The following is a 72,089-nucleotide window of genomic DNA, read 5'->3' on the forward strand; positions in this document are numbered from 1 at the left end:
CTGAATGGGAAAAAAATGTTGCTCGCGCCTACAGCCCAAACCGCTGGACGGATTTCCACCAAATTTGGGCCAGGTGCAGCGGCTTGGTCCCGAAAGCGTGATTTTGCGAATTTGGTGAAAATCCGTCCAGTAGTTTTTTTTTAAAATGACCAGAAAGTAGGTAAAAAAAAATTAGTGATATCTGTGTTCGGTTTGCGGACACACTTCCCTGTTAGCTCCACGGAAAGTGTCCTGATTGGCCAATCGTCTTGTGTGATGTTCGCGGACATGCAAAGTGTTCGCTGATTGGACGGCGTGGAGCGTGAAACGCGTCAGATTTTTCGGTAGCGCCCGCCATCTTGGATTCGCGGATGTCCCCGGACAGCGCAGTGAAACTTTGTTCAAAATGTGTATTTTGTAGAGTGTGTTGGTGTGTAGGAGTGTTTGGGGAGGGTGGGAGTGTATGAGATAGGATGAAAGTTGTGTTTTTTATGTGTTAGACGTTCTTTTTGTGTTCGATTTGTTTGCAGCCATCACAGGTGTTCTGAAATGTTCTAAATAAACTGACTAGGGGGTGTTCTAAGGAGTCAATATGTGTCCGTTTTGTTCGCAAGCAAAGTGAAACTGTTCTAAGAACACTCGCGGTGTCCGGGGAATGTTCATAGGGGGTGTCCTGAGGACACTGTCCGTATTGTTCTCTGTCAAGTTGAATGTGTTCTAAGAACACGCGCAGTGTCCTGAAATGTTCGCAAATAAACAAAATGGGGGTGTTCTGAAGACGCTTCTAAGAACACTCGCGGTGTCCGGGGAGTGTTCGTAGGGGGTGTCCTGAGGAGGCTGTCCGTATTGTTCTCTGTCAAGTTGAATGTGTCCTAAGAACACTCGCGGTGTACTGAAATGTTCGCAAATAAACAAGATGGTGGTGTTCTGAAGACGCTTCTAAGAACACTTGCGGTGTCCGGGGAGTGTTTGTAGGGGGTGTCCTGAGGACGCTGTCCGTATTGTTCTCTGTCAAGTTGAATGTGTCCTAAGAACACTTGCGGTGTCCTGAAATGTTCGCAAATAAACAAAATGGGGGTGTTCTGAAGACGCTTCTAAGAACACTCGCTGTGTCCGGGGAGTACTCGTAGGGGGTGTCCTGAGGACGCTGTCCGTATTGTTCTTTGTCAAGTTGAATGTGTCCTAAGAACACTCGCAGCGTCCTGAAATGTTCGCAAATAAACAAGATGGTGGTGTTCTGAAGACGCTTCTAAGAACACGCCCGGTGTCCGGGGAGTGTTCATAGGGGGTGTCCTGAGGACGCTGTCCGTATTATTCTTTGTCAAGTTGAATGTGTCCTAAGAACACTCGCGGTGTCCTGAAATGTTCGCAAATAAACAAGATGGTGGTGTTCTGAAGATGCTTCTAAGAACACTCCCGGTGTCCCTGAATGTTCGTAGGGGGTGTCCTTAGGACGCTGTCTGTATTGTTCGTTGTTAAGTTGAAAGTGTTCTAAGAACTATCGCGTTGTTCTGAAATGTTCGTAGGGGGTGTCCTGAAAACGGTCTCCGTATTGTTCGCTGGCAAGTTCAAAGTGTTCTATGAACACTCACATTGTTCGCGGACATTAAAAGTTTCCCATAGATCATAGTTGAAATGTTTGACTCTATGGAAGTGATATGCTGCGGTGGTTGTTGCCAGGGCATAGAGTCTTGGGTGCATGGCCATTTGGCCATTTGGCCATGCACCCGAGACTCTATGCCCTGGCAACAACCACCGCAGCATATGACATTCATATTTGCTTATAACTTTGGGTGAAAAACAAATATATAAGGAACAAAGGTATTAAATACTATGGATGTGACATGCTGCTATGGTTGTCCTTATTATTGTATACTTACTGTTTGGTCTAGTAATGGGAGTCCATGTTTTTCTTCTTCATTTCTGTGATAAAAGAAAATAGCATGATAGTATTAGTATTTTGTAATGACTTATTACATTGTATAAGCAATATACTTTTATTTTTTTTCGACCCTCATATTTAGTAGAGTACAAATCAGAGAACTGTGCAATTTGCCCAGTTTCTGTATTTGTTGCTAAAATCATTGGGTCTGTGGGAGAAAAAAAAAACCTTTTTCTGTTATGCTACAGTTTATTTGTTTGTTTCAGTGTTCACTTGTTGTTTCTGGCTAATACTTTATACTTTGCTTTGTTGTATTTTTTTTGGAGCAGTAACAGATTCTTCATTTGTTTTGATATTATAAAATTTTGGAGCAGTTAGATACCAATTGGCATATTCTAAATATCTATTTTTTTAATATATTTTAGTGGTTTTGATTTATCTATTTGGATATTGTTAAATTTTGGGACAGTTAGATACCAATTGGCGTATTCTAACTGTGTATTTTTTGGCCTAATTTAGTGGTATTCATTTATCTGATTAGTTGTTGTAGAATCTTTGAGCAGTTAGATAGCTTTTGGAGTATTCTAACAGTTTATATTTTTTTAACACAAATTTACTTAAAGGTTTAAATACAGTTTATTTATCAAATTTTGGTTTTAAGAACATCAAATAAGCGTTTGTAAGATTTGCTGGTAATCTCTGCTTTAGAGTAATGGTACTATCATTACATTCAAACCATCCACATTTCTTTTTTATATATGCAGTGTAGTGCCCTGAATTGGTTGTGGCTCCTGCGTGGTAGATTACACCTATTGTTGTGAAGGTTTTCTTACCAAGTGATATTTGACCATGTGTGAATCCAGTCAGCTTGCAGTTGTTTTTGGTACCATCTGCATTGTAACGTAGAAGCATTAGTATTACGTATTTACTATGTGTTTGTATTACTAACGTGGAGCGATTATCTGAATTGCAGGTAGAGCATAATCTACCATGGTTTGCATTTTGTACAAGTTGCTGAAATGGAATGGATTCACAATTTGGTATTGATATATATATGAAGCGTTCATTGGGGATTTCTTCTTGTGTCACATTGTTGCAGAGAGTGCATGTATGTTTCCACATGTATGAAATCTGAAAGATTTCATTTATAGGTATGTTTTTGTTTTCCAGTACTTGTAATAAGTACATTAGAAATTCTTGTGGATCTTCCTGTGAGTTTATAGTGAATTTCACCATTCCAGCACAGTAGTCCAATTGTTGTCTTATTCCAAAAACACTATATGTGTTGTCAGGTTTGCTGCATTTCTGTGAAGTACTAACATTTGCAAACACAATGGGTCTGTACTGTGTAAGTAAATGTTGTCAACAATTGGTGGTAATTGAAATAGAATATTCATTGCTACATTTGCATAGCAACTTATACCAACTATATTTGAGAATTTAAATGGTCCAGGTAGTTCTGTATCTAACTGCTTTTTTTGGAGTTTGTCTTCCTTCTTTAAAGAAGTACCTGGTTTACTTTCTCTAATTGTTTCTTTTTTGTGTGTGGTACTTGATGAAGTATTTGTTTCTTTTACTCTCTTTGGAGGATTTGCAGTGACATCCTGTTGCATTTCTGTTTGATTTAGTTTTCTTTTACAACGTTTTAGTTTTTGTGGAACAGAATATGTGTTTAGATGGGGAGCGTATAGTGAGCGAAGTCTATTATATTCTAAAATGCAAGGAATATCAGCGTGAACTTTACTTGCATCAAAGTTGATTAGAAATAGACCGTCAAGTGTACGTAAGCGTGATAGTGCTACGTAGCTCATGCCTTCTTTAAAGACTGTGTTACCAATATCTATCATTGCTTTGTCTAGGGTAAGACCTTGTGATTTATGAATCGTGACTGCGTATGCAAGAGTTAGAGAAAATTGTTCTCTGCGTACATACATATCTTTGAAGAGAAGGAATCTAGCTGTTGAGAGTCCTATCCGTTTTACTTCTCAAAGTTTGTCAAAGAGTATATTGACAAACTGAATTTTGTTGTCACGTGGGTATGTTTGAAAGCCAACAACTGTACCCAGTGCTCCATTAACTAGTCCTTGGTCCACGTCAAGGTTACGTTTAAGCATTACTCTGCAATTTAAGGATAATTTTAACATCTTTTCTAAGCCTGCTGTGTTTGAGATTGATTTTTCTAAATTATTTAGTCTTGTTGTGGCTTGGTCACACATGGGTAGTGTCATACCATGTACATCTAGTTTGTCTGTGGCGCTAATTTCCATTATTGGTTGCATTTCTTTACTTAACATTATTTCATTGAATTTGAGACAGCTTGCAAGAGTTGGCATTAAGGCCATACAATTGACATTTTTGTGGGCTAATTGTTCCATAACATCTGTAGCACATCATTATCGCCATAAAGTGCATTAATGTGCCGGGTTTGCAATGTTGCTTCTGCTTCTTTAGAAAGTATACCAACTCTCAAACTTTTTAAAATGTTGGCATAAGTTAGATCTGCAGATTGGCGCATGTTTTCTGTTAATTCTCTGTATTGGAAATGTTGCCAAAGGTTGACATTTCCAATGCTGCCAACAGTTTTATGGCAGAGTTTGTGCCCTAATGTTTTAAAAATAGGTTCACCTTTTACTGGTGTTAATTGAAGCAGATCTTCAAAAACAATAATGTGTTTTCCTGCAAAGAGCTCTTCATAGTCTGTTTTGAGTACGTCTTGTAATCTGAGGTGAATCAAAGTTAACATCAGGTTGGAGACCATGCTCACTTCATCTATTAGTAGCATTTTCATTTGTTTAAATACTTTGCGTAATTCCATTGCAGCTTCTGCAGAAAGTTTGTAATAGTCTAATTTGTTCTGGTGTTCTACTGGTAATGGTAGTAATCGGTGTAATGTAACACCACCTATGTTATAGGCAGCTAAACCTGTGGGGGCAGTGACAACAGCTGACAGTTTGTTGTTTGTCAATTGTTGAAGGAACTTACTAATGATTTTGATTAGGAATGTTTTGCCAGAACCAGCTTCACCACTGACGTATAGTGGTATAGGTTTATAATTATGGCAGGAACATTCTTTATTTTCATGTTTTACACCATGTGCAATTTGTTTTGTTACTTCTGGAAAAATGCTACTTTGCTCATTGTTTAGTTTTGATTGTAGTATAGTTAAGTCTTCCTTATCTTCATACTGACACATGGTGTTTTCTACTTCTATCATAGCTAATTCTGCCTCATTTGTTATTAGTGGTTCTCCCAGTGGTTCTTGGCTTCCTGTTACAGGAGGTTGACTACTGTGAGGAGTATCCTTATCTAGTTGGGCTAGGAGTTCTTCTTCATGTTGCTGTTCATTGTGCAACATTGTTTTGTACTGTGTAAAGTTTACATCAGTTATAGTGCTTTCATTTGCTTTGAAAGCATCCTCATATGAGTCATAGTTATCTAGTGATTGTTCTTCTTTTCTCCATGGTTTGAAGAGTTGTAGCAGGGACATGTAATATACTTCTTTATGTTGAGGAGTCTTCAATGACAATTTGATATGATTAATTAAATTTGGTTTAGTGAGTTTAACTAAGCTGCCTTCACAGTCTGTCACTCTATATTTACCTTTTTTTTCATCGGGTTTCATATTATTTTTGTATGTGTAGTTTTGGGCTATTTGGCATAGACACATGTTTTCCAAAGTATTACGTCTGTCTTGGCTGTTGGGATCATGTTTGGCTATTGTTTCTATATCTTCATATGATTTTAGAACTCTTTTTCTAGATTTAGCTAGAGCAAGACTTAGCCATACTATATTTTCAGATTTACCATACAATGAAGTACCAGTTAAACAATCAGCTGCTTCATAAGATCCACATTCTCTATGGGTGAGCATTTTTATGCCCAAGCTGTATAATTTCTGAGATACTGTTTTATCTGATGACAGGTCATTCCAGAGGTCTTGGAGCTCTGTCTTTTCTGCTTTAGTTAAGTATGCTGTGACATATCGTGCAACTGCAGTAGAATTGTCTGCAATGTACTGCACATCTATGTTTGCATTCCATAAGTGGGCAATGATTGCATTATAATCATTGATATATTTTTCTTCTTCTTTTCTTTTTATGTAATATGTATTTTTAGGTGACTTACCTTTAACACTATGTCTAACTGAAGACATGAGGTTGTTTACTTGACCCTTATTTGTAACTGGTCTAGGGAAACCAAATCGGCATTTGGTGTAGTATTTGCCTTTGTTTTTGTATTTGCGACGACAATATTTTCCACATTTGTGTCTTTGAAATTGTAAAATTTGTGCACGAAGATCACTATTTGTGGCTTCTGATGGAATTTCACAAGAGACGTATTTTTCAATAAACTGTAAAACAGTGGCATCACTGTCTTGACCAAATTTAGGAGCATCTTTAATCCATAAAAGCATGTGGATATGTGGTGCTCCTCTGGCTTGGTATTCTTTTCTCCAAAAGAAGTGTTGCACTTCTCCAAAGGGAGGAACAGTTTTATTACAAATAAAATGTAGCATAGCAATGAAGCGATGGTGAAAATATCTTGAAACATTAACAGGATCCAAAGAACAAAGTTCTCCAGGTGTTAGAATATCTATGTTTGTTTTGTTTTTATTTGATATGCATAGGAAATCATGTAAATCTTCCCATGCATATTCTGCACAACTTAATGTAACAAACCAAGTGGGTGGGCCAAGGTTTCTGATCATACAACATACATCTCCATGACGTCGAAACCAGTACTCTTTAGTACCACATATATTAGCTAATAGATCTGTAATATTTGATTGTAAAACCTCATCCTTTTGTTGCACTTTCTCTAATAATTGTGTAGCTGTCATATTTTGAAAGTGTTATCCTGATTTTAATATGTGTAACTCCTTAACATAAAGTTGCTAGTTCACTTTCAAAGAGTAGGTGGAATATGTATTCCACATTTTGTCTAAATCTGGGATCTTCAGAATACATCCGTAATGAGCGGTATTCTGAAGCTGATATTTGAATAGGTCTATCATCATACCTTCCTCCTTTGCCAGTAGGAAAGAGTAGAGGAAAAGCACGTGCTTCTATACTTTTTTCCCATATACTGATTGGTGATCCTTTTGTTTGACGCATTTGGTAAGTTTCCAGTACATCTTGTACGGTGTCATTACAGTGCAAAGGATGATTTGTATAATGGTCTAAAGTATTTGATATTGTAGCAGGATCTAGTAGCTCAAATTGACCAGCTTCTTGTTTTTCTTGAATAATTTCAGTTGTATCTTTCAAGTTTTCTTCAATATTAATTTCTTTGTAATATTCATTATTCTCTTTAAGATATTGGAAGGCTTGTCTAACTTTATATAAATCTACCAGCTGTTGCCATATTTTTTTGTCCTTTGTAGGTACTCCATTTACTAATATAATTAAAGATTGCTGCATTGGACGTTGCACTCCTAGAGTATGCACATTTTCTTTTAGATTTAATGGTAAATAAACTACTTTTCCACGAATGCCTTTTACCAATTCAGAGTGAGGTAATTTTGCTGTTTTTGGTTGAAGGCGTATTATTGCTTGAAATGGGTGTACTGTTTGAATTATGATGCTCTCATATAAATTAAGTTGTTGTAGAGGTTTTGGTACTGGGTATAATTCCAAATTATTTGTGATAGAACGTATAGGAGTTTGGTTGTTGTCAAGTTTTGTAGTGCAATAACTGCAAAGTATTAAGGGCTCAGTTATTTCATATTTGTTTTCTGCTACAAGGTAGAGAGCTAATTCAAACCATTTAGAATCTTAATTGTCTTCTATTTTGTATGATAGGTCCACAGTTTTTGTGTTACTTTTATAAAAAAATTCTAAGGCAACATACACATACATGGTTTGGTACTTCAGCTGATGTACTTTTAAATTTTAGTATTTCTTTTTTGTATGTGTTTAGCAAAAGGTTGCCATGTGTAGAATTGTTGCTTAATTGGTTTAAAGCTATTTCATTCTGTAAATGGCTTTCACTTCCAAAATATTTTTTCTGGATATAGTGAATTTCTTCAAGTAGGTCTTTTGCTGTACCATGTAGAAGGATGTTATTTAACTTTGCTAGTGCTAAAGCAGGACTTTTAGCATAGTACAGTTTATAGACTAGATTTCTTATAGTTGAATGATGTGTTGATATCCTTTTGATATCATGGAAAGTGGTTTTACAAGTAGGTCCTGTAATGCAGGCCAATGAATGTGCTTGTAGTCCTGTGTACTTGCGCACTGGACAGGTATCTATATTTTGCAGTAATTTAATTTTGATTTTGTCTTTGCTTTTTACATATTTATTGAGGAATTGGCGTAAAGATTTGAAACATTGTTTGGGAATGTTACACATTGACGTGCATGGCCATTTGTACACTAGACGTTCTGATTCAGTTGAATGGAGGAGTAATTCTAAGTTTTCAGGGCATATTTTTGTAAGGAGTACTTCTTGTTCCATTATGGTATTATTCACTTTTTCATAACCTCGACCACTGCTATTTATGGCAATTGTATTTGTTTGCTTTTGTTTGCATGCTTCTTCATTAAAATATGGTTCTGTGCTCGTAGTGTGATTCCATTCACCTCCGCAGGTACTTAAGAAGTTCTTTCTGTTGACATTTCGCTTATTGAGAAGTCTTTTTTGTAATTTAGTTATTAGTTTTGTTAGTGGTTACATTTTGTTTAACAGTAAAATAAATAACTTTCTGATGCAGTGAGATGTAGAAGAATTGCACTGTCCATCAACGCTTCTAAGATTCATTTCCTACGATAGGTTTTAAGCATTGGACCTGATTTCTCTCCTGTTTTTATAAGATTTTGAAGGACTTTGTGACGGTACATTTTGGCTAAAATACTTTTCTTGGTATGCTTACTTTGCACTATATTAAAATTTGAAGAAGTAGTTTTATCTGTAGTGATAGCTGATTTTCTGTTAATTGTTTTTTGGTTTGTTTTACATTTTGATAGAGGAGGCAAAGTTTTTGTACTTGAAACTTCTTGTGTTTCACTAAATGACTGTATTGGCTGTTTTGTTTCAACTTTTTTTACAAATTCTGCTAGAGATGGATGCTTATGTTGGATACTTTTATTTTCATTTGCTCTACTTTTGGGTTGCTTTCTACAGACTTGACTTTTGGTAGGCATTCTTTAGGGTCTGTTGAAAAAAATAAAGAAGATATGGGTTGGGGTGTTCTGGAATGTATGTGTGCTGTGTGCATGAGTGTTTGAGTAAGATGATAAAGATGTATGTAATGGTGTGTGATTGTGCATTGGGAACTACAACTAGTAGGGATAGGTATTCTTGAATTTATGTGTTACTAAACTGGGGTTCAGATGACAAAAAAAAAGTAAGCTAGTGGTGTGGAAAAGTACAAATAGTAAATCCAATGTATAAAATTAAAACAGTTGTTTGTTCTATAATATGAAAATTGGAGCGGTTCAGTTGGGTAATTTGTGTGACCAAAAAAGAAAATCACATGACCATGCACCAATCACATTCAAGACCTCTACATCTAACTTCATCATCATAGATCAGCACTGCAAATGTACTGTGAATCTCTCTGAGTACAAGTGTCATATCATTGGCAAGCACCATCTACAAGAAATACTGTACAAGTCTCCAATATTTCTACTTGCAGCTCCATGCATATCCATATACATGAACACAAACTACAGGTATGCATATTTTCTGTACAGTACATGAACACATGTTCAAACTGACTTTTAGCTTGTGTAATCTAAAAAATGAATCTACTGTCTTTTTTCCAATTTCCTAAAATCAACTATCACTTATAAACCTTTATACTATTTACTTTCTTTTTTTTTAATAATTCTGTTTATTACGTTTTAGTAACACAACAACAAAACAGGCATGAGTCAAAGGCATACAACAGATCATGATAGTAAGGCAGTTTTCAAAGAATAGTACATTTCTATTCCTCTCGGTACATTTCAGTTAGCGTCCAGCCATTTACCCCATATTTTCTGGAATTTGCGGGGGCACCCCCGTGCGTTGTAAATCCGGCGCTCCAGGGCCGCACATCTGTCCAACTCATTGCACCATCGGTTCACAGATAGGGGGTCGGCGGAGCCCAGCTAGCCGCGATCACTCTTTTGACTGTCCCAAGTGCCAGTGCCAGAAATATTCTTTCATGTTTTGAGAGATCCACTTCACCTCGGATTCCCAACAGCATCATTTTGGGGTCTCTGGGGATTGGTGTCGCCAGGGTGGCAGAAATCGTGTTGGTACAGCTCTCCCAGAAGACCTGTAAGACTCGGCATTCCCATAACATATGGTAAAAGGTGGCCGGTTCTGTTTTGCACCTGAGGCATGTCCCATCTTCCAGTCCACCCCATCTGACCATGGCAGTGCGTGAATAGTATGTGCGGTGGAGGATCTTCAGTTGTATAAGCCTGAGTTTAGAATCAATACCTATTTCTCTAGGGGACATTAATGCCTCTACCCAGTCCTCTGGTTCCATGTGACCTATATCCCTTTCCCATTTTTCTTTGAGCCCATCTAGCTGCGTCGCCCCGAAGGAGTTAAGGGCTTGATAGATCGTGGAGGTGACCTTAGAGGTAATGCGTTGCGGAAGGATGTTGGTCTCAATGGGAGTACAGGGGGGTATGGTCGTCGTGTCAGGGAATTGGGTGCGGATGGCGTGGGTCATTTGCGCATGTCGAAACCGGTCCATAGGTGCGAGGTCGAAACGCTCTTGCATGGCCTCAAAGTCAAGGAGATGGCCTTCTTGTATCACATGTGCTAGTGTGTGTATCCCTTTCGCGCACCAGTGACCCAAGGGGCCCATCTTCACTATTTCTGGGAGGAGTGCGTTGTGCCATAGGGGTTGAGATAGCGTTGGTTTACCTTTCCAGCCTATCAGTTTGTGCGCATCCCGCCAGGCCCAGCAAATGTGACGTGTCATTTTGGGTAAGGACGGGGGTTGGTCGTGGGTGGCGTACAGGGTCTGTAGTGGGGTTAGTGGGGTCATGCTCTCCATTTCAAGGCGGATGTGGGGGAGTGTGGGGTCAGCATGTATCCAGTCGTTTACCACCCCAATCTGGGCTGCAAGGTAATAGGTGCGAATGCATGGTAGACCGATGCCTCCCTCCCACACTGATCGCTGCAGCGTCTCCAGGGCGATCCTGGATTGTTTCCCTCCCCACAGCAGTGTGCGGAGGCGTCTGTCAATGAGTGCGAAGGTGTCACGGGGGATTATATGGGGGGCGTTTTGAAGTACATATAGTAGTCTGGGGAGGGTCAGCATTTTGAATAGCGCCGCTCTGCCCAATAGTGATAGTGGGAGTGATTGCCAGTGGGAGGTGTCCCTAATGAATCGGTCAATTATTGGCTGTAGATTGAGTTGTAGGAACCCACCTAGTGACGGGTCGAGTCTTATGCCCAGGTATTTGAGTTCTCTAATGGAGACATGATATGGGCAGGTTTCAGGGATCGCTAAACTAACATTTTTTAAATGAAATTTATAGACTACATATGTTGAAAGAAAATTGCATGCATGCACACTCTATGTTCCAATCTCAAAAAATAATACTTATACAATTACATTTATTTATTTATTTATTTGATTACTTTAATTTAAGCATGACATTAAGGCACTATTACCTAGAACAGCTTAGTTACAGAAATGGTGATATTCAGTGGTACATTATGAATTTCACAAGACATACTGAAGATATTTTGTTTGTTACAGTTACTCATTGCAATACACTTTGTTCATTAAGAACATATCATATGTATTGAACTGGTGCGACGTATCTTATGTGAATAAGATAGTTTTAATGGTTTTAAGGAAGGCGCTGAGGATTTCAATTAAAAAAATCAATATCTAAATTAAAAACAATGCTATATACAAACAAAATTACTAATTTGTTTCTTTTACAATTGCAGTGAAGACCATTCTCCTGAAAAGAAGCAGCCGAATTTCAAGAACAAAGAAGAACTAAGAATTAAACTGCTCATTTTCGAAAAAAAGTAAGTAGAATATCACCATAATATTTGTATTATTACTCAAACATACTGTAAAGTTATTTCATGCTATTTCTGTGCCTAAAAATAGAGATTGTGCACCATTCTGTCCAAAAATCCCCATGTCTTAAACAGCGATTTACAGTCAGAATGGCACACAAATTCCTATATTTGGACACACAAATTACCCAACTCAACCGCTAGAATTTTCATATTATAGAACAAACAACTGTTTTATTGTATACATTAGATTTACTATTTGTACTTCTCCACACCTTTAGCTTATTTTTTTCTGTCATCTGAACCTGAGTTTAGTAACATATTAATTGAAGAATACACATCCCTACTAGTTGTAGTTACCAATGCACAATCAAACACCATTACATACATCATCTTACTCAAACACTCATGCACACAGCACACATACATTGCAGAAAACCCCAACCCGTACCTTCTTTATTTTTTTCAACAGACCCTAAAGAATGCCTACCAAAAGTCAAGTCCGTAGAAAGCAACACAGGAGTAGAGCAAATGAAAATAAATGTGTCCAACATAAGCATCCATCTCTAGCATAATTTGTAAAAAAAGTTCAAACAAAACAGCTAATACAGTCATTTAGTGAAAAACAAGAAGTTTCAAGTACAAAAACCTTGCCTTCTCTATTAAGATGTAAAACAAACCAAAAAACAATTAACAGAAAATCAGCTATCACTACAGATAAAACGACTTCTTTAAATTTTAATATAGTGCAAAGTAAGCATACCAAGAAAAGTATTTTAGCCAAAATGTTCCATCACAAAGTCCTTCAAAATCTTATAAAAACAGGAGAGAAATCAGGTTCAATGCTTAAAACCTATCGTAGGAAATTAATTTTAGAAGCGTTGATAGATAGTGCAATTCTTCTCAAAAGAAAGTTATTTATTTTAGTGTTAAACAAAATGAAACCACTAACAAAACTAATAACTAAATTACAAAAAAGACTTCTCAATAAACAAAGGGGGTAATTCATAGAATTTAGCGCACAAGTCGCGCACGCGGTGGCGCACAGTGTGCGCGTGCGAATCCTTGCGCCAGCCGTTTGCGCCAAAACCCATTTCCGCGCACAGCGTATTCATGGATTCCAGCTACCAAAACCAGCCGTGGCGCACAGTGGCGCAGCGACCCTGCAGCAGTGCAAGTTACGCCCCCAAGAACGCCTCTCGCGCAGGGAAAAGCCATCAAAATCCCCATTCCAGCGCAAAGGGCTGCGCTAACCCTGTGCCAGCACGGCAAGCGGGCTACGTGTATCACTGGGGTGCGCGGGAAGTACCTCACGTCATTTCAGCTGGGTACGTGTATTTCAGGGGTGCGCTTGAAGTTCCACACGCGAATGTCCTGGCTACGTGTATTCCGGGGTGCACGGGAAGTTTCACACGCGATATCAGCAGGGTACATGTATATCAGGGGTGCGCGGGAAGTTCCACACGCGAATGTCCTGGCTACGTGTATTTCGGGGTGCGTGGGAAGTTTCACACGCGAATGTCCTGGCTACGTGTATTTTGGGGTGCGCGGAAAGTTCCACACGCAAAATCAGCAGGGTACGTGTATTCCAGGGGTGCGCTGGAAGTTCCACACGTGAATGTCCTGGCTACGTGTATCTTGGGGTGCGCGGGAAGTTTCACACGCGATATCAGCAGGGTACATGTATATCAGGGGTGCGCGGGAAGTTCCACACGCGAATGTCCTGGCTATGTGTATTTCGGGGTGCGTGGGAAGTTTCACAAGCAAATGTCCTGGCTACGTGTATTTCGGGGTGCGCGGGAAGTTCCACACGCGAAATCAGCAGGGTACGTGTATTCCAGGGGTGCGCTGGAAGTTCCACACGCGAATGTCCTGGCTACGTGTATCTTGGGGTGCGCGGGAAGTTTCACACGTGATATCAGCAGGGTACATGTATATCAGGGGTGCGCGGGAAGTTCACACGCGAATGTCCTGGCTATGTGTATTTCGGGGTGCGTGGGAAGTTTCACACGCGAATGTCCTGGCTACGTGTATTTCGGGGTGCGCGGGAAGTTCCACATGCGAAATCAGCAGGGTACGTGTATTCCATGGGTGCGCTGGAAGTTCCACACGCGAATGTCCTGGCTACGTGTATCTTGGGGTGCGCGGGAAGTTTCCCACGCGATATCAGCAGGGTACATGTATATCAGGGGTGCACGGGAAGTTCCACACGCGAATGTCCTGGCTACGTGTATTTCGGGGTGCGTGGGAAGTTTCACACGCGAATGTCCTGGCTACGTGTATTTCGGGGTGCGCGGGAAGTTCCACACGCAAAATCAGCAGGGTACGTGTATTCCAGGGGTGCGCCTGAAGTTCCACACGTGAATGTCCTGGCTACTTGTATCTTGGGGTGCACGGGAAGTTTCACATGCGATATCAGCAGGGTACGTGTATATCAGGGGTGCGCGGGAAGTTCCACACGTGAATGTCCTGGCTACGTGTATTTCGGGGTGCGTGGGAAGTTTCACACGCGAATGTCCTGGGTACGTGTATCTTGGGGTGCGCGGGAAGTTACACACGCGATTTCAGCAGGGTACGTGTATTTCAGGGGTGCGCTTGAAGTTCCACACGCGAATGTCCTGGCTACGTGTATTTCGGGGTGAGCGGGAAGTTCCACACGCAATATCAGCAGGGTACATGTATATCAGGGGTGCGCGGAAAGTTCCACACGCGAATGTCCTGGCTACGTGTATTTCGGGGTGCGTGGGAAGTTTCACACGCGAATGTCCTGGGTACGTGTATCTTGGGGTGCGCGGGAAGTTTCACACGTGAAATCAGCAGGGTACGTGTATTACAGGGGTGCGCGGGGAGCCCCACACGTGAATTGCACGTGTGGGTCCTCCCAGGTGTTCCCTCTACACCCTCCACGGCCCCTGCAGGTGGCCCACACCACAGAGGCCTACCCTGCACATGTCCTGCAGGCACCCCATCCACCATGGCCATGCCCCCCAGCCAACCCACATGTCAACTTGCACTACTGCCCACCAACGCATGTCCCCCTGCACCCCCAGCCACCAGGGGCAGCCTCCACCAGGCCCCCACCCATGTCCAACTCATGTTCCCCTATCACCCCCACCCCCCCAGCACTGTGGGGCACCTGCCAGCAGGCCCCCACTCCTGTCCAACTCATGTTCCCCTATCACCCCCACCCCCCAGCACTGGGGGCACCTGCCAGCAGGCCTACACTCCTGTCCCCTATCACCCCCACCCCCCAGCACTGTGGGGCACCTGCCAGCAGGCCCCCACTCCTGTCCAACTCATGTACCCCTATCACCCAAACCCCCCAGCACTGTGGGGCACCTGCCAGCAGGCCCCCACCCATGTCCAACTCATGTTCCCCTATCACCCCCACCCCACAGCACTGTGGGGCACCTGCCAGCAGGCCCCCACTCCTGTCCCCTATCACCCCCACCCCCCAGCACTGTGGGGCACCTGCCAGCAGGCCCCCACCACTGTCCAACTCATGTTCCCCTATCACCCCACCCCCCAGCACTGTGGGGCACCTGCCAGCAGGCCCCCACTCCTGTCCCCTATCACCCCCACCCCCCAGCACTGTGGGGCACCTGCCAGCAGGCCCCCACTCCTGTCCCCTATCACCCCCACCCCCCAGCACTGTGGGGGACCTGCCAGCAGGCCCCCACCCATGTCCAACTCATGTTCCCCTATCACCCCCACCCCCCAGCACTGTGGGGCACCTGCCAGCAGGCCCCCACTCCTGTCCCCTATCACCCCACCCCCCAGCACTGTGGGGCACCTGCCAGCAGGCCCCTACTCCTGTCCCCTATCACCCCCACCCCCCAGCACTGTGGGGCACCTGCCAGCAGGCCCCCACTCATATCCAACACATGTTCCCCTATCACCCCCACCCCCCAGCACTGTGGGGCACCTGCCAGCAGGCCCCCACTCCTGTCTCCTATCACCCCCACCCCCCAGCACTGTGGGGCACCTGCCAGCAGGCCCCCACTCCTGTCCAACTCATGTTCCCCTATCATCCCCACCCCCCAGCACTGTGGGGCACCTGCCAACAGGTCCCCACTCCTGTCCCCTATCACCCCCACCCCCCAGCACTGTGGGACACCTGCCAGCAGGCCCCCACTCCTGTCCCCTATCACCCCCACCCCCCAGCACTGTGGGGCACCTGCCAGCAGGCCCCCACTCCTGTCCCCTATCACCCCCACCCCCCAGCACTGTGGGGCACCTGCCAGCAGGCCCCCACTCCTGTCCCCTATCACCCCCACCCCCCAGCACGGTGGGGCACCTGCCAGCAGGCCCCCACCCATGTCCAACTCATGTTCCCCAGCCAACATGTCATCACAATCTAGATCCCTGGTCCCTATGGTCAGCCTCCAAATGCAAAACACCCACCCGAGTATTGCATCCACCCACTCAGAAATGGCAATAACATGACAGAACACCAATTGCAAGTTTGGAAACAAACATATGTCCCTCACATACACCCAATGGTTGTCAGTGAATCTCAAAACCCATATCATGATATGCATTAAACCAATGAGATGATACTACACATTGAAGTTCGATGAAAAAATATGTATTAAAGTAAACATAAATTGAATCAAAAATAAAGAAACAGAAATGGGAATGTACAAAAATGAAAAGAAGCATGTCCGTGAAAAAAAGCAAAACCAAAAATCATAATCCAAAGGAATGGTGTCCAAAGTCACAGTCCACAAAAGAAAATCCAATGGAAAATTATAATTGAAAGCCATTGCTCCATGGGTAAATTGAGAAAGAAAAAGAAAATCCAACAGTGAACTATGTGCAGACAAACAAGCCATGGTCCATTATCCCAACAAAATAAATGAAACCTATCTAACAACACTAACTAATAAATAAAAACTATATACAAAAATGTGGCCCATTGTCCAAAAGGTCCAAAATAAATTCAAAAACAAAGGAAACCTAACACTAACTACGTAACTATGTACAAGGGCAGCGGGCTAGTCTGACGGCTCACTTTTGGATGTCCCGGGCCAGGGCATCATCAAACTCCTGCTCAATGTCACGGAGGCGGTCCTCCTCCATGGCCCCGAGGGTCCGCAGGGCCATCGACGTGTCCACCTCCAACCCCCTGCGGATTGCCTCGAGGCACTCGGCCCGCCTCAGGGCCCTCCGCATGGAGTTCTCCGCCCTGACCATTGTGAGCCGTGCCTCTTCCGCCCGCTACGCATCTATGGCGTGGCCCAACAGCTGCCACGCGGAAGGCACTCTCTGTCCTGGGTCCTCCTGCCCTCCGGCCGATGCCTGCCCCTCCGATGTTGAAGGCCCCGAGCCTTCATGGCTCCCACCACGTTGCTGCTGCTGCTGTGCGTCTGCCCATGCACTGCCTCCTGCTGCCTGCACGTCCTCCGCTGGCTGGGGTGCAGTCGTTGATGTGGCCACCCCTGCTGGACATCCGACTCCCGACTGTGGCAGGGATGCCTCCTCCACCAGCCTGGCCGCACCGTCAGAGGCAGCTCCACAGGGCACCCAGGTGACTGATGGGTGGGAAGATGGCATGGAGGACGACTGGCGCATAGGGGGTTCAGTTGAGGAGGGGGTCGTAGCAAGCCCCATCAAACGGAGGAATCCGGCCTGGTTGACCTGTCCCAGTAGGCCGATACGGTCAACGAGCCATTCGAGATGACATGCAGTCTCCTCATGAAAAGACTGCAGGTCACCTCGCATGGCCCGCTGACGCAACGCCACACCAGTCAGGACAGGCTCAACCCGGACCCAGATAGCCACGTCCGCAGGCAGAGGAAGGCCAGTTGTCGTTAGCTCATCCCCTGCTTGAAAACGGGTCTGGCCGTAGGCATCCCTGCTGGTGCAAGAGGATGCAGGGACAGGATCAGGGACATGATTGCACAAAGGCACCTCCGCGGCGGCCTGTGCTGCCTCCTGTCCCTGGTCCTGCACTGCACCACTAGCACCAGTGGGATCCCCACCTCCAGACCCCGTCTCTGTTGCGTGCACGGCCTCCTCCTCCACCAAACCCCCTACCAACCTGGATGCCATCTTCCCCCGTTGGGCCCTGTGGGGTCCCAGCAGCCCCTTCTGCTGCCGAGGAGTCCAACTCCAACCTCCGCCTCTTGGACCTCCCCCCTGCAGCTGCGGCCTGGGACGCGGCATCGGACACCTCACTCCCCGACGAGATGACAACATGGGAGGGGAGCCGGGCCTTGCGTCTCCGGCTGGCGGTGGGATCCCCGCCGCTGTGCTCCACAGCACCTTCTCCGCCTTCTTCATCAGTTGACGCTGCAGACAGGGAGAAATAAAACACAGGCATCAGGGCACTGTACAATGGACACATACACACATGACAGTTGTACATGAGTTGCATTGGCAAACCTCAGACATGCCATCACAATCCCCTACACGCATGTCATTTCAACTCGCACACATGAGCCATACCACAGCCATATCGCAACTGCCAGCACCATCCATACACATACAACAGCATGAGCAGGCAAAGCTGAGCCAGACATCACATGCAACACAGGAAGTGCACTACACATGTACACACACCACCACACTTGCATGCATGTGTACACCTCTGCCAAGTGTCGCAGTGTTGAGATGGGCATCCATGTCACATCTGCCAATCAGGCTTCCACATCCCGCTGTCACATGCATCCATGTTGCATCACTGTTGCACCCTTGTCAAATACACACAAATGCACATGTACACAGTGCTGATACATGCAGCCGAAAACAACATACATGCGTGACATCACGAACATGTCTACTTACATACACATTCATCTAAACATGTGTGCCCACACAACTGCATTTGGCATGCAAGCCTACACACACAAGCACCATCCATGTCTCACACATTACAGCCCTCGCATGTGTTAGCCTCACGGCCCTGTACACCCCACCCATACTCGACCCCATACGAACAGATGTGCAACCTGCACACTACTGAAACATCACCACACGCACAGCTCACAATCATGATGCATGTACACTTACCGCTCGACTCCAGACGGGTCTGCCTCTCAAGGACCTGGACGTGGAGCGCTGGGGATATGCGTTCCAGGACCCTCATCTGATCTTCCGACAAGTGGTCCCGGCACCCCTTAGCATCCGCTGCCTTCAAGAGGCGCCGGGCCTTGTTCAGGGTCCTGGACCTGAAGTCCTCCCAGCGCTTCTTGACATGTTGGAAGTCGCGGACTGACACCCCCTCCACGTTGATGGCAGTCACGATGTCAGTCCAGATCCGAGTCCGTCCTTCCTTGGCGGCGAGGGAACTTCCAAAGAGGGCATCATACTGCTCCAGGACTTGCTCCACCAGGACACCAACTTCCCTGGCACTGAAGCTGGTGCCCCTCTGCCTCTCTGGCCGGGGGTTGTCAGTGGTGCCAGATGTTGCAGTGCCCGACATGACAACCCCAGAGGCAGGAGTGGGTGGGCAACTGGGGCTGGGCTGTGGAGCGATGGAATCCCATTCGGGAGTCTTCGGTTCCAGCAGGGGTGGTCACAGCAACAGCACCCCTGGCTGATGTGCAGGCAGCAAATAGCAGGGCACGTGGGCAGCAGGCAGTCAGGCAGCAGCAGATGGCAGGTGGGAGCGTGCTCGGGGCTCTGGGGGGCAGTAATTCGGCCTTCTGGGCAGGAGCGAGGTCTTCCATGTGCTTACGTGTGGCCAGCGTGATACGGAGTGATTTGGTACGTGAAAATTCTGCACGTCAGCGTGTAATTCGAGGAAAGGCCCTTAGCGCGTAAGCGCGTCTGCACGCATATGCAATTTCATTGGACAGAAGGCCCCTCAAGCGCAAGCGCCACTGTGAGGTGACGCACACAGGCGTGCATGGGCATTTCAGCGCGCGTGAAAAACTGCACATCCGCGTGTAATACGAGGAAAGGGCCCATGCGTGTAAGTGACGTGACACGCGTGTGCGTTTCACTCAGCATGGGTTAAAGGTGAGCGGGCCCAGCAGTTCGCTGTACGTGCTTTTCGTGGAGACCGACGTGTGTTGCTGCTTCCTGTTGTTTCGCGCGCCATCACAACTTCACAGCTATCAAGGACATATCTCTTCTTTTGGCGGGGGTATTGGCTACGCGTGTTTTTCTGCATCGCGCTAGTCAGACGGTGAGTCGCACACGCTCTTTTTCCCACTGCGGGTGCCCCTGTGTATCGCACCCATTTTCGATGTAATAGTAGCCTGTGTGTCCCACGTGTACGCGTTATTCGTGTTACTGGGTGCCACCGCGTACAGCGGGAGGTTGAATCCACGCACGTAGGCTGCAGGGTTGCGTGCACGGTTTTACTGCAGTTTTGGGGTGCCTGAGCGTTGCGTGACCCGTCACTACATCACCGGGGTCACATACAGCCTTGCAGGTGCAGGGGGGCTGTTAACATCTTGCTTCCCACCCCCTTCACCCCAATTGCCCAGGTCAATTGTGGTTTACACCTCCCACTGGAACAACTCCATCTGTGCCGGCACTACTACATCTGTGCCATGGTTGGAAGGCCACCAAAGGTGAGGGGCGCCTCAGCTGGGCATCCTCCTCGTGGCGGGCGTGGTCGGGGACGTGGCCGTGGTTACCAGGGAGTAGGGGGACTCCAGGGTGTCCAGGGCGGCCACAGAGGGGGAAGAGGCAGGGGTGCGCCACTTGAGCACAATGTTGTGCCATGTGTCGGTGCAGTCATGCCACCGCCCCCTGTGGTTCCGGGGGATGCAGCTTCTGCATCTGGCACTGGCGCCCGTGTGACCCGGCAGTCCGTTCCATCGACTGCCACGGGCCCAAGGGTAGTGGTAGCTGCAGGTGCAGCTGTGGACACCGCCACCCAGGCTCTGGGTCTGCCAGCGCAGGCTGCGTTGGCACTTGAGGAGCCCTTGGTAGATCTCCAACAGGCCAGGAGGGAAACCATAGGGGCAGGCCGGGCTGCTCAGGGCAGAAGCACCCAACAGCACCCCAGTTGTGAGTCTGCCAACCAGGACCGTTGCGGTCAATGACCCTGCCACAGCTGATGTTGCTGCGCAGGGTCCATTAGTGGGCACCCAGCTGCCACTGACACAAGTCAGTCCTTTGGTCATCCCTCCACCTGCCACTCCCTTGGCTCAATCCACCGAACCCACTGGCCATACTGGTCAGGGCGGCATTAGCCAGCCAGGGTCTGCGCCACAGTCCAAGAGGAGGAAGGTTGCACCTGTAGCACAGGCTGGGACCCCACACACAGCCACGACCTCCTGCACGTCGAGGAAGAAGCGTTTCTGCAAGCAGGAACTGGACTTCCTCGTGGACTACGTGCGGGGCCACAGCCGTGACATGCTAGTGGGTGCCAATAGTCAGACTACGGCTGCCCAACGTGACACCCACTGGAAGCATGTTGCGTAACATGTCAGTTCATTCGGCCATGAGGTGCGCACGGCGCAAGAGTGCAAAAAGCGTTGGAATGACATCAAACGCAGCACTAAGGCTAAGCGTGCCTCTAATTACAACTTGACTCTGGTGACTGGCGGTGGGCCTGCACCAGAGGAGGAAGAGCTCACTCCGCATGAGGCACTCGTTGCGGAGTTCATACCACCTGAATTGGTCGAAGGAGTGGGAGAGATGCTGGACTTTGATGCCCAGTCCAGTGAGTGTTGATGCGTGTTTGTTGAGGACCTGTGTGTTTCACTTTTGGGATGTGTTGTGCATGATTGCCGCTACATGTGACGTGTACATGGTTCTGATGTGTAAGTAATGCAATGCTTCCGTCATGCATGTCTCCTCTGCCTGCATGCAGGGACTCCATGTAGGCATGCTCCCTTGCCCCTCCTCCGCCACTCTGCACCCCAGTTCCACCTTTGCACTGGTGTTCTTCAATCTTGCCAATGTGTACTTTCTTGTTCATGCGTCCTGTGTAGATGCTAACTTCCAGCGTAGAATCTGCAAAACATATGCCGTGTGGTACAGCCTTAGTACTTGATGCATAGGTCAGATGTCCCGCAGGGACATGAGTGCCCATTCATGCTCAATGTGCATTGCACGCATGCCCCTATCTGTCCTTGACTGGATGATCACTGTAATACAAGTCCTTGGTTACATACATTGCCTGCCATCTCATCAGCCTTCCCATGTCAACTGTGGCTCAGTCCTGCGTTGCACACATGTTTAGGGTCTGACAATCTGTGTGGCTCACAGGCCTCAGTCTGTTCAATGGCCAATGACTCTGTCCGACTGTTGTTGTGTCTTCTTCACACATGGGCGGAATCCAGAGTTTTCATCATGTGTCCTGCTTACTGTCCCAGCATCATTTGCAGTGTTGTCACTTGAATCACATTAAGCTGTTGATGCCAGTCAACACTGCCTGTCAATACACAGGTGTATGGTCAGCCTTTTGATACCATGCTAGGCATCCCTGCTTTGGTACTGGGGTGGAGGGGTGCTTGGCTTCTAGATATGGTACACATTGAATGCACAATGCACGTGATGTCTGAATTTGACATTGCACTGCCTTCACATTTCCTGGAACACACCATGGAGTCCTTGTACATGTAGATAGTGAGTGGCATACACATTTTCTGCACTGCATAGACCCACTTCCATGTAAACTGCCACCTTTCAACAGGTCTGATCACAGAAGCAATTCAAAGTTGACCCAGCATGCATGCCAGGTTATATGTTGTGTGTCACATGTCTGCCTGATCCGTTTGCTGTCGGTGTGTGTGTGTGTGTTGTGTGCTTCTGACATGTGTAGTGACCTTTTTTCTCTATATTTTTCAGGTGATGACGCAATGGAGGTGGAGGATGGTGTTGTCATGCCAGACACAGGGTTGTTACCACTACATCAACCCGGCACTAGTGGGGGTCGTGGGGTGGTAGGCCATGAAAACCCCCAAGTGCTACAGTCCATCTTGTCTCTGGCTGCCTATGAGTCCAGCATTGATGACGACTCTGACGTCCATGTTGAATTGGATGAGCATCAAGTCCATGTGTCAGGGGTGAGTGATTCTGATGTGGACACTCCTCTGTCTGCGACCGCTGCACTGAGGGATCAGACAGTCTTGGTTCCTCTGCCCGTGGTGGATCAGGACGCAGGGTCACCCTCCACAACAGTCACTGATGTGCCTGGGACATCACGTCGACGGGGGCATGTAGTCGTGTAGCCGCGGGCGGTGCCAACACAGCAAGGACCCCCGGTCCTTGTGTCCCGCAGGGGTCAAGCCCGGCAACGCGGTCGCCACGCGCAACCGCAGTATACTGAGTGGGAGCAAGACATGACTGCCAATTCAGAACGGCAGGGGGCAGCAATGGAGAACATCGCTGAGAGCATGGAGCGTGTGGCCCGATCTGTGCTACCCCCTGCTAGGCAGGTGCTTCTCCAGCAGCAGGCGGCACGGTCCACGGCCCGCTCGCTCAGGCTGGGCATGGCGGCCTCAGACAGGGCACGCCAGGCTGAAATGTCGTCTCTGCGTCAAGCAATTGCTGCTCACGCAGAGGCGCACATGCATGCCCTGAGGGAGGAGTATGCTTCCCTCAGATCCACTCTGGGTGTCCTTATGATGTCCCAGAGGCAGCAGGCAGAGGAGAGGTTTGCACAGCTTGAGCGTACTATCTCGGCTGAGCTACAGGCTTGCCGGGAGGTGCAGCGGTTGTCCAGCCAGTCCTTGCAGGAGGAACTCCGTGTTACACGTGCTACCTTGCAAGAGGAAGCACGTGTATCACGTGAGGTTCTGCATGCAGACCTACGTCACATCGCCACACAGAACCAGGCTCGCCCGTCCGGCAGACTTGCTGCCGACGAGGGGCAAGCTGCGGCTAGGCGTGGCCAGGCTACTGTGCCACGTCCTCCTTTACAGGATGAGCCAGACTCGGACGACCATCTATCTCCCACATAGGTCGGGCTGTGCAGGCGTTGAGCCCATGGAGGTTTTTTTTTTGGCTCAGCATCATTGCATGTGGATGTTGAGCAGCACCCTGTACCTCCCCCCTCCTGGGTGCCTCCCCCCCGGGTCGTATGTGGCCATTTTTGATTTTTCTTTTAGTTTAGTTAGTTAAGTTTCTGTTTGATAGTTAGTTTAATTAGGTAATGTAGGTTTTCCATAGTTAGTGTAATTAGTTAATATAGTTTAAAATTGCTTGTCTATTGTGCTTTCATGTGACAGTGCGGTGCTTTGTGGCTTTTGAAGGCATCCACTGTCTGTTCCAGCTGGACCCTTCAGGCTTGTCTTGTGTATGTGTTTGCTGCTTGGGGTCCTTGACTCACATATGCCACTCCTGCCTCCCTTATCCATGGGCTCGCAAGGATGGTTCGGTGTCACAAACTTTTACACAAGGGCTTTGGACTGTGATATCTGTGGCATGTCTGGTGCTGTGTGACTTGTGTTTACACCCCTAGTGGGGATGATTTTGGTGTTATTGTCCACTGTTCAGCTTTTGCTAGATGGGGTGTTTCATGATTAATGTGTACATTAATTGCTATGCATTGTGTAGTATGTTTCTCATCTTTACTGTACACATGCTTGTTGCAATTCATGCTGTAGATAGTGTCCCACACTTTGGATGTGAAAGACGGACTGATGGTGTGATTTCTGATGTGACTCTCTGACATGGTCAAGTAATGAGATGCCTGAAGAGACACACACAGATGACTTTGAAGCATTAATCATGTGTTTCATGCCCTTTCTGCAGGGGATGAGCCTCCAGAGCACCTTTGCCAGCAGACATGGCCCATTGTATGACGGAATTCTGGACACGTTTGTTGGTGCCCACATGCACATGTGTGCACAAGCAGAGGCACAGGGATTGCAGACCTACATCCTAGAACTGCTGATGTGTTCCAAGGAACTCCAGGCAAGGTGAGCAGCACAGGGGGGCCACAACACAGCAAAGCTTGCACCAGGCGAGTTGCACATGCAGGCTTAGTCACAGCACTGAGGGTGAGCTTGGACGAATATTGGTGTTGAAGCACACAATGCAGCTCAGATGTGTTGGTGGACTGATGGCTGTTGATTGTGAGGTTGTCTGGGACACCTGCAGGGGCAGTGGCACATACCCTCCGGTACACCAAGGTCCATTGAGGCACTTGTATCAACCATGTAGCCTTCAGAGACATGGAAAGGGGCAGCTCACAGGGACATACAGCAAGGGACATACTCGGGTGCAGTGCATTTCATTTCCATGTACTTTATGATGAATGCACTGCCAACTTTGTTTCGGTCATGGTGGTACGCAACTTGCTCTGAAGTCATGGCTTGCTATATGGGTCTGTCTGCTTACCCAGGGAACATTGCATGCTGTGTGAATTGTGACACATTGGTGTTCCATTTGCCACGCACCCACCGCCGGCTGACTTACTGCATTGACTGTGTATGACCCGTCACATGGGGTAATGTTATATATGGGTACGGAGCATCTACACCAGATTGTCTGTTTGTAGAGTAGTTTGTTGCTATGGGGCATGTTTGGTGGTGTGTTTTTGTGTAATTGGCATGTACAGGTTGTTGACTGTGGCTCTCTTTGCAGCATTGCAGTGCTCCTGTAACCAGACCTGAGAGTGTGCAGGCAGGAGGCCAGCACTCAAAACCAGAGCTAAGTGTCTTGTTGTTTTTCTTTCAAACTGCTCTGCATAGGCTTGCTGGGGGGTGCACTAATGCATGGATGTATGTGTGATTCAATTTGGTATGTTTTTTCCCCCTAATCACCCAGAATCCTATGCAATTTTGAACCCTGTACCCTCTACTCGGTGTTCCTGCTTCCCGTACCTATCCAAGCAACGTTCCCTAACCCTCTTTCCCCGCTGGGGTTGCGGATGCCTGTGTAAGCACCGAACTTGCAGGCGCCAAAACCGTAGAGGGGGTGGTTGGTTCGTACCACTCCTAAGCCTGGACTGCAGAAGGCCATGACAATGATGTCCAAGTTTGTTTGGATTGTGTATGTGTTCATGCAGGTAGTACATTTTCGTGCATTCCCTACTTTCATTTGTCATTCCTCCTCCCCTCTCCTGCCACTCATTCCAGTTATCCAGTGTGCCAAAACCTGTCCCGACTGCATATCCCTGAACCTCCTTCCCCACCAGGGTCTCAGGGGCCTGTGTGAGTTTGACCTTGTAGGCACCCGGGACACAGTGGGGGTGGTTGTTTCGTGACACTCTCGCGCCTGTACATGGGACCTGTGACAGTACACATCCGTTCATGGTGCATCATCCTATGTTATGTACCACACATGGTTCACATCCTGTTGTGACATTGTTTTACTGTGCTACCTTGGTTGTTGCATCATTGTGGTAGTACTTGGTCTTTGTGAGGTACTGCTACGTCAAGTCTTCTACTGGAGGGTGTTCTGTTTCGTTTTTATGGCTTGGATTTTGTGATTTTACACACAAGGTGGGAGATGGTGACGAAGGGTAAAGGTGATCCTGTGGCCAGGTGGAATTGAGGGTTGAAGGCTCCATGACCCAGGTGCAGTTGTTCAGTGGGTCATGGTCATTTGTGAGGGAGGGGGGGTTGTTGTTGATAGTTGCCTTGCCCTGCAGTGTGATGGGAACCCTGACATTGTAATGGTGGTATCCTATGTAAATATTGTGTTCTGCTGATCAATGCCTGTTCATGTGTTGTGTGAGGGGATAGTTATGGTTTGACATGCTGGGGTGTACACATGGTGAATGTTCACATGTGATGTGTAGAAAACACTGATGGTCACTTGATTGCACATGCATATGTTGAGTGCATGTCCTTGCTGACCCACACACTTGCACTCTGATGCACTACATGTACTCCCACCCTTGCATATCCACGTGTACACTGTTTGCCTTCTGGTGCCCACTGTGTCCCTGCAGCACATGTTCTGTGACCAATTATGGATCCTGTACATGCCTAATTTGCTTTTTGATGTGGTCTGTCACTTAGATGTGATGCTCAGGGTGTGCATCACACACAATGGCTATTCACTGTGCTGTGCGCTGAGCAGTGTGTTGCAGGAGTAGGACACAGCACACAGAAGCTGCAGTGTTGATTTTGCAATGCACAATGTGCATGTAGACAGGCATTCATTGTTATGTTACATCTACAACTCTTGTAATGCATTTGGAAATGACTTATTTTGGGTGGGAGGTTGTTGGTCTGTCATGTCATCTGATTCCAGGTCAGGCATCATTGTCTGATGCCACTGTACATTTTGGACATGGCAATGTGTACCTTATTGTTACTGTGTTGGTGTATGGGTGTTGCTTGCCATGTCATGTTGTGGTTTGGGAGGGTTTGAGTGACATAACAGTGATGGCCATGGCCTGTTTTGCAGGTGTGTGTGATGCACACCTTGCATGTCAGGGTCATCTGCTTCTCAGAGCAACTAGCTGGGGGTAGATCTCTCTCCGCGGCAGGGCCCTCCCTCTGGAACAGCCTTCCTGCCACACTGGAACTTGAGGGGAACCATCTGCAGTTCGGGAAGCACCTCAAGACCTTCCTCTTTGCTTCTGCTTTCTCTCTGCCTCTCCCTTGCAAAATTCTTCACTGGAACTGCACTGGATCTGCAACTGGGCCACTCTCACCGACCTCGGTCCCTGGCCCAGCCACTCTCCACTTGCACTGCCTCCCTGGCAACCCCTGCACTGCGGTAGTGTCTCTCTATCCCTACAGCCCCCCCTTCCCAGCACTTGTCTGCACTTACCTTTGCAGTTGCCACCAGCTGGCCTATGTATTTGTTTTTTGGTCTACTTCCCCTGTACTGCTCTCCCCCCCTCCCCTTCCCCTTGCACTTTTCCCTTCCCCCTACCCCTGCACTTGCACAATCTCAATGACACCTGGCCTAGTAGTACCGTTGTCTGTCTTCCCTTGTTCCCCCCTCCCTGCCTCATCACACCTTGAAATACTTGTGTATAGGCCATATCATGTCATGTCATATGTGTGCCTTTTGGTCACACAGGAGAGCTTGTGTTTAAGTAGCTAGGGATGCAGACGATGTGGCACTTCCATGGCAACTATCTCAGGGTGGTAGGGTTGTGACAGTTGACTGTCTTTGTCATCATCGATTGTCACCTGGTATCTGCCAGGCCTGTGTGCACTCTGCAGGGGTGGGAGTTTAGGTGAAAAATGTGGCCACAAGCTGGGTCCGGGCTTCCTCGCCACGTGCCCTGTCCCCTCCCATGGGCAGCGCCTATGCCTGTGGTTGGGGATGTGGGGGCAACACCATGTCCACCGGGACGCCGTGCCGTGTTGCAACATTGTGCAGGACACATGCTGCCACAATGATCCTGCACACTACTGGTGGTGCATAGAGTAGCTGCCCGCCAGAGCGGTCAAGGGAGCGGAAACGTGACTTGAGCACTCCGAATGTGCGCTCCACTATGGCCCTGGTTGCAATATGGGCGGCGTTGTATCTTACCTGGGGTGGTGTGGTGGGGTTCCGGATTGTCATCATGTGGTTGCTCAGAGGGTAGGCACTGTCCCCTGGGGAGGTGTAAATGGTTGTGATTATTGTGGTTTGTTTATTTGTGTGTGTGTGTGTGACATACATGCATGTGCAAGGGCATTTGTACTCACCTAGGAGCCATGTGTCGCCATGCTGCCCAGCTTCCAGGGCCCGGCTCAGGGCGGACATTCTGTATATGAAACTGTCATGGGTGGAGCCAGGGTAGTTTGCATAGACAGAGGTGATGATTCCCTTTGCATCGCATACCACCTGTACATTGATGGAATGCCAGTGCTTGCGGTTTCGGTAGATGTGCTCAGTGGCCCTAGATGGACGTAGGGCCACATGGGTGCAATCTATGGCACCGAGCACTTTGGGGAAGTGTGCCACCCTGAAAAAATCCAGGACAACGGCCTGCCTTTCTGCGGGTGTTCTGGGCATGTGTATGTGCCTGCGGACTGAGGGGCGTGCTGTCATGATTGCCAGTACCTGGTGTAGGCAACGTGACTGCATGGCCTGTGAGACCCCCCCACTATAGCAGTAGTCCGCTGAAATGACCCAGTGGCCAAAAAATGCAGGACATTGAGCAGCTTCTCCAAGGGGCTCAATGCTTGGGAGCAAAGGGTGGGGGATGTAAGGTCATCTTCCCACTCCCTGACCAGCTCTAGGATGATGTGGGGTGGAAACCTATACCTGCCATAGACCTGGTCGTCAGGCATCCCAAAAAGGCTTGTCCGTGGTGCGAAAATGCGTGCCCTGGCTATTCTCCTCCTCCTGCGGTGTCCCACGATCAGTGCTGCGACAAATGGGGCATTCATCATAGCTGTATATAAGTGTTTGTTGTTTGCGTGCACTTTTATACTGTGCGCAGGGACGCTTCCGCCTGCCTTTGTGTGGCGGACGCGTTGACGCCTGTGTGCGTCTTTTGCCGTGCGCGGGTTTCGCGTATTCGGATCCATGAATATGGGTTGTTCGCGTGCGTGTGGGCGTTCCGTGTAGTTCCCTGCAGTACTTCCCCAGTTACGCCTTCTTTTTCACGCGTTATTCCCCATTCCGCATGTTACGCCCACTGTTCCGCCCACTTTGGTTGTGTGCGCCGCGCTATGTGCGCTTTTGCTGTGCCCGTAGCGCACGCCATGTATGCCATATATTAAGTGAGGTACGTGTATTCCTGGGGTTCGCAGGAAGTTTTACACGTGATTTCAGCAGGGTACGTGTATTTCAGGGGTGCGCGTGAAGTTTCACATGCGATTTCAGCAGGGTACGTGTATTTCAGGGGTGCCCGTGAAGTTTCATACGCGATTTGAGCAGGGTACGTGTATTTCAGGGGTGCACAGGAAGTTTCACATGCGATTTCAGCAGGGTACGTGTACTTCAGGGGTGCGCGGGAAGTTTCACACGCGATATCAGCAGGATACGTGTATTTCAGGGGTGCGTGGGAAGTTTCACACGCGAAAGGGCAACGCCCATGCGCGGTACGTCACAGACGCACTTACACGCTAAGGGCCTTTGGTCCAATGAAATCGCGTACGTGTGCTGACGTGCTTACGCGCTAAGGGCCTTTCCTCGAATTACACGCTGACGTGCAATTTTTTCACGTGCCAAATCACTCCGTATCAAGCTGGCCACGCGAAAACACACGGAAGACCACAATCCTGCCCTGAAGCCCATTTTCCTGGCCCCCAGAGCCCCGAGCACGCTCCCACCTGCCATCTGCTGCTGCCTGACTGCCTGCTGCCCACGTGCCCTGCTATTTGGTGCCTGCACATAAGCCATCTGCAGGGGTCCAGTTGCTGTGTTTACCCCTGCTGGAACAGAAGACTCCCGACTGGGATACCATCGCTCCACAGCGCAGCCCCAGGAGCCAGTTGCCCCACCACGCCTGCCTCGGAGGTCGCCATGTCGGGGCAAACACCATCTGAGACCACTGGCGACCCTCAGCCAGAGTGGCAGAGGGCCACCAGCTTCAGTCAGAAGGAAGTTGGTGTCCTGGTGGAGCATGTCCTGGGGCATTATGATGCCCTCTTCGGAACATCACACGCCAACAAGGAAGGACGGGATAAGATCTGGGACGACTTTGTGGTTGCCATCAACACGGAGGGGGTGGCAACCCACAACATCAAGCAAGTCAAGAAGCACTGGGAGGACTTGAGGTCCAGGACCCTCGTAAAGCCCGGTGCCTCGTGGAGGGGGGCCGGGGCAGCATGAGTACCATCCAGATGAGGGTCCTGGAACGCGAAGCCCCAGCACTCCACACCCAGATTCTTCAGAGGCAGATCCGTCTGGAGTTGAGCGGTAAGTGGCCAAGCATTGCTGTGTGAGACAAGGCATGTTGCAGGGTGCTGGTTGTCTGATACTTGCCTGTATGTCTGACATAGGCCATGCACGTATGTGTGTGTGCAGGGACATCATGGTCATGCATGTGAGACCAGTAATGTGTGAACCACATGGTAGGTGCATGTGTTACAATGCAACATGCGAAGCAGCATGCGGAATGCACACATTCATGCATGCCTGTCTCTGTTATTGGACATTGATGGGGTGTGAGAGATGGGTGCTGCGGTCATGGACATGTATGGTGTCCATGTCTGTGTGTCTGACTTGTGTGTCTGTGACTTGTAAATGCCATGGATGCATGACACATGTCTGTGATAATGTTCAGATTCACTGATGCAGCCTACTCATCCTTGTATCCACTGTGTCTGGGGTGTAAAAGGCCAGATGGATGAAACTACGGTGAAGTGTGTGCATGTGATAGGCATGACCCATGATTCCCTTGGACCTGTATGCTAATGTTCATTGCATGCACCATGCCTGTTACTGCATGTGTTTTGCCTGCACTGACCCATGTGTTGTGAAGGGACATGATGGAAGTGATGTTTGACAGTGCCACTCATCTGCTATTGCTTCCGGTCTAGGGGACCATTGTACAGTATCCTGATGCTTATGTTCTATGTCTCCCTCTACACAGCGGCAAGTTATGAAGAGGGCGGAGACGGCGCTGTGTAGCAAAGCGGCGGGGATGCCCCCACCGACCGGCGACACAAGGCCCAGTCACCCTCCCAGAATTTACCATCGCCCGGGACCGAGGGGACTGGTGCTGCGTCTGCCACTACGGCTGCAGCGGAAGGGGTGGGTGAGCCCCCACAGGGGCTTGCAATGGCGGAAGATGGTGTGGAGCCATCCAGGTTGGTGGTTTCCACAGAGGAGGAGGAGGCCGCTACTGAGCCGCACATGGGGCCTGGTGGGGGTGGTACCACTGGTGCAAGTGGTGCAGTCCAGGGGCAGGGGCAGGAGGCAGCACAGGTCGCCGTGGAGGGGCCTGTGCATGTCACTGTCCCTGACACTGTGACTGCACCACCATGCACCAGCAGGGATGCCCCATCCCAGGCCCGTCCGCAGGTAGGGGGGATGTCCATGTCATCTGACACTCCTCTACCTGCGGATGAGGGGACCCCAGGCCATATGGAGAAGGTCCTGATTTGTGTCGCATTGCGCACGCGTGACATTCGTAATGACGTGCGTGCTTCCCGGGGGGAGCACGCACGTCATCATGAAGAGCAGCGTGCCGACGTGGCCCAGTTGGGAGTGTCTATGGTCGTGGGTTTTGTACATGTGTCGGCCACTATGGCGACCCTCTCCTCCTCTGTGGAGACTATGCGCCAGTCGTTCTCCATGCCGTCTTCCGGTCCAGATGCCACCAGGGCCCCCTGTGGACCTGCCCTGACCAACGCAGCCAGCTCGGTGGGGATCCCATCCCTGCCACAGTCGGGAGTCGGAGGTCCAGCAGGGGTGGACACCACAGCAACTGGACCCCAGCAGATGGAGGATGTGCCGGCATCATCGGGCAGGGCACGTGCACGACAGCGTCGGTGGATTCCATCAGCCTCCATGCTGTCATGCTGGCAGAGGCAGTTGCGTCGGAGGCAGCGGCAGGCTCAACGTGGAAGGCATCATGGCTCGGGGCCATCTACATCAGAGGGGCAGGCATCGGCCGGAGGGCAGGAGGACCCTGGAATGGGAGTGTCTTCCATGTGGCAGCGGTCGGTCCAGCAGATAGGTGCGGAGGGGCGGCGGGCGGAGGAGGCACGGCTCACAATGGTCAGGGTGGAGAACTCTATGCGCAGGGTGCTGAGGTGGCCTGAGTGCCTCGAGGGAATTTGCAGGGAGTTGGAGGTGGACATGGGGTTATCCCTGCGAGACCTCGGGGCCAGAGAACAGGCCCGCATCCAAGACATTGAACAGGAGTTCGATGATGCCCTGGCCCATGACATCAACAAGTGAGCCGTTGGACTTGCCCGCCACCATTGTATATAGTTCATTAGTGTTAAGTTTCATTTCTTTTTTCTTTCATTTGGGTCGCATGGACTATGCCCCACATTTTTGTATATAGTTAGTAATTAGGTAGGTTTCATTGTAGGTTTCATTTATGTCGTTGGGCTCATGGACCCTGGATTTGCTATTTGTACATAGTTTTACAGTCGATTTTTCTCCTTCATCTTTTTTTTTCTTCACCATGGAGCAATGGATATTACGCTTTTCTTTCCCTTTGGATTTGCTTTCTTGGACGGTGACTTTGGACACATTTTCATTTGGATTATTTTGGATTTGCATTTTATTTATTTATCATTTTTTGGGATATGCTGCATTTTGATTATTATTGGCATTATTGTGTGTTTTGATTTCATTTCCTTCATTTTGACTTGAATACATTTTTGTTTCTTACTTCAATGTGTGGTCTTCTCTCATTGGTTTCATGCATGTCACAATGTAGGTTTTCTCAGTCATGTGTTGCCATTGTGTGCGTCGGACAGACTTGTACTCATGAGCATACTGCTTATTTGTGATCTATCATGTAATGGGGATTTCAATTTGGAGTGAATGTAAAGCATGGTTGGGTGTTTGGACTGGGGTGGCGTGGGGTGGGATTTGGGTGGACATAAGAGCCAGGGATCTAGATTGTGATGACGTGTTGGCTGGGGGACATGTGTCGGGGCCTGCTGGCAGGTGCCTGTCAATGCTGGGGGGTGGGGGTGCTGGGGGACATGAGTGGGGGCCTGCTGGCAGGTGCCCCTCACTGCTGGGGGTGGGGGTACTGGGGGACATGTGTCAGGGCCTGCTGGCAGGTGCCTGTCAATGCTGGAGGGGTGGGGGTGTTGGGGGACATGTGTCAGGGCCTGCTGGCAGGTGCCTGTCAATGCTGGGGGGTGGGGGTGCAGGAGGACATGTGTGGGGGCCTGCTGGCAGGTGCCCCTCAATGCTGGGGGGTGGGGGTGCTGGGGGACATGTGTCGGGGCCTGCTGGCAGGTGCCTGTCAATGCTGGGGCGGTGGGGGTGCTGGGGGACATGAGTGGGGGCCTGCTGGGAGGTGCCTCTCACTGCTGGGGGGTGGGGGTGCTGGGGGACTTGTGTCGGGGCCTGCTGGCAGGTGCCTGTCAATGCTGGGGGTGTGGGGGTGCTTTGGGACATTACCAGGGGTGCAGGGTAGTCCCCTGTGGTGTGTGCTGCCTGCAGGGGCCGTGGAGGGGGTAGAGGGGACACCTGGGAGGACCCACACTGCGAACTCACGTGTAGGACTCCCCGCGCACCCCCGAAATATGCGTTACCCGCTCTGACAGCAAAATCGCGTGTAAAACTTCCTGTGCACCCCTGAAATACATGTACCCAGGCCAATCGCATGTGAAACTTCCCGCGTATCCCTGAAATACATGTACCCAGGCCAATCGCATGTGAAACTTCGTGCTCACCCCTGAAATACACATACCCTGCTGAAATCGTGTGTGAAACTTCCTGCGCACCCCTGAAATACATGTACTCTGCTGAAATCGCGTGTAAAACTTCCCGCGCACCCCTAAAATATACGTACCCTGCTGAAATCGCGTGTGAAACTTCCCGCGCACCCCTGAAATGCACGTACCGTGCTGTAATCGCGTGTAAAACTTCCTGTGCACCCCTGAAATACACGTAACCTGCTGAAATTGCGTGTAAAACTTCCTGCACACCCCTGAAATACACATACCCTGCTGAAATCACGTGTGAAACTTCCCACGCAGCCCTGAAATACACGTACCCAGGCCAATCGCGTGTAAAACTTCCCGCACACCCCTGAAATACATGTACCCAGGCCAATTGCATGTAAAACTTCCCATGCACCCCGAAATACACGTACCCTGCTGAAATTGCGTGTGAAACTTCACGTGAACCCCAGTAATACATGTGCCCTGCTCACACAGGGCCAATCGAGTGCGAAACTTCCCATGAATCCCAGTAATACACGTACCCCGCTTGCCGTGCTGGTACAGGATTAGCGCAGCCCTTTGCGCTGGATTGGGGATTTTGATGGCTTTTCCCTGCGCGTTGGATGTTCTTGGGGGCGTAACTGGCGCTGCTGCAGGGTTGCTGCGCCACTGTGCGCCGCGGCTGGTTTTGGTAGCTAAAATCCATGAATACGCTGTGCGCGGAAATGGATTTTAGCGCACGCGGCTGGCGCAGAGATTCGCACGTGCACACTGTGCGCCAGCCGTGTGTGCCACTTGTGCGCTAAATTCTATGAATTACCCCCTTTGTCTTTTGTAGTTGTGCTATTTACTAAGATAATCAAAGATTGATCTATTGGACATTGCACTCCCATAATGTGTACATTTTCTTTGTGATCTAATGGCAAATAAACTACTTTGCCACAAATGTCTTTCAGTAATTCAGAGGGAGGTAGTTTTACTGTTTTTGGTTGAAGGATTATTAATGCTGGAAATAGGTGCACTGTGTATGAAGCTTTCATACAAGTTAAGTTGTTGCAGTGGTTTTGGTCGTGGGAATAATTTGAGTTATTTGTGATAGCATGTGAAGGTGTTTGTTTGTTGTCAAGTTCTGCAGTGCAATAACAGCAACGTATTAAGGGGTTAGTAATTTCGTATTTGCTTTCTGCTATAACATAGAGAGCTAATTGGAACCACTTGAAATCTTCATTGTCTTCTATTTTGTACATTATGTCTACAGCATTTGTGCTATTCTTATAAAAAGTGTAGTAGAAAGTTGCCATCTGTAAAGTAGTTGCTAGTCTGTTCTAAAGCAATTGGATTTTGTAAGTGGTTTTCACATCCAAAATATTTTCTCTGGACATGCTCTATTTCTTCAAGTAGTTCTTTGGCTGTACCATGTAGAAGATTGTTATTTAAATTGGCTAGTGCTAAAGCAGGACTTTTGGCATAGTACAGTTTATGAACCAGATTTCTTATAGTTGAATGGTGTGTTGCTATCATTTTGATATTGTGGAGGTGCTTTTACAAATAGGTCCAGAAATGTAGGCTAATTAATGTCCTTGTAGTCCTGTGTATTTTCGCAGTGGACAGGAGTCCATAGTTTGTAATAGTTTATTTTCAGTGGCCCTCATTACGACCCTGGCGGAATCCGCGGTGCTAAATGCACCGCGGAGCATGGCGGAAAGCCGCCGATAGCGCCATGGGGGTTGGCGGATTTACCACCCCATGCCGACCTTGGCGGAGCGGTAAATCCCCAATCCCCATTTTACCCTTCCCCATTCCCATTCTTGCCCCATAGGGTATAATGGGAGTGGGGAAGGAGTTAATTACGCCGCCGTAAAGTACGGCGGCGTAATTAACAACGAGGTCCCTTAGCGCCATGGTTTTCTCCGCCCGGTAAAACCAGGCGGAGAAAACCTCCATGGCGCTAAGGGAACTCGTAGTACGGCGGACGGGTCCGCCGCGATTAGCGCTGGCGGAAACCCACTCCGCCAGGGTCCTAATGAGGGCCAATGTGTCTTTGCTTTTCACATACTGATTGAGGAACTGGCATAATGATGTGAACAATGGGCCTCATTCCGAGTATGGCGGTAAGGGATACCGGTCACCGTTAACGAGACCGGTGCCGGTAATCCCTTACCGCCACATTCCGAGTTCCCTTTGCGCCCTCGTCCTTAACGCCTGCTTTTAGCAGGCGTTGGGGACGAGGGCGCAAAGGGGCTTTTAAGCCAATAACGGTGACCGTAAAGTACGGTCACCGTTATTTGCAATTTCCCCATTCCCATTGAGCCCTATGGGGGCTCATTTGGGAATGGGGAAGAGCCCTGGGGAATGGGAAATTACCGCCCTGGTCAACTCGGAATAGGGCGGTAATTTCCCATTCCACCAGGGCGGTGCCGGTACGGGTCCGGCGCCGACCAAGGCGCTAATAGCGCCATTGGTTAGCGCCAGACTCGGAATGAGGCCCAATGTTTTGCTTATTTTACACATTGATGTGCACAGCCATTTGTAGACTGGACGCATTCCTTCAGTGGAATGGAGAGTTAATACTTAGTTTTCTGGGGATATTTATGTGAGCTGCGTTTCTTGTTGCATAATGGTATTATTAAGTTTTTCATACCCTCGTCCACTGCTATGTATGGCAATTGGGTTTCTTTGCTTTTGTGTTAATGCTTCTTCGTTGAAATATGGTTCTGATCTGGTGGTGTGACTCCACAGATGTTTGCGAAGCTATCTTTGTTGATATTCTGTTTATTGATAAGTCTTTTTTGTAGTTTAGTAGTTAGTTTTGTTAGTGGTTTCATTCTGTTTAAAACTAAAATAAAACATTTCCTTTTGAGAAGGATTGCACCGTCTATGAGGGCTTCCAGGATTAATTTTCTACAGTAGGTTTTAAGGGTTGTGGATTACTGCTCTCTTGTTTTTATAAGGTTCTGAAGGACTCTGTGGTGGAATATTGTTTGTAAAATAATTTTTTTTGCTATGCTTAATTGTGGCTTCATCAAGATGTATGGGTGCAGTGTTAGCACTAGTAGCTGCAGTCTTTTTAATACCTTTCTGTTTACATTTACATTTTTAAAGAAGCGGAGGCAAAGTTTCTTTACTGGAAGCTGCTTTTATTTCACTTAGTGACTGTATTAGCTGTTTTGTTTGAACTTTTTGTAGAAATTCTGCTAGAGGTGGATGCTCATTTTGTATACTTTTATTTTGATTTGCTCTACTTCTGTGTTGCTTTCTATGGACTTGCTTTTTGGTAGGCATTCATTGGGGTCTGTTGGAGAATAAAAGAAAGTGTGGTTTGGGACATTGTGCAATGTATGTGTGCATTGTACATGAGCGTCTGAGTATGATGGAGACATGTATGTAGAGGTGTGTGATTGTGCAATGGGCTGTTACTTCAGGTTGGGAAGGCTATTCTCGTATTTGTGTGTTACCATGCTGGTGTTCAAATGACAATACAATGTGTGCACCTGCTGAGGTGCAATCAGTAATACTGAATCAAATGCTGCTGGGTTAATACAATTGTTTGTTTTACAATACTAGAGTTCTAAAGGGTTTGAGTAACAGTTACATTATGGCAATATTGCACTTAGATATTTGGATGCAAAGAGTAGGTTTCTTCTGAGTTCTGTTTTGTACTTCAGACGCTGCTGGTTTTCAGGAGAGTGCTCTTCACTGCAGTTGTGAAAGAAAGAAGTTAGTGCATACGTGTGTTAATAGCACTCTTGTTAATGTACACATGCATTTCTTTCTTTTTGCAGTAATATTGCTTTCTATTCAGTGTGCATAGCATGTACATGCAGTTCCTTTTGTCTATGTGTTCTGGATATTTTACTTAGAATCTATCAGTTCAACTTGCCTTAGAAATTAGTACAATAGTAAGCACACAGGCAGTGGTATTTGATGTTAGGAGATTGGAGAAATAACAGTATGGTTTTCTTGCTACTTATACAAGGTAAATGGCAGGAATTCTGTTGAAAAGCAGGCAATGTGTGTATTTACAATGCAGGGTACCTGTTACTTACACTGGATACGTAGTAAACATGTTATGCTGTCATTTCTTTCATTTGCTAAGATCAAGTGTCACTTTCAATTGTGTGTGTTTTCCAAGTTTTCATTCACCCACATCACAACAAAGAACAGGAAAACATATATTGCTTGTATTGCATGCGTTTCAATATGGTTCTTGCCATTTATAATCATTCTGTTATTTCTCCCATCTTTTAACATGAAATGACACTTTATTCGAAATCTGTGTGTTCTGAGTCTGATTACTATTGTAATAATTTCTAAAGCAAGTTCAACTGATAGGTTCTATGTAAAATGGCCAGAATGTACATAAAGGAAATTGTATGTGCATCCTATGCACTGTAATGTATGAAATGCTATTATGCTTGAAATGTGGATAAATAGGTGGCAATGGTTACCAAAATGACAGAATGAATGAAGAGAATAACAATGTGCACATTTTAATTAGTAATATGGGTAAATGAACAGTTGGAAAGCACACAGCTTTGTTAGTGATAGTCGATCATAGCAGATGGGAAAAATGACAGTAAGCATTTTTTGCAGGTTACACAGGGTAAGTAGCATGTACCCTGTTTATATGCATTTATAAAAGAGTTGTGCATGTAGTGTGCACAGAATATTAATACCTGTAGGTTGTGTTCATGCATGTGGATGTACATGAATCTGCAAGCAGAAATCTTGGAGAGTTTTACAGTAGTTTTTGCAGTAGGTGCTTTCCAATGACAGGAGACTTGTAATCAGAGTGATGAACAGTACATCTAAAGTGCTGAATTGTGATGATAGAGTTACATGTAGAGTTCTTGGATGTGATTGGTGGATGGTTGTGTGACTGCTCTTAACAGTAGCCAATGAGGGAATGGTGCAGTGAGTGAAATGGAAAGGGAAGAAGGGCTGCCCCACTGTTGTGCGCTACGCGGACATCACGGCTGTTCGCGAACAGGGCATGCTAGATCCGGGGCTTCTGAGCATATAATGGAGTGTATTTTGGGATTAGCCAATCAGGTGTTGAGGTTCTGCTTTGTATTGAGAGAGGCTGTGTGTAGTGAAGATGGCATTGGTGGAGAAAGTGAGGGTGTTGGTGGTTGGAGATATATTTGTGAATGGTTTGGCAAAGTCTGCTAAATCTAGGAATGTGGCTACCAATTTTGATATAAAAGGAGTGGGGGTGGTGTGGTGTACTGTGCCTGGTTTTAATTTGCACGGAGTGCTTGTAGTTTGTGAGCATATGGCAATCATGAAAGTCCTTCCAAATACCAAGGTTATTTTTTCTGCTTTGCTACCTTGGGCATTAGGGGACAATAGTTATGCTTTTTGTCATCAGCGAAATGTTCCTAGGTGTTTAGTTAACCAAGGCATGTTTGCTTTCATGATTAGCGCTGGGATGTTCTTTTGCAATAATGACAACATTGAATCTGGTAATGTTGTTTACTTTTAAAGAAGATGGCATGTTTTTATCTTCGATGGGAAATGCCATGCTGTTTTGGAATATAAGGAATGTTTTGGAGAAGCTAATGTGAAGATATTTGGAGGAAAATAATAAGAAAAAAAACAAAAAAAGTACAAAATAAAAGGTGTTTCTGAAGCATCTTCAACAAAAAACAAATAAGGTTCTTTTCAGACCCGACCTCAAAGGGGAAGTGGGGCACACTATTTACATTTTCATTCCTACTCTCAGATTTTACAATTTGACCGCAGACAAGGATTTTGAGGCTGAGAGGCATGCAAATGAGACTGTGCAGGGCGAGGGATTGGTCAATAAGGTTTACTGGGTGTGATGTGTAAGGAGAGGCTTTGGCAGAAAGTCTGCTTCTGAGAGGAGAGCAGATAGCTATGGCTGTGTCTTTCAGAAGGCAGATTGTCTGGATTGTGGGTGACTCGTGGAAAAATTGGGTGGAGGTGCATGCAGATCGCTGTGGAGTGGCTCCACCTCTTGGATTACCTCATGTGGATGTGCACTGGCATGGAGTGTGTGGAATGAAGTGGCTGGATTAGGTACCTCTTTGTGCTACTTTGGAGACACAGTGTCATTCAGATATTATTATTATTCATTGTGGAGGGAAAAGTTTAGGACATGTCTCTGGAATCTCTTTGCAATTTGCAATGAAAGAAGGACTTGGGAAAGTCATTAACGTGTTTCCAAACTCCTGAGTAATTTTTTCTCGTGTTGCGCAGAGACAAATGTGGCTGTGTTCTTCTTCATTTGATCCACAAATGGAGAAAGCGAGGCGCAATGTCAACAAGGCTGTTTGTGCCTTTTTTAGAGATGTTGGCATGTCCTCTTTTCACAATGAAAATATTATGTTTCGTAGTACACACATTTTTCGCAGAGATGGAGTACATCTTACTTACGTTGGAATTCTGTGAAATATACAAAATGCATAGCGACCCTTTCTGAAAAGATACCAATCTTTTTTCCAGTAGGTGTTGACCACTTGAAGTTTTTGAAACACAAAAAAACACCACAAAAAAGCTCTTTTCAGAGCAAACACTTCCTTATGGAGAAGAGTGCAATGGTTTTGATAGGGCAGCACCCCAAAAATTCGAAATGTCTGCGGACTGTCCGCAGTTTTTTAAAAATGCACAGAGCCCTGCAGCATTTCATTGGCACTTCTATTTTTAAACTGTGAAATGTGGCCCTGAAAGAGCTTTTTTTTTGGTTTTTTGTTTTGTATTTCTTTTGTCACACAAAGAGGGTAAGGAAGGGGCACCAACCACAGGGAAAAGAAATGGCAGGTGGAGAGAGGAAGATGTAGGGTGGGCCTTAATCAGGTAGTGGGCAACCCTTCTCATGCTCCAGGACCGCAGCCTTGAAAGCACTTTGAAGGGTCTGCCCCCTGCAGAGTACTGGGTCAAAGTACATACACAATACTGTCACCCTCGAAATGTAAGGGTCTACTGTTTTGCGTATGGCCTGCAAGGCAGCTGAAGGGATGCACTGCCCTACAGGAGTGCCTCTTGTGGTGGCAGGAGCAGCAATGGAGGATGCTGCAGGGGAACTCAACCTACTACGTCTATCGCAGGGGACAACCCTACCAACAGCACCAGCGTGGAACAACCTTAGGTGTCGCTTTTTGGAGGTAGTACCGTAACTGTACAAACCTGGTTTTCATGACTGAGTACCAAATGGCACTCAGTGCAGCGCACCTTGTTTGCACAAGCTTTCGGTACTCCTTCAAGAGTGACAAACAACCTCCACACCCACGAATCACAGTGGCTGCTAGTAGTAGGTGTTAGGCGGAAACCTGTGCAGTTCCCTCTGGGACCACTGCAAAAGATTTAGGACTACAGGTGTTGCGATGAACCCACTTGGTAGCAGTCTGTACCACACAGATTCAATTGGTAGCTGTGGCTGAGCAGTCAGACTTCTCTCAAGAAAAGTTGGTCAGTATAGGGAGCATACAATATAGGGTAATTCTTCGCAGCAAAACGAGTAAACACGCAACCAGGCTTTAGTATAAAGATAGTAAGTTATTTATTGATAACAGAACGTCTACGAAAAATACTAAAGCGAATCACGGCAAATAACTCAAAATACAATTACTCTGCAAAATGGAATAAGCTCAATCCCCCGAAACACACTATCGACAACTCTAGGTTCTACGGCACCACTTATTTTCAGACAGAGGTGTATACCTCAACCCAGATGACACTCGAATATTTAGTGAGGAAGGGAGAGAAGAGAAAGGCAGGTAATGAAGTCAACACGGTTCGTACTGAAGCGGGTAAAAATGCAAGGCAAGAAAGCATTAATCACACTAGATCATACAGTTCGGCGGCCAGGCCCACTCGGTGAGAGGCAAGGCACGATGTCCTGGAAAGTCTCTACGGATGATGCATTCAAGTCTTGTTTAGCAAATTGGTTAGCGTCAGGTTGAACCAGTTCAGAACAAAGAGTGAATAAAGCTTGGAGGCAACCCAACGGAACGGGGAGGAATCAGATACCTCACACGAACCGATCGAAAAGGGAAGCCAGGCGGGTACGGTACCTTGTTGTGGAAGACAGCTCCGACGGGGGAAGTTGTTCCTGGTGGTGGATGCACGACGGGTCTTGGCCAAGAGAAGAGATGCTCTCGTCGTCGAAGAGAAGATGTCCGGTGCACCACCAGGGAAGAAACCAGCCGCGGAGTGCTCCGTCACAAGGCACCACCTTTCGATCACGGTGCAGGAGTAGTGGCTATCCGGTTGCCGGGTGCTCTGCACGGGCAATTCGACCACTGCGTCCTGGGCGACCAAAAAGCACAAAGAAGAAGAAGACTGGTTGTTCCCACCAGCCAGGGAAAGAGCCTCTCCGGCAGGGAGATCTCTTCTGTCGTCGGGAGATTGTGAGACGATTCCGCAGGGCTCCACCGGAGGTGTCGTCGTGCAGGTCGAGTCAGCGTTACCCTCGTCGGACTCTTTAGGTCCAGTGGCGACTTCCTGAAGATCCAATCCCAAAGGCCCTGCTTTTATGCAGACGTCCCCCATTCATTCAGCCTAGCTTGTCAATCAACACATGCTAAGTGGTGAGCGGGAAGGCTCACCACCTGGGCCAATCACTTCCGAGTGCGACCTGAGTTGGCAAGGCAACTCGGTCCAGGGTGTCTAAACCCCCTCCCACACCCCTGAGGTAACCCAGACAGAATGGCGCCACCTTCGCGGGTCTCTGTCCAGAGGCCCGCCAAAAGTGGAACAAAGGGCTCAACCTTTGGTTTAGGAGTCACAGAGAAAAACACAGACGCCATTTTACAACCCGAGTTCTGGCAGAAAATACCACTCGATAAACCTATTTAAGATAAGTAGATCGGTGGTACGTTGGAGATTAACGAAAAAACAGTATCAATCTTCAACAATGGGACGGATCCCATAGGGTTATGCTCGGGGTCGAACATAACAAGTAGTTTCCACTGCCACCAGCCAAAACTCGACGAGGAGGGACGGGACAGTGCCCCCTCGAGTAACAGATACAGGAGTAATCGTATTACCCCTACTAGCACGTCCACAATAAGATGGTTGGTACTAGTTCTGTTAGCAAATTTAGGTCTAGTAAAGCCAATGGTGACTTTACATGCCCGGGGAGACAGTAGTCAGTCCCCGGGTATGGAGTCTATGGTGGGGGGACCTGCTAGGGCGCCCCCGTGTCACGACACGTAGGGTGCAGAGTGACATACATAGAAAAAACTTATGAGACCCTATGGAGTAAAAGACCCCATAGCCCATCGAACACATTGACATCTCAAAAGAATTACACACATACATGTCCAAGAGTGAGAGGAAAAGGGTCACACTCTTGGCAGGATGGGAAAAACAAACTCCAGAAATCCAGCAAAGCTGCTGGGGGACTCACTAGGTTAGGAAATTCAGCCTAAACAGAGAATTCTCCCTAACACTCGCCCCCCCCAGACTAAGGGACAGGAGGATTTAATCCACTCCTGGATGAATCTCATACCTCTAGTCGATGATATACATCCTAGAGAGACCATCAGCATTTTGGTGGTGACACCCTGACCTGTGCTCAATGGTGAAATCGAACCTTTGCAGGCAGATTGACCATCTCAGTAGTTTTGGGTTTTCCCCTTTCATTTGCATTAACCATCTCAAGGGTTGGTGGTCAGTCTGAATAATAAAAGTAGAACCATACAAGTACGGTCTAAACTTCTTCAGAGCCCACACGATAGCAAAGCATTCTCTTTCGATTGTTGCCCACCTTGTTTCAGGATCCTTCAGCTTGCGGCTGATGTAGCAAACGGGGTGCTCCCTACCTTTCCCATCCAGTTGACTGAGTACGGCACCTATCCCTACATTGGAAGCGTCTGTCTGCACAATGAAGTGTTGGCGGTAATCAGGAGCTCTGAGTACTGGGGTTTGGCAAAGAGCCTTTTTCAGGTTTTCAAAAGCCTGATTGCACTCCTCGTTCCATTTAACCTTTTTAGGGAATTTGGGTGAGGAGATGACATTCAATGGAGAAGCTATGGTCCCATAGTTCTCTATGAAATTCCTGTAATACCCGGTGAGGCCTAGGAAGGCTCTCACCTGAGTCTGAGTAGTCGGTGTTGTCCAATTTTGCACAGCTTCAATCTTACTGAGCAAAGGCCTTATTTCGCCACCGCCTACCTAATGCCCAAGGTAGACTACCTTACTCTGTCCAATTTGGCATTTACTCGCCTTTATGGTCAGATTGGCTCGTCTAAGAGCCTGCAAAACATCTCTCAGGTGGGTTACATGTTCGTCCCAGGAATTGCTGAACACTGCTATGTCATCCAAGTATGCCATGCAGAAGTCCTCCATCCCGGTTAGAACCTGGTTTACCATCCGTTGAAACGTAGCAGGTGCATTTTTTAGTCCGAAAGGCATTACCGTAAACTGGTATAACCCAACGGGGGTAGAAAATGCAGTTTTCTCCTTGGCATGGTTAGTCAGGGCTATTTGCCAATAGCCTGACGTCAAGTCAAATGTGCTGAGGAACTTGGCGGCGCCAAGTTTATCCACCAACTCATCTGTTCTTGGCAAAGGGTGGGCATCAGTCGTGGTGACTGCGTTAAGAGCTCTATAATCCACGCAGAATCTAAGTTCTTTAGATCCGGCCTTTGGTACTAACACAACTGGGCTAGACCATGGACTAGTAGAGGGCTCTATTACCCCGAGATCAAGCATCTTGCTGACCTCACCTTTGATGTGGGTTCTTACGTTTTCTGACATGCGATATCCTCTGCTTTTGACAGGCAGACAGTCACCAGTGAGTATCTCGTGCTGGCCCCAAGGGGTCAAGCCTGGTGAGAGCGAGAACAGAGAGGCAAACTGATTCAACATAGACTTGCACTCTTCTTGTTGCTCGGGTGTCAGATTGGAGGAGAGATTTACTCCTTCAATGTTTTCATCTAAAGGTAAGCCTCTGAGGAGATCCGGAAGAGCTTCACTCTCTTCTTCTTCCTCGGCCGATGCTAGAAGCAACGCTCCTACATCAGGTCGTGAGACATACGCTTTAAGTCGGTTGGTGTGAAAGACTGTCGGAGCCTCCTTGGGGTTGCCCAAGTCCACCAGATAGTTAACCTCACCGAGCTTACCCACTACTCGGTAGGGTCCCATCCATTTATCTTGCAAGGCCCTCTGCCTTGTGGGGATCATAACGAGAACAAGCTGGTTTTGAGCGAACTCAACCATGTTAGCCTTTTGATCGTGCCAGTGCTTGACCAATGCTTGTCCAGCTTTCAAGTTATCGCTTGCTTCTGTCATCAGGTGCGACATTCTCCTCCGGAGACCTATCACGTAGTCAGTCACTCTGACTGGCTTGGGGGAAGGAGCACTCTCCAACCCCTCCTTAATCAGGGCCAACGGACCTCTGACGGGATGACCATAGAGTAGTTCGAAGGGAGAGTAGCCTACTCCCTCCTGAGGGACTTCTCTATAAGCAAAAAGAAGGCATGGCAATAGAAGGTCCCACTTACGCTTAAGGGGTTCTTCTAGAGCACCTATCATGCTCTTCATGGTTCGGTTGAACCGTTCTACCAACCCATTGGTTTGTGGGTGGTAAGCCGTTGAGAACTTGTAAGTTACCCCGCAGGTTTTCCACATGGCTTTCATGTAGTGGGACATAAAATTTGACCCCCTGTCAGAGATAACTTCCTTAGGAAATCCGACCCTAGTAAAAATACCAAGGAGGGCCTTAGCCACAGCCGGAGCTGTAACAGTCCTCATAGGAATTGCCTCAGGATACCTAGTAGCATGGTCTACTACAACAAGTATAAACCTGTTGCCTGAGGAGGTTGGAGGATCAAGGGGACCAACGATATCAATCCCTACTCTCTCAAATGGGACTCCCACAACGGGAAGAGGCACTAATGGTGCCACATTCTTGGACCCAACCTTACCAGAGATTTGGCAGGTATGGCAGCTTCTGCAGTGTTTTTCTACTTCGGCCCCCATTTTTGGCCAATAGAAGTAGAGTGAGAGCGTTTCCTTAGTCTTCTTGAAACTCAAGTGACCAGCCAAAGGAATCTCGTGGGCTAACTGCAAGAACTGTGGTCTGTTCTCTTGGGGTACTACAAGGCGTTTGTAGTCTCCAGGTGCAGACTCGGTTGGTTCACTATAGAAGAGGCCATCTTCCCAGTGCAACCTATGTTTCCCAGGCTCTTGCCCTTCAGCCTGAGTTTCTGCCTGACGGCGAAGACCTTCCAGAGTTGGACATTCTCTCTGTCCCTTACTGAAGTCTGCCCTGCTGGGTCCACCTTCTGCCAGTAACGACGGCAGCTCAGGATGGTCAACAGGATCCAGATCTCCAATGAGTTCCTGGCCTTCCATTAGCTCTTCTTCAGAGTCTAATTCTACCATACAGGGTTGTATTTCCCCCTCAGCCTCAGCTGGAGGTGGAGTTACGGGTGTGACGTTGGACAACCGCGGGGAAGTCCGTGTCGGCTGCATCGGAATGTGGGCTGTTGGTTTCGGTTTAGAAGTTTTAGGTTTCCCTTTTACTTCTGTGTTCCTAGAGACAGCGGCCGCCATTTCCAATGGAGCAGGAGTGATTTCTTTCTTCATCATCTCCCCGAGAGTACCGCGCAGGGTCCTCTCTCTTGCAGGTCTGGTTAGCTCCTGTAACCGTTTACTAGGAGGTCTGGGAGTATGTGATACAACTCCGAGAGTTTTCAAATCGTTACCCAACAGTACGCGTCCTGGTACCTCACTCTGTATGCTGACAGGTATCTTTACAGTCATGTCGTTACACTGGATGAGAACTGGTAATTGGGGAAGCATCTGCACAGGCCCTCCAGCTAACTTGGTGAGGCGTTTGGGTGCCTTAGCAACATCCTCAGCCTGAAAAAACGATTTATCCACCACAGTTATGCTGGCCCCAGTGTCCCTAATGGCAGGCGTCTCCTGACCATTCACCTGGACACTGTCCTTATAATACTCTTTAGTATTATCGGGGATAGAATTATAGACATCTAAATTCTGTTGTTCCCACAACCCCAGAGATACTAAAGAAACGCTGGCTGAGACTCCAATGGGTTCGTCAGCTAGCAGTAGAAAGTTTCCACTTGCCATTTGGACTTCCTCCTCTGGAGCGAAGGCTAAGGAGACAAGCTGGACCCCCGAAGGTTTACCCTTACATCTGGGATCTCCTTTCACGTGATCAGTCGAGCCACAAACAAAGCATTTCCCGAATGCTTTCTGGAATGGTGGCTTGTTCTGACCTCCTTCCGGTTTGGCACCAGAAGACACACTATTCTGCTGTGGTTTTCCCGGTGGCTTACCCTTCTGGTTTTGTTTGGGGCCCTCTTTGGAATGTGAGTTATTCGAATTCTCTTTTGAGTCTTTTTTAGGCTGTTTTCCCTCGTCCTTTTTCTGAGTTGCCCCAGAATCCTTGTGAGTAGCCCTGTTGGCAACCCACAAGTCAGCAGCCTTAGCTAGAGCGCTGGAATATAATTCCTTCGAATCAGCCAAGTGCTGTCTGAGCTCAGGAGAACAGGCATCATAAATTGACTCCAACATAAAAAGATTTCGCATACCCTCGTAAGTGTCAACTTTGTAACCCTTAATCCATCCCTCTAAGTTTTTCAACCCTTCACTCACCCAGGTAGCCCAAGGGGTACCATCATGCTTTTTGAGGGTTCTAAACCTCTTAAGATACTGGGAAGGGGTCTTCCCGAATCTAGCTATCAAAGCTAGTTTCACACTTTCGTAATCCGTCTTATCCACCTCCCCCAATTCCATTACCACATCAGTCGCAACAGGAGGAAGCCTAGAGAACAACCAGGGAAGCAACGCATTCCCGGTCATGTCCTGGAGCCCATGATTGTATTCAAACAGTTTCAACCAATCCAACACATCCAATCTCGGTTCGTACATACCCACTAATTCCTTCGGCATCCGGGGTCTTTTGGGACTGGAGCTCCTAGAGGAACCAGAGGAGAGAGAAGCATTTTCCATAGACAACTTTTTCATTTGTAACTCATGATTAAGCTCTATTTCCCTCAGTCTTAACTCAGCTTGTTTCTGCTCAGCCTGGGCATTCATTCGTCTGAACTCGAGCTCTTGGTTTCGTTCAGCTTGAGCCAAGAACCGTTTATATTCTAATTCGAGCTTCATTTTTTCAAGTTCAAAATAAGCAGGGTTACTTGTGGGACCTGGTATGGGCCCCGTAGGCACAGTTGGTAAGGCCGGTAGAGGAGCGGGGGAGACAGTCTCGCTAGTCTCGCCGTCCTCGTCAGCCTCTTCATCGCTATCATCAGAATTACGATTCAGATCAACACCATTACTGTTATCTACAGTTGCTGGAGAGTTTGGTTCCTCTGAACCAGTACCCAGACTTTGGTTCGCCAGCAATCTCTCTATCAGTTCTAACTTCTTGCCTTTTACAGGAAGATTCTCTTGTCTACAGAGAGCTCGCAGACTCTCAGTATTTTTATCCGACAAAGACTCTTGGCTGTAAATTTCCATTGTAGACATGTTTTTTGAAAGTTGCTTTTGTAACGTTTTGTGGTTAGTCGTCCTACAGCGTCGAAAAACACTCTAAACTGTATCCTCGATACTAATCCCACCGCTGTACACCAGTGTTAGGCGGAAACCTGTGCAGTTCCCTCTGGGACCACTGCAAAAGATTTAGGACTACAGGTGTTGCGATGAACCCACTTGGTAGCAGTCTGTACCACACAGATTCAATTGGTAGCTGTGGCTGAGCAGTCAGACTTCTCTCAAGAAAAGTTGGTCAGTATAGGGAGCATACAATATAGGGTAATTCTTCGCAGCAAAACGAGTAAACACGCAACCAGGCTTTAGTATAAAGATAGTAAGTTATTTATTGATAACAGAACGTCTACGAAAAATACTAAAGCGAATCACGGCAAATAACTCAAAATACAATTACTCTGCAAAATGGAATAAGCTCAATCCCCCGAAACACACTATCGACAACTCTAGGTTCTACGGCACCACTTATTTTCAGACAGAGGTGTATACCTCAACCCAGATGACACTCGAATATTTAGTGAGGAAGGGAGAGAAGAGAAAGGCAGGTAATGAAGTCAACATGGTTCGTACTGAAGCGGGTAAAAATGCAAGGCAAGAAAGCATTAATCACACTAGATCATACAGTTCGGCGGCCAGGCCCACTCGGTGAGAGGCAAGGCACGATGTCCTGGAAAGTCTCTACGGATGATGCATTCAAGTCTTGTTTAGCAAATTGGTTAGCGTCAGGTTGAACCAGTTCAGAACAAAAAGTGAATAAAGCTTGGAGGCAACCCAACGGAACGGGGAGGAATCAGATACCTCACACGAACCGATCGAAAAGGGAAGCCAGGCGGGTACGGTACCTTGTTGTGGAAGACAGCTCCGACGGGGGCAGTTGTTCCTGGTGGTGGATGCACGACGGGTCTTGGCCAAGAGAAGAGATGCTCTCGTCGTCGAAGAGAAGATGTCCGGTGCACCACCAGGGAAGAAACCAGCCGCGGAGTGCTCCGTCACAAGGCACCACCTTTCGATCACGGTGCAGGAGTAGTGGCTATCCGGTTGCCGGGTGCTCTGCACGGGCAATTCGACCACTGCGTCCTGGGTGACCAAAAAGCACAAAGAAGAAGAAGACTGGTTGTTCCCACCAGCCAGGGAAAGAGCCTCTCCGGCAGGGAGATCTCTTCTGTCGTCGGGAGATTGTGAGACGATTCCGCAGGGCTCCACCGGAGGTGTCGTCGTGCAGGTCGAGTCAGCGTTACCCTCATCGGATTCTTTAGGTCCAGTGGCGACTTCCTGAAGATCCAGTCCCAAAGGCCCTGCTTTTATGCAGACGTCCCCCATTCATTCAGCCTAGCTTGTCAATCAACACATGCTAAGTGGTGAGCGGGAAGGCTCACCACCTGGGCCAATCACTTCCGAGTGCGACCTGAGTTGGCAAGGCAACTCGGTCCAGGGTGTCTAAACCCCCTCCCACACCCCTGAGGTAACCCAGACAGAATGGCGCCACCTTCGCGGGTCTCTGTCCAGAGGCCCGCCAAAAGTGGAACAAAGGGCTCAACCTTTGGTTTAGGAGTCACAGAGAAAAACACAGACGCCATTTTACAACCCGAGTTCTGGCAGAAAATACCACTCGATAAACTATTTAAGATAAGTAGATCGGTGGTACGTTGGAGATTAACGAAAAAACAGTATCAATCTTCAACAATGGGACGGATCCCATAGGGTTATGCTCGGGGTCGAACATAACAAGTAGTTTCCACTGCCACCAGCCAAAACTCGACGAAGAGGGACGGGACAGTGCCCCCTCAAGTAACAGATCCAGGAGTAATCGTATTACCCCTACTAGCACGTCCACAATAAGATGGTTGGTACTAGTTCTGTTAGCAAATTTAGGTCTAGTAAAGCCAATGGTGACTTTACATGCACGGGGAGACAGTAGTCAGTCCCAGGGTATGGAGTCTATGGTGGGGGGACCTGCTAGGGCGCCCCCGTGTCACGACACGTAGGGTGCAGAGTGACACACATAGAAAAAACTTATGAGACCCTATGGAGTAAAAGACCCCATAGCCCATCGAACACATTGACATCTCAAAAGAATTACACACATACATGTCCAAGAGTGAGAGGAAAAGGGTCACACTCTTGGCAGGATGGGAAAAACAAACTCCAGAAATCCAGCAAAGCTGCTGGGGGACTCACTAGGTTAGGAAATTCAGCCTAAACAGAGAATTCTCCCTAACAGTAGGGACTTCCACTACCTCATCCTTATCATCCTCTTCATCCGCCTATGCATTCTCACACCTGTTCCCCTCTCCAGGCCCTTGGGAAGGTGGTTCTGGTGGAGGGGGTGGGGGTGGTGCTGAGGCAGTAATAGCAGGAGCAGCTTGGGATGCCATAAGGAAGGTTATGGAAGTCACCTACCATGAATCAAGAACAGCAGGAACCTGCACCAATAGACAGCCATTACAGCAAACGTCAATATAAGCCAAAGAGACAGTGCTCTGTCTTGGTAATCCAAAAGCAGAATAAGGAGGACCTCTGGGATGTGGCCTTTTATAGGGGTGCTGGTTCGCACTTTTGCAGACAGCCGTCTTGTCCGCGAACGCCTCGAACACCAAAAAGGGTTCAAAAAGTTCCAAAATGTATCCAGATCATTAGGTACATGGTCTGGGACATGTACAAGGGTGAAGTTTCACAGGAAAATACCTTGGATTGCTTTTTGTGTGTCCCAGGGCCTGGACTGTGTTCGCAAACAAGGACCTACACATAGCATGGGTGCGGTCACATGATGACATCGCGGACAAGTTCGCAAATGGGAAGGGTGTTCATAGGACACCAAATGCGCAGGGTCGGTTATACGCATACATGTGGGTGTTCTACGGACAGTGTTCGTGTCCCCGAACTAATTAAAAGTGTGACACACATGTGGTGGACAGGTACGGACAGGCGCGATGTTCGTAGGACCTGAAGGTGTGATACACATGCGTGCGGGTGTTCTACGGACAATGTTCAGGTAGCCAAACGAATTCATTTTGCGTTACAAATTTGTGGACAGGCGGACGGGCTATGTGGTCTATGGACATATTCACTCTGATTGCAGACAATGCGAATAGGGAGGGGGGATGTTCTTAGGACACCTTATTTTGTATAATAGCGGACATGTGGACAGATTTTGTGTCCTGCGGACACCTCCATTTTGAGGTGTCCGCAGAAGTCAGTAACACAATGGTGTTTATAGCAATGCATCACCTAATGAACTATTTGGCACATGATAGTTCTTCCAATGATTTATTTACATTTTTCTGCCAATATTATGAAAACAATCTCTTGTAGAGGCTGTGTATAAAAACTAAATACATATGTAATGTCATCAGTGATGTCAAGGATGACATTTGTGATGTAATTTTTGATGTCATTGGTATATGTCTTAGCAGTGCATGGTGGTGGCGTGAGTTTTGGTTGCTTAGCTTACCATAACTGGTGAATTTCTGGGGTTTTTTGGTTTTACTTAAAACCATAACATCCCTTTTACAAAGTTTTGTCACTGAATTTCATAGGTTTTTAGTAGCGCAACTTAACCATAATGTCCCTTTAACAAAGTTTTTTCACAGACACGGCCCACGGTAGTGGCCATGTAGTTATGGTTAAGTTGCTGTTTCCGTAGGAAGAGCACTTTTTGGGCGGCTTATAACTTTGCGCTCCCTGGACGAATCCTCACCAAACTTTGCAAAAAAAAAGTATATAGCCCACTTTGAAGGTTTGGTGAGGTTTGGTCCACGGGGGGCAAAGTTATAGAGGAGCTCCCAAAATGCCTTTTTTTTCCCATAGACTGAATGGGGAAAAATGTTTGCTCACGCCTACAGCCCAAACCGCTGGATGGATTTTCACCAAATTTGGACCAGGAGCAGGGGCTTGGTCTCGAAAGCGTGCTTTTGTAAATTTGGTGAAAATCCGTCCAGTAGTTTTTTAAAAAATGACCAAAAAGTAGGTCAACAAAAATGAGTGATATCTATGTTCGTCCGCGGACACACTTCCCTGTTCGGTCCGTGGACAGTGTCCTGATTGGCTAATCGGCTTGCGTCATGTCCGCGGACATGTGACTTGTTTGCTGATTGGATGGTGAAGAGCGTGAAGTGCGTCAGATTTTTGGAAACGGCTGCCATCTTGTATCCGCGTACGTTCGCGGACAGCGCAGTGTCAAATGGTGGGGAAATAAAATGTTGGCAAGTGTGTTGTTTTGTAAGACTGTTTGGGGATGGTGGGGGGGTAAGAGATGGTTTGAATATTGTATCTATTTAGGTGGTAGGCACTTCTGTTGTGTCGTTATGTCCGCGGACAGTAGCGCTGTCCTTGGTGTCCGTAATCATTGCATATGGGAATGGTTTAAGGACACTATACCTGTCCATACTGTTCGCAGGCAAGTTGAAACTGTTCTAAGAATGCACCCGGTGTCCGTGATGTCCTTAAATAAATGAAAATTGAGGTCTTCTGAGGACACTATAGCTGTCCGTACTGTTCGCAGACAAGTTGAAACTGTTCTAAGAACACACGCGGTGTCCGGGATGTCTGCAAATAAATGAAAATGGAGGTGTTCTGAGGACACTATACCTGTCCGTACTGTTCGCGGGCAAGTTGAAACTGTTCTAAGAACACACCTTGTGTTCGGAATGTCCGCCATTAATCAAAATGGAGGTGTTCTAAGGACACTATACCTGTCCTACTATTCACAGGCAAGTTGAAATTGTTCTAAGAACACATCTGGTGTTCCGGATGTCCGCCATTAATCAAAATGGAGGTGTCCTAAGGACACTATACCTGTCCGTACTGTTCGCAGGCAAGTTGAAATTGTTCTAAGAACACACGTCATGTTCGGGATGTCGTACTGTTCGTAGGCAAGTTGAAACTGTTCTAAGTACACACGTGGTGTTCGGGATGTCCTCAAATAAATGAAAATGGAAGTGTCCTGAGGAAACTATACTTGCCCGTATTGTTCGCAGGTAAGTAGAAACTGTTCTAAGGACATCCAAGGTGTCCGCAGACATTAAAAATGCTATGAGGCCTGGTTACAAAATGTTTGATTTTATGGGTGTGATCATACTTAAGAATGTTTGATTCTATGGGTGTGATCTATGTGTGTGATATGATGCGGTGGTTGCCGCCAGGGCCTAGAGTCTTGGGTGCATGGTCGAAGGCGCATAGAAGGTGCATAGAATCAAACATGGGTGTGATGTATGGGTGTGATATGTTTTGGAGTTGTGGCCAGAATGTACCGAAGACTGAAGTTATAAGTACTGAAGTTATAAGCTACTATGGGTGTGATATGTTGTGGTGGTTGTGGCAGGGTGCATGGGTGAAGGTTGTAGGCTGTAGGCTGTATACTCAATACTCTAGGTCCTGACCACAACCATTGCACCATATCACAGCCATGACCATACCTATAGATTTGATTATCTTTCAAATGGTTTCAATTATACTTACTGCATGATTTATTGACATTAGATACATTTTTTATATGAGTTTGGTACCTGGAGGAAGTATATTCTTTTTCAAGTTCTGTGATAAAAGAAAAGAGAATGTTAGTGTATGTTTTCTATAAAGACTTATTACATTTCATAATACATATTTCATTTCTTTTTACCCTCATATTTGGTTTACAAATGTTATGTTATGTTATGTGTTTGCTTCTATAGCGCCGGTAGCCCAAGGGCATCAGGGCGCTTTACACAAAACAAAAACAAACTGACAGATATATAAAGATCCTACACTACTGAAAATCTCCCGGTCGAAACATTGGTTCAGAAGTTCATTCCAAGTGGACAAAGTTCACTTAAATAAGTGAGTTTTCAGTCTCTTCCTGAACGTTAAGTGGCTTTCTTCCAGTCTTAGAGCTTGTGGGAGGCTATTCCACAACTGGGGTGCGAGCACCACAAACGACCTACCCAGCCCTCGTTTCAACTTATGCTTGGGTACCACTAGCAGTCCTTTGCCCTCTGATCTTAACCGTCTCTGAGGAGCGTACAACAACTATCGATTTTTGAGGTAGATGGGTGCTTTGCCATAAAGACACTTGTGCACGAGTGTCAAGGTCTTGAACTTGATACGCTCCTCTACTCTAAGCCAGTGTAGGGATTGTCTGGCTAAGGTGATGTGATCATGTCTTCTTAATTTTTTGACAATCCTTACTGTGTTGTTTTCTAATACTTGACATCTCCCTAGATCTTTTGCTGTTATGCCCACCCGGAGAGCGTTACTGTAATCCAATCTGGATAGTACAATGGCCCTACCGATTGTGGCTATGTTACTTTCCTCCATATAAGGGCTAATGGCCCTCATTAGACGTAGATAGTAAGCTGAGTCATTAATATGTCATTTACTTGAACCTCTGAATTCAGTGTCGAGTTGACCATCATTCCTAGTGTTTTTACCTGGTCTGACACCTCTATTGTGGCTTCATTAATTCTAAAATTCCCATACTCCTTACCCAATTTAACAAGAGAACTACTATGTCCAAAAACCATGAGTTCTGTTTTTGTGTCATTGAGACACATCCAATTCTTCTGCATCCACTCGTTTATTATACTATAAATGAGTGCTATCCTCTAGCTGTACTCCTTGTAAGATCCTTTTATTTCGATGACCAACTGCGTGTCATCTGCATAATTCGTGAAAAACATGCCTGCTTTCATTAAGATGTCGCATAGACATGTAAATGTTGAACAGCATTGGTGATAAACTTGCACCTTGTGGTACACCGAATATTATAGCCAAAGGGTCCAAGAAGTTGTTCCCTCAATGTACTTTGGCTTGGCGGTCCGTAAGAAAGGATACTAACCACGTTAGTGTCGCTTTGGAGCAGCCCACGTTTCCGTCAGCCCACAGTACACTGGTTTTACAAGCCAGTGTACTGTGCATTTTGCTCAGTTTCTGTGTTTGTTTTTGAAATCATTGGGTTTGTGGGAAAAGAAAATCCTTGTTGGATTAAAAAGCCCTATTTTGTTTTGTTACAGTCTATTTGTTTGTTTCCTTTCAGTGTTTACTTCTTGTTCTTGGTTAATGTTCAATCTGTTGGATTGTTGCAGATTTCTGAAGCAGTTACATACCTGATGGCGTATTGTAACTGTCTATTTTTAGTTGTTATACAATCTTGGGCTAGTTAGATACCTATTGGTGTATTCTAACAGTTTATAGTTTTTTCATTTAACTTTTTTTAATGTTGAAGTACAGATTAGGCGGGAGAAAGGGCGCGGGTGTTTGCGTCCCGCTGTTTGGCCCAGGAGGGCCACCATACCGAAGCCACGCCCCCCCCACTACTTCTGATGATATCGCGACCCGCAGGGTGAAGCCCGCGGGAGAAAGGGCGCGGGTGTTTGCGTCCCGCTGTTTGGCCCAGGAGGGCCACCATACCGAAGCCGCGCCCCCCCCACTACTTCTGATGATATCGCGACCCGCAGGGTGAAGCCCGCGGGAGAAAGGGCGCGGGTGTTTGCGTCCCGCTGTTTGGCCCAGGAGGGCCACCATACCGAAGCCACGCCCCCCCCACTACTTCTGATGATATCGCGACCCGCAAGGTGAAGCCCGCGGGAGAAAGGGCGCGGGTGTTTGCGTCCCGCTGATTGGCCCAGGAGGGCCACCATACCGAAGCCACGCCCCCCCCACTACTTCTGATGATATCGCGACCCGCAGGGTGAAGCCTGCGGGAGAAAGGGCGCGGGTGTTTGCGTCCCGCTGGGTGTTCGCGGACCCGTGGTGGTGCACCTGGACTGTGAGGTGAGACTGAGGCATTTACTGTGGGGAGGGCCAACAAAGCCAACAAAGCCTACAGCGTGTATTGTGGAGGGCCAGACCTCTATTACCCCCCCCTGCAGGCGCTCAAGGTCATATCATGGCGGGTCTTCCCCAGGATGTCGCCAATGGAGCCATGGAAGGTGGAGACATTTCCTCTCCTTTTTCCCCACTTCACCTCTCTAAATCCTCTCTTCTATCGAGTCTACAGGGACCCTTGGCCCCACTGGCGAATCGGAAGCCAATTAAGGGCATAAGGCTGAGGGGAGGTATGTTGAGTAAAGCACTGGGGGCTACGCAGGCAAAGGGAACTGGCATTGGGAGTCTCTGTGGGAAAGGAGTTCCTGTCCAACTGTCCTCGGTCACTGCTTGCACCAAAGAGGGAGCCTCTTCAGAATCCTTGCTCAAGCCACCCTGCCCCTCCAGCTTGCAGGCGGGGCCCCTACCTAGTCCCTCTGGGACCTCCTGCGATCATGTTTCAATCCCTCTTCTCACAACTGGACATTTAAGCCCATTTTTGGATGACCTTGGGACCCCTGTCAACCTGTTAACCCCTGGAGGGGGTCTTGACTGTGTGGCCACAGCCGGACTTCTGGATACCTTGGCCAACGGCTGGGAGAGGATCTCAATAGGGTTTTCGAAACTGATCAAAGGGAATGTGTCGCTGGCTCCATCTATGGTCCCACCTCTGTTGCCTTCCCTGGCGCCGGCCCCTTTCCATCCATCTTCCGGCCGAAACCATGAGGTTATAGTTCCTCATACTCATATTGAAGCTGAAGTCCATCCCGCCGCCTCCCTTGTGCCTATGTTTGTGGCTCCTGAGGCCTTGGGTCCAGTCGACATGAGCGGGGGAGAGAAGTCCTGCCCTCTGTCCAGATTCGGCACTAAGTCAACCTCTGATGCTTCCCCAGGGGTTGGCTCCTTGCCCCGTCTTAGCCCTCCCCTGGCCTCTAAATCCATCCCAAATGGTGAACATTTTCTATCAGCCCAAACTTCCTCTGATTTTGCAACACTCCCTAGCTGTCCCTGGAACCGCCTGTTATCAGAGATGGTCGAGATCAAAAATCTTTTGTTAGTGTTGATCAAAGGGACACGGGGGACCTGGGGGGAGGAGGGTACGGGTAGGGAAGGTGAGAGTGCAGTAGGGTCCGGCCCCAGGGGTCCTAATCTTGTCTTTGCTAAAGGGACACATCCCCCGACCCCCTGTCCGTCCCTGGCTACTTCCGTGGCTAGGTTTCCTCAGTCCCTGAGGAGCCGACCAAAGCTAGGTTTTCCCCCACTGTCACCCCGAAGGAGTGAAACCACTGTTCTAGACTCAAGGACTAAGCCCCCATTGTTGCAGCACCCCGTGGGGAGGAGGGCCAGTGCCTCAATCCCCGGTCCGGGCAGGCCGAGGTTGGGGCGCCACACTAATGAAGGCTGTAGTAGCTCCATGGTCCTCCTTCATGGTGTTCTAAAACTCACTTTTGGTACAAGAGAACCAAGGGACGCCCTGCGGAACAAATGTCTACATTGGTTGCGGGCTGTGGGGGAGTGTGAGTTTGTGTCCATGGGCTCTTTGTTGGAGTGCACCAGACTGTCCAATCCTTCAGCCAAAACGGACATCATCAAACTGGTTTTTGGGAGTGCCCATCTGGCAAGGGCTGTATTGGAAAAATGCAATGGCCATTGGCTGATAGGGAAAAGTGGTATCACTGTCAGCGCACCCCCTATACCTGTCCTTGTGTGCCCTGCAAGAGTCTCTTCTGGGTTTAGTCCCCTTTCAGGGGCAAATCTAACCGCCTTGGGCCCGAGGCGCTACGGGAGATACCTGAGGGAAGGTGGTTGAGGGTTCCTGTTTATTGGCCTAGAGATCTGTGTGGGGGCACTCATGGATTGTTTGGTTCTCTACATGGGTGTGTTGTCGTTCCTCTTTTTTTTTTTGTTTCTTTATGCATTCATGTATTAGAACTGTTTTTTAGGATGCACTTTGATGGCCTTCCAGGCCGAATAAAGTTGTTTGACTGACTGACATATTGGTTTTAAGAAGATTAAAAAGTGTTTGTAAGATTTGCTGGTAAAATCTGCTTTAGAGTAACCATCCACATTTTTGTTGCAGATTTCTGAAGCAGTTAGATACCTGATGGCATATACTAACTTTAATTAATATATATTTTTTTTATTTAGTGGTATTGATTTATCTGTTTGGTTGTTATAAAATCTTGGGGTATTAGGATACCTGTTGGTATATTGTAATAGTTTATAGTTTTCTAATTGAAGTTTTGTTAATGTGTAAGTACAGATTAGTTATTAAATTTCGGTTTTAAGAAGATTAAATAAGTGTTTGTAAGATTTGCTGGTAATCTCTTCTTTAGAGTAATGGTGCTATCTTTATATTCAAACCATCCACATTTCTTTTTTATATATGCAGTGTAGTGACCTGCATTGGTTGTGGTAGATTATACCTATTGTTGTGATGGTTTTTCTACAAAGTGATACTTGATCATGTGTGAATCCAGTCAGCTTGCAGTTGTTTTGCTACCATCTGCATTGTAACATAGAAGCATTAGTATTACGTAGTTACTATGTGTTTGCATTAGTAAGGAGGAGCGATTATCTGAATTGCAGTTAGTACATAATCTGCCATGGTTTGCATGTTTTACAAATTGCTGAAATGGAATGGATTCACAATTTGGTATGGATACATACACAAAGCGCTCGTTAGGGATTTCTTCTTGTGTAACATTTTTGCAGAGAGTGCAGGTATGTTTCCACATGTATGAAATCTGGAAGATTTCATTTATAGGTATGTTTTTGTTTTCAAATACTTGTAGTAAGTACATTAGAAATGCTTGTGGATCTTCTTGTGAGTTTATAGTGAATTTTACCATTCCAGCACAATAGTCCAACTTTTGTCTTACATTTGTAAACACAGTTGGTCTGTACTGTGTAAGTAAATGTTGTCAACAATTGGTGGCAATTGAAATAGAATATTAATTGCTACATTTGCGTAACAATTTACACCAGTTACATTTGAAAATTTGAATGGACCAGGTAGGAGTGTATGTTGCCTTTCTGAAGAAGTACCTAAGTTACTTTGACTAATAGGTTCTTCTTTACTTATTGTGAATGATGAATAATTAGCTTCTTTTACTCTCTTTGGAGGATTTGCAGTCAGATGTTTGAATTAGTTTTCTTTTCCGTTTTATTTTTTGTGTAACAGGATATGTTTTTAGATTGGGGGTGTATTCTGAACGTAGTCTATTGTATTCTAGAATGCAAGGAATATCAGTGTTGACTTAACTTGCATCAAAGTTGATTAGAAATAGACCTTCAAGTGTATGTAAGCGTGCTAGTGCTACGTAGCTCATGCCTTTTTTGAAAACTGTGTTACCAATATCTATTAATGCTTTGTCTAGGGCAAGACCTTGGGATTTATGAATGGTGACTGCATATGATAGAGTTAGAGAAAATTGTTCTCTACGTACATACATGTCTTTGAAGAGAAGGAATCGAGTTGTTGAGCGTCCTATCCTTTTTACTTCTGAAAGTTTGTCAAAGAGTATATTGACAAACTGAATGTTGTTGTCACGTGGGTATGGCTGAAAGCTAACAACTGTACCCAGTGCTCCATTAACTAATCCTTGCTCCACGTCCAGGTTACGTTTAAGCATTACTCTACAGTTTAAGGATAATTTCAATATTTTTTTCCAAGTCAGCTGTGTTTGAGATTGAATTTTCTAAGGTATTTAGTCTTGTTGTGGCTTGTTGACACATAGGTAGTGTAATACCATGTACGTCCATTTTGTCTGTGGAGCAAATTTCACTTATTGGTTGCATTTCTTTTTTTAACATTGTTTCATTGAATTTGGAACAGCTTGCAAGAATGGGCATTAAGGCCATACAATTGACATTTATTTGTGCTAATTGTTCCATAACATCAGTAGCACATGAGTTATCGCCATAAAGTGCATGGATGTGCCGGGATTTTAATATCGTTTGTGCTTCTTGAGATAGTACACCAACTCTAATACTTTTTAAAATGTTGGCATAGGTGAGGTTGTAGATTGGCGCATGTTCTCTGTTAATTCTCTGTATTGGAAATGTTGCCAAAGGTTGACATTTCCTATGCTGCCAATAGTTTTAGGGCAGAGTTTGTGTCCTAAGGTTTTAAAAATAGGTTCACCTTTCACTGGTGTCAATTGAAGAAGATCTCCAAAAACAATAATATGTTTTCCTCCAAAGAGTTCTTCGTAGTTTGTTTTAAGTACTTCTTGCAATCTGAGATGAATCAAAGGCAACATTAGGTTGGAGACCATGCTCACTTCATCTATTAGTAGCATTTTCATTTGTTTCAAAACTCTGCGCAGTTCCATTGCAGCATCTGTAGAAAGTTTGTAATAATCTAATTTGTTTTGGTGTTCTACTGGAAGGAGTAGTAATCAGTGTAAAGTGACACTGCCTATGTTGTGGGCAGCTAAACCTGTGGGGGCAGTTGCAACAGCTGACAGTTTGTTGTTTTTCAATTGTTGAAGGAACTTGCTGATGGTTTTGATTAAGAATGTTTTTCCTGAACCAGCTTCACCACTGACGTATAGTAGTATAGGTTTATAATTTTGGCAGGTACATTCTTTATTTTCATGTTGTACACCATGTGCAATTTGTTTTGTTACTTCTTCGAAAATGGTACGCTGCTCTTTGTTTAGTTTTGAATGTAGTGCAGTTAAGTCTTCTGTATCTTCTTCAAAGTGAAACATGGTGTTTTCTACTTCTGTCATAGCTAATTCTGCCTCATTTGCTGTTAGTGGCTGTCACAGTGGTTCTTGGCTTCCTGTTATAGAAGGTTGACTGCTGTCGGGAGTGTCCTTATCTAGTTGGGCCTGGAGTTCTTCTTCATGTTGATGTTCATTTTGCAACATTGTTTTGTACTGCATATAGTTCAGATCAGTGATAGTGCTTTCATTTGCTTTGAAAGCATTTTCGTAGCAATCATAGTTATCTAGTAACTCTTCTTCTTTTCTCCATGGTTTAAGAAGTTGTAGGAGGGGCATGTAATAAAGTTATTTCTATTGAGGAGTTTTTAATAACAATTTGATATGATTAATTAAACTTGGTTTAGTAAGTTTTACTAAGCTGCCGTCGCAATCTGTCACTGTATATCTACCTTTTCTGGTTTTATATTATTTTTGTATGCAAAGTTTTGGGCTATGTAATATAGACACATGTTTTTCAAAGTGGTACGCCTGTTCAGGTAGTAAGTGTCTAGTAAATTGTTTTTCAAAATGTCTTGGCTGTTAGGATCATTTTTGGCTATTGTTTCTATGTTGTCATATAATTTGAGAACTCTTTTTCTAGATTTAGCAGGACTAAGACTTAGCCATACTACATTTTCAGATTTTCCATGCAAAGCAGTACCAGTTAAATGATCTGCAGCTTCATAGGTGCCATAGTGTTTTGTCTGATGATAGGTCATTCCAGAGGTCTTGAAGCTCTGTTTTTTCTGCTTTTGTTAAGTATGCTGTAACATATCATGCAACTGCAGTGGAATTATCTGCAATGTACTGCACATCTATGTTTGCATTCCATAAGTGGGAAATGATTGCATTGTAATCATTGACATATTTTGATTCTTCTTTTATTCTTATGTAATATGTGTTCTTAGGTGATTTACCTTTACCATTATGTTTAACTGAAGACATGTGGGGGCAGTTGCAACAGCTGACAGTTTGTTGTTTTTCAATTGTTGAAGGAACTTGCTGATGGTTTTGATTAAGAATGTTTTTCCTGAACCAGCTTCACCACTGACGTATAGTAGTATAGGTTTATAATTTTGGCAGGTACATTCTTTATTTTCATGTTGTACACCATGTGCAATTTGTTTTGTTACTTCTTCGAAAATGGTACGCTGCTCTTTGTTTAGTTTTGAATGTAGTGCAGTTAAGTCTTCTGTATCTTCTTCAAAGTGAAACATGGTGTTTTCTACTTCTTTCATAGCTAATTCTGCCTCATTTGCTGTTCGTGGCTGTCACAGTGGTTCTTGGCTTCCTGTTATAGAAGGTTGACTGCTGTCGGGAGTGTCCTTATCTAGTTGGGCCTGGAGTTCTTCTTCATGTTGATGTTCATTTTGCAACATTGTTTTGTACTGCATATAGTTCAGATCAGTGATAGTGCTTTCATTTGCTTTGAAAGCATCTTCGTAGCAGTCATAGTTATCTAGTAACTCTTCTTCTTTTCTCCATGGTTTAAGAAGTTGTAGGAGGGGCATGTAATAAAGTTATTTCTATTGAGGAGTTTTTAATAACAATTTGATATGATTAATTAAACTTGGTTTAGTAAGTTTTACTAAGCTGCCGTCGCAATCTGTCACTGTATATCTACCTTTTCTGGTTTTATATTATTTTTGTATGCAAAGTTTTGGGCTATGTAATATAGACACATGTTTTTCAAAGTGGTACGCCTGTTCAGGTAGTAAGTGTCTAGTAAATTGTTTTTCAAAATGTCTTGGCTGTTAGGATCATTTTTGGCTATTGTTTCTATGTTGTCATATGATTTGAGAACTCTTTTTCTAGATTTAGCAGGACTAAGACTTAGCCATACTACATTTTCAGATTTTCCATGCAAAGCAGTACCAGTTAAATGATCTGCAGCTTCATAGGTGCCATAGTGTTTTGTCTGATGATAGGTCATTCCAGAGGTCTTGAAGCTCTGTTTTTTCTGCTTTTGTTAAGTATGCTGTAACATATCATGCAACTGCAGTGGAATTATCTGCAATGTACTGCACATCTATGTTTGCATTCCATAAGTGGGAAATGATTGCATTGTAATCATTGACATATTTTGATTCTTCTTTTATTCTTATGTAATATGTGTTCTTAGGTGATTTACCTTTACCATTATGTTTAACTGAAGACATGAAGTTGTTTACTTCACCTGTTTCTCTAACTGGTCTAGGGAAACCAAACCGGCATTTGGTGTAGTATTTTCCTTTCTTTTAGTATTTGCGACGACAATATTGGCCACATTTGTGTCTTTGAAATTGTACAATTTGTGCATGAAGGTCACTATTTGTCATTTGTGAAGGGATTTCACAAATGACATATTTTTGGATGAACTGCAAAACAGTGGCATCACTGTCTTGACCAAATTTAGGAGCATCTTTAATCCATAAAAGCATGTGGATATGTGGTGCTCCTCTGGCTTGATATTCTTTTCTCCAAAAGAAGCGTTGCACTTCTCCAAGTGGAGGAACAGTTTTATTACAAATAAATTGTAGCATAGCAATGAAACGATAATGGAAATATCTTGAAACATTAACAAGCTCTAGAGAGCAAAGTTCTCCAGGTGTTAGTATATCTATGTTTGTTTTGTTTTTGGTTGATATGCGTAGGAAATCATGTAAATCTTCCCATGCATATTCTGCACAACTTAATGTAACAAACCAAGTGGGTGGTCCAAGGTTTCTGATCATACACATACATCTCCGTGACGTCGGAACCAGTATTCTTTCATACCACGCATGTTTGCAAACAGATTTGTAATACTTGATTGTAAAACCTCCTCTTTTTCTTGCACTTTTTGTATTAATTGTGCAGTTGACATATTTTGAAACTGTGTTCCTGATTTCAATATGTGTGCAACTCCGTAACATAGAGTTGCTAGTTTACTTTCAAAGAGTAGGTGGAATATGTATTCCACATTTTGTCTGAATCTGGGATCTTCAGAATACATTTGTAACGAGCGCTATTCTGATGCTGTTATTTGAGTGGGTCTGTCATTGTATCTTCCTCCTTTGCCAGTAGGAAATATTAGAGGAAAAGCATGTGCTTCTATACTTTTTTCCCATATGCTCATTGGTGATCCTTTGGTTTGTCGCATTTGGTACTTTTCTAGTGCATCATCTATGCTGTCTTTAGAGTGCAATGGATGAATTATATAATGGTCTAAATTATTGGCTACTGGATTGGTATCCAGAAGTTGAAATTGACCAGTTTCTCGTGACTCTTGTATTATTTCAGTTTTTCCACTTAAGTTTTCTTCAATATTTATTTCTTTTTAGTACTCATTATTATCTTTTAAATATTGCAAGGCTTGTCTAACTTTATGCAAGTCGACAAGTTGTTGCCAAATTTTTTTGTCTTTTGTTGGTACACCATTTACTAAAATATTTAAAGATTGTTCTATTGGACGTTGCACTCCTAGAGTGTGTACATTTTCTGTCAGATTTAATGGTAAATAAACTACTTTGCCACAAATACCTTTTACCAATTCTGAGGGAGGTAATTTTGCTGTTTTTGGTTGAGGACGTATTATTGCTTGAAATGGGTGTACTGTTTGAATTAAGATGCTCTCATATAAATTGAGTTATTGCAGGGATTTTGGTCATGGAAATAATTCAAAATTATTTGTGATAGCACGTGAAGGAGTTTGGTTGTTGTCAGGTTTTGTAGTGCAGTAACTGCAAAGTATTAAAGGGTCAGTTATTTCATATTTGTTTTCTGCTATAAGATAGAGAGCTAATTCAAACCATTTAGAAACTTCATTGTCATCTATTTTGTATGTTATGTCTATAGTTTTTGTGTTAGTTTTATAAACATTTCTGCGGCAACACACACACACATGGTTTGGGTTTTCAGCGGATGTACTTTTAAATTTTAGTATTTCTTTTTTGTATGTGTGTAGTCAAAGTTTGCCATGTGTATAATTGTTGCTAGTTTGTTGTAAAGGTATTGCGTTTTGTAAGTGGCTTTCCCTTCCAAAATATTTTTCCTGGATATGGTCAATTTTTTCAAGTAGTTCTTTGGCTGTACCATGTAGAATTAAAGATTTTTTGTTTGCCTTTCACATATTGATTGAGAAATTGGCGTAAAGATTTGAAATATTTTTTGGGAATGTTACACATTGACGTGCATGACCATTTTTATACTGAATGTTTTCGTCCAGTCGAATCGAGAGGAAATTCTGAGTTTTCAGGAGATATTTTTGTAAACAGTATTTCTTGTTCCATTATGGTATTATTACTTTTTTCATAATCTCGTCCACTGCTATGTATAGCAATCGTATTTGTTTGCTTTTGTTTGTATGCTTCTTCATTAAAATATGGTTCTGTGCTTGTGATGTGACTCCATTCATCTCCACAGATATTTAAGATATTTAAGAAGATATCTTTGTTGACATTCTGTTTATTGAGAAGTCTTTTTTGTAATTTACTAATTAGTTTTGTTAGTGGTTTCATTCTTTTTAACACAAAAATAAATAATTTTCTTTGGAGTAGGATTGCACTGTCTATCAAGGCTTCTAATATTAATTTTCTAGGGTAGGTTTTAAGGATTGTGTATGATTTCTATCCTGTTTTTATAAGATTTTGAAGGACTCTGTGGTGAAACATTTTTGTTAACATATTTTTTGGGGTATTTTTACTTGCCATTATATCAAGATTTATAGGAGTAGTTTTAGCAGTAGTGGTAGCTGAATTCTTGAAAACCGTTTTCTGTTTCCTTTTACATTTTGATAGAGGAGGCAAAGTTTCTGTACTGGAAACATGTTTAGTTTCACTAAATGACTGTATTAGCTGTTTTGTTTGAACTTTTTGTACAAATTCTGCAAGAGATGGATGCTTATTTTGTATACTTCTTTTTTTCATTTGCTCTACTTCTACGTTGTTTTCTACGGACATGCTTTTTGGTAGGCATTCTTTGGGGTCTGTTGAAAAAAATAAAGAAGGTATGGGTTGGGTGGTTCTGCATGCTTGTGTGCTGTGTGCGTGAGTGTCTGAGTATGATGGTAGAGATGTATGAAATGGTGTGTGGAGGCTATTCTTCTATTTGTGTGTTACTGTACTGGGGTTCAGATGACAGTAGAAAGTAAGCTAGTGGTGAGGAGAAGTACAAATACTAAATCTAATGGTACAGGATTAAAACAGGACTTTGTTCTGCAATAATAACATTCTACAGGCTGAGTTATGTCATTTGTGCGCTGAAAAAACGGGGATTTGTGCAGAATTCTGTCTGCAAATTCCTGTTTAACAAATGGGTATTTGTGGACAGAATGGTGCTCTTATCTTTTTTCTTTGGTGCACAAATACCATGAATCAACCACACAGTGTGTTTGAGTAACAGTAAGTATATTATGGCAGTATTGAGTATTGTACTTACTTTTTTGTGTGGAAAGATTAGGTTTCTTCTGAGTTGTTGTTTGTACTTCAGATTCTGCTGCTTTTCAGGAGTGTGTTCTTCACTGTAATTGTAGAGCAAAGAAGTTAGTAATTTTGTGTGTAGATAGTATGTAGTTTCCTTTGACTATGTGCAGCCTTCGTATTTTATATACATTGACAGGCCGATTCATGGTATTAATGTGCGCCGAAATTTTCAGCACAAGCGTGCGAAAGCGTGCGAATCGCAGTGCCAGTGCAAAAATCGCAGCAAAATCCGCACACAGTGATTCATGGAAGTCCGTGCCCGAGAAAATGCCAGGATGTGCAGCAAAATTCTGCGTGGCGCACGCTAGCGCACACGTCTCCAAACAGCGTGCGCTAAGCGCAGAGCGAAATCGCACATAGCGTGGCGCACACAACAAAAGTAGGAGGAGCAGGGGGCGTGACACGCGGAATGGGGAACAACTCGTGAAAATATGGGCGCCACGGGGGAAGTCCAGGAGGCAAGTGCACGGAACGCCCACACGCACGTTGAAAACACGTATTCATGGAATCGAACAGTGCTAACGTGTGTGCCAAAAAAGACACGCTAATCCGGAAACACATACGCCAGCAGGAAGCAGGCGTACGTGGACCCACGCAGCATAAATTTGAGCGCAAACAACAAACAAGCACAGACGCCAGGATGAATATACTGTTCCTAGCAGCAGTGGTCGTGGGATACCGCAGGAGGAGGAGGAGGATAGACAGGCCCAGAATTTTTACACCCAGAACCAGCCTTTTTGGGATGCCTGATGACAAGGTGTATGGGAGGTCCAGGTTTCCACCTCACATAATACTCGACCGGGTCAGTGAGAGGGAGGATGACCTCACATCAGCCCCCCTATGCTCCCAAGCACTCAGCCCCCTGCATAAGGTCCTCAATGTACTGCACTTCTTGGCCACTGGATCATTTCAACAGACAACTGCTATAGTGGGGGGGTGTCACAGGCCACGCAGTCACGCTGCCTACACCAGGTCTTGGCCATCATGACTGCATGCCCATCAGTCTGCAGGCACATTTACCTGTCCAGAACACCTGCAGAAAGGCAGGCTGTCGTCCAGGAATTTTACGGGGTGGCACACTTCCCCAAAGTGCTAGGTGCCATTGACTGCATCAGGGCATCAGAGCACATCTACAGGAACCGCAGGCACTGGCATTCCATCAACGTGCAGGTAGTATGTGATGCCAAGGGAATCATCACCTCAGTATATGCCAACTATCCAGGGTCCACCCACGACAGTTTTATTTACAGAATGTCAACCCTAAACCGGGACCTAGAAGCTTGGTGACATGGCGATACATGGCTGCTCGGTGAGTATAAATACCACAGCAGATGCATGTCAGATACTGAGCAATGTCACAACCCCACTAATGGTACCCATCACCACCTCCCAAGGGGACAGTGCCTACCCTCTGAGCACCCACATGATGACGCCAATTCGGAACCCCACCACTCCACCCGAGGTAAGATACAACACAGCCCACATTGCAACCCGGGGCATAGTGGAGCGCACATTCGGAGTGCTCAAGTCACGCTTTCGCTCCCTTGACCGTTCTGGCGGGCAGCTGTTATACGCTCCCCCAGTAGTGTGCAGGATCACAGTGGCAGCATGTGTCCTGCACAATGTTGCAACACGCCGGGGCCTGCCCGTGGACATGGTGGTGCCCCCACATCCCCAACCACAAGCACAGCTGCTGCGCATGGGAGGGGAAAGGGCACGGGGTGAGGCAGCCCGTAGACAGCTGGTGGATAATTGCTTCACCTAAAATCACACCCCTGTGGAGTGCACACAGCCCTGGTACATACCAGCTGACAATCAATGATGATGACATAAGGGACAGTCAACTGTCACAACCATACCAGCCTGAGATTGGTCACCTGGAAGTGTTACATTGTGTGCCCTACCTACACAAACACCACCAATGCTGTGTCATCAAAAGACACACTTCTATGCTGCAAAAATCATTACCCCCTTGCAAAATACAACATGACAACAGTGCCATGTCACCCAACCCCTCCCCAGCACCCCACCCAACACAACATGGCATGTCATGCTATGTGAGAGCAAACAAAGCAATCCCCAAAACATCACACAAGTGTCAAAATACAGTGTCCTCAATGGAAACTGCCCACACACAATATGCTCCCAGTAATGTAGAACTAACAACACACATGACCAAATACTTACCAACAATACAATGCAGCTGCACAACCTCAAACATAGCATAAACATGACAGTACTAAGTTAAAGTAGTGGTAGTCTTACAACCTGATCATGCCAGCACATCGGCCACTTCCAACTGTACAGTGCTGGTGCCACACAAATGTCCATGTGCACTGCTTACAACATGAACTCCATCTCCAAAGTAGATGGCCTTGTGAAGACATGAGGAATTAACCTGCAAATTAGGCGAAAGACATGGATGCACAAGCACATAGCAATACACAATGCAGTGTGCAATTCAACAACAATATCCACTAGGAATGTATACGCAGTATTGACTACAGACTGCCCACACAGCTCATGGGAGTCCAACGTCACTGTGTAATTCACTGTCACTTGGGCACACCCTTTGCAAGCCCATGGAAACGGGAAGCAGGAGGGGTGTGTGTCTCACGAACCCAAGCATCTAACCCAAACTCAGGACAAGCCTGCATGTGCCCAGCCGGAATACAGTGGATGCCCACGGGAGCCTCACAAGGCAACACACTGCAAACAAAACAAAAAAAAAATCAAAAATCAAAAATGGCCATGTTGGGGTCAGGGGGGCCACCCAGGAGGTCCGAGGACAAGGTGCGCACCAACACCCACCTGTGTGGATGTTGGGGAAAAAACACCTCCATGGGCTCATGGCCTGCACGGCTATGCCAATGTGAGAGAACTGCTGCTGTCGCTATCATCACCCTCTGCTGCTGCCACAGGAGGTGGTGGTGCAATGGGAGGCAGCCCACGCAAAGCCCTGGTATGGTCCTCCATGGCAGCAAGCATGCAGGTGTGGAAGGTCTCGTTTTCGAGGATTATAGTGCGGAGATCCCCATGCAGCACCTGACGTGATGCACGGATCTCCTCCCGAGTTGCCTGCATCTCAGCTGAGAGCGAACGTGTGAGCCGCTCCAGCTGCTGTTCTGTCCTCAAGTTAGTGGAAGCCTCAAAGTCAACAAGAGTCTCCCTGAGGTGATGGAGTTCTACCCTCAGGGCTTCCCTGTGGCCCTGGGACTCTATTGATATTGATTGGCATAGAGTCTCCAGTGCCGCCCCTCTGTCCCTGTTGGATGCCAACATGTCCTCCCTGTGTGATTGGCAAATGGAGTCTGTTGCCTGCTGTAGTAGCTCCATCTTCCTTTCAGTGGGGGCAATGGAAGTGGCCACCCTCTCCATTGCTTGAGCCATCATCTCAACTGATGCTGCCTGTTGGGTTGCCATACCGTAAATGGATTGTTCCCATGCGGTATTGCCTGGTGGCGTACAGCCACCACGTCGGCGGGCACCACACCTGTTTGGGGCAAGGCGATCTGCGCCTTGCTGTGCCGGCACTGCCTGAGGCTGCAGGACTGCATTCCCCCTCTGATCTGCTGGCCCCGGAACAGGATCAGATGTTGTGGAGTGTGACCCTGCATCCGTAACCGCCAAAGGCGGACTTACCAACACTGACATCCCCATAGAGGGTTCTTCCCCTGGTACAGGTGGGTTGGACAGAACAGAATCCCTGCCAAAAACACTTACCTGCGACGCCACATAGGTCTCATTATCCGAATCAGCACCTGAATAGAGGTCTGGGGAGGTGCACCCAGAGGCACCCCTCGACAGAATGTTCTGCAGCAAGATTGGGTTCTCACCCACCACAACATCACGTCCCCCACTGGTGCCCGGTCGTGCCTGAGATTCCTCCTGGGTCTGCACCATCTCCTCAACCTCAACAGCATCAAGTGCGTCATCCCCTGCAAAAACATGAAAGACAAAAAATGGAAACAGGCATTAGCACCATAGCACACAAATAGGCCTGACAAGCTACATAACCAGTACATGATTTACACGATTTACACATGTCCCACATGACTATAACCCTCCCATGCATGCACTGTCACTGAGTTTGAAGGGGACCCAAAAGGCAGACACTGATGACACCTACATGGAAGAGCAACACATTTGCTGCATGCTGGGTAGCACTGCCATCACGCATTGGCCTGTGAGTGGCATGTCCAATACACATACATGACACATGCCATCACACAGATGGCATGTACCATAGCCATGGTACATTCCACATGTCAGTGAATGAATACTGTCAGCCATCCATGTGAGATGGACACGATGAGATGAAAAATGCTACATAGTGTGACAAAATAGGCATGTGCAACACACTGCAACACATCCAGTGTACAAAAATACAGTGATTGCAGGCCGATGTACACATCAATGGTTTGTCACTTCAACATGACAGGAAACACCTATCATGTTCCACATTCAAACAGGCCCCATAAATTCCTGTGATCAGGCCAATACTCAATTAGCCTGAATGGTCAAATCATTCATCTAACAAGGTAACACATGTGGTCCAATGTGGGTTCATCAATGACAGAGCATGTCACAAATGTGACAATAGGGCTGAGGAATGCGTAGCCAAAGTGGGAGAATTGAAACAATCAGCATGAACGAACACTGAAAAATACAAACAATGCTGTTGCAAGATGCCACTTCAAGGGCAACTGCCGTAATGTTGATCCAAATTACTAATGTGGGCAGAAGGGATACTGTCACACCCAAATCCAAGGCCGCTGAATGTTTTGGATGAAGCACATGGGTCACCCATACCACTCAGGCACACACATCCTCACCTGGCACTCAATCAGAACCTGTCACCCAAACAACATACACATGCATTACACACATGCATGGGCACTCACCGGACAATGCTTCATAATCAGGTAGTCCTCCCACACCTTGGATCTGTTCCTCTCTGACGAAGGCCCCAGCAACAGACTCATGTTCAGTGAGTATGTTGTCCTCTTGTGGAGACCCACCGCCAGTCAACAGAGTAGCGGCATAATTTGAGGCCAGCTTGTTCTTTGCTCTGCGTTTCAGGTCATTCCACCGCTTGTAGCAATCATCAGCTGACCGCCTCACAAATCCAAGGGCACTTATGCGGTTGGCGATGGTCTGCCAGTGAGCCTTAAGTTGACCAGGTGTGGTCTTGCACCCTGCAGTCACCAGCATTTCGTGGCTATGTGCCGACACATAGCCCACAAGTGCATCAAGTTCTATCTCATTGAAGCAAGGCTTCCTTGAGGTACCGGAGTGTGTAGCCGTGACTGGGGTCTCAGCCTGTCGTGCCAGAGCACCCTTCTTCCTCTTCTTTAAAGGTGGAGCAGAGCCAGAGTGGCTTACGCCGCTCTGGTCAGTAGGGGCAGAATCACCGGTGGACTGCGTAGTAGGAGTGTGGGAATGCACAATGACCATAGGTCTTGATGCAGGCATTGGTTACAGGGTAATGTTGGCAGGGGGAACGTCAGTTTGATGGACTGCGACTGACACTGTCCTGGCTGGGAGAGTCAGAGCAGAGGCGGATGGAGCTGCAGCTGCCCCTGCAGCCTCCCCACCCTGCATACTTGGGGCAGCAGATGACATAGCTGCCTCAGATCCACGTGGATTGGTGACAACAACTTGCACCGCCACATGTGGCCTAGACTTGCTGACCTGGAAG

This window comes from Ambystoma mexicanum, chromosome 4p (assembly GCF_040938575.1).
Source record: "Ambystoma mexicanum isolate Mex_15411 chromosome 4p, UKY_AmexF1_1, whole genome shotgun sequence".
Taxonomy (NCBI): domain Eukaryota; kingdom Metazoa; phylum Chordata; class Amphibia; order Caudata; family Ambystomatidae; genus Ambystoma; species Ambystoma mexicanum.